Consider the following 72089-nt stretch of genomic DNA (forward strand, 5'->3'; position numbering starts at 1 on the left):
CCTGCTATTGGATATCTTGCTGAACTGATTAATTTTGAAACTCAGAAGAGGACTTTTTGCCTCCAGATACACACCAATAGACTGTTTCATGCTTACTTGTATATTTGTATATAAACAATCACTTAGTTGCTAAGCTTTCATGCTGTACACTTGTTTTGTTCTTTCCATCTTCATTACTCATTATAGACGTGTTTTTTGCAACCTGTTTATGTGCATTTGTAAACCTATTTGTTATAGGCACAGAGGTGCCTTTATTTTTGTTTTGCTCAACTTCCAGGTAATAGCTGGGGATCTCCTGCTACTACAACTGATCTCCAGCCGATAGAGATCAGTTCACCTGGAGAAAATGGCTGATTTGGCAATTGGACGCTATGGCATTGAAGTCCCTCCCCTCCCCCAACCCTGCCCTCCTCAGGCTCTGCCCCAAAAACCTCCCACCGGTGACAAAGAGGGCCTGTGTGTGTGTGTGTGTGTGTGTGTGTGTGTGTGTGTGTGTGTGTCAAAAGTGCCGTCAAGTCGCAGCTGACTTATGGCGACCCCTTTTGGGGGGTTTCATGGCAAGAGACTAACAGAGGTGGTTTGCCAGTGCCTTCCTCTGCACAGCAACCCTGGCATTTCTTGGTGGTCTCCCATCCAAATACTAACAACCCTATTTATCAGATAGCCCAGGTGAATGCAAATGTCTTATGCCAGAAGGTCATCAAATCTGGCACTGGCCAAAAGACTGTAGAGAGGGATTCTGCAGTTGCTGGGTGCCACAGCTCAGAAGGCATTGCTGCATGTACTGGCAAGCTTAGTTTCTGCTACAGATGGAAGACAAAGCAGAGGCTGTGATACAGCACATCTCCGTATTAGTAACAGGGAAAGCGTGGTGCAAATGAAATGTGCAAAATGTACATACCGGTACTCCAATTCCAGAATCAGTTATAGATATTATCCTAGTTAAACTGGAATTGGGTGGAATATTTCAGAATCAGATTATAAAATAATAAAGGAGCAAACATGTTTAATCCATTCATCTCTAAAAACAATGAAACAAAGGATGAAGGAATATCGAAGACTGCTGCATGAAGCTTCAAGCCAACATTCACTCTTTAGCAAACTGCTGCACCGCCCCATTTCCACATCATGCAGATTTCTTACACCCCTGTGGCTAATAGCGGATTGCAGGATAACAAATCACATAATTGCTGCCGGAAGATAGGTGCATTTTAATGTGCTTCCTTGAAAAACTGCCATGAGCGCTGCTGGTGACTTGCCAGAGCAAGAAGGCATTGCGGAGTTGTGTCCTGACTCAAGGATCAATAAGCACAAAGGAAAATAAGCTCTGCAGGAATGAACAGGGGAAAGGGGAAAAATAACATTAATGCATCAGCAAACATTCCGAGGCCCTTTTTTGCCCGGTGATATTTAACAGCCTGACCATGTCCTCTGCATGATTAATTAGCCCTCTCCACATTATGACCCTCATTACCTTTCTGACAAGGTAGATGATTAAATCCTATTTTCTTTCTTTGGGTGTGTTAGCAACCTTGCGAGGTGGAGGGGAATTAAAATTGCAAGTGTCAAATTATAGATGTGTATTTTGCTTGGCTATTAACGCATTTGGGGGCAGACCAGTGGGCGGGAGTGACATAATGAGATGGCTTGGACTTTTTTGGGTTTTTTTGTTTTGTTTTGTTTTTTTGTGGCCGGCTGGAAGATGTGGAAGGGGGTCAACTCATAAGATATGTGCAGTGTGGACCCAACGCACGCTGGTGCCACCTCTTGGCTGAACTTTGATGAAAAGTTGCCAGAAATGAAGTTCTTTATTATTTTTGTCTCTGCACTTGATCTTAGTGCGCAAGGGCGCATGAAAGAAAGGAAAAACACATCAAGTTACAATGTGTTGAGATTGTAAAGTAACTTGGTTCCAGCCAGAATAATAACTTAGAAGGGTGTGCCACATTACCATAACAAATTAAAGCCAATTTCACACCATTTTGTACATAAATAAAAGTACCTAGGACTAGTAGTTTTGTACAACGGTGGCTGCACAATCTCATGTACATCTATTCAGTAGTAAGTTCTACAGTGTTCAATGGACTTACTTCCATGTAAAATCATGGGAAATGGCTGCTTTGGAAAGTGGACTCTATGGCATTATACCCCTCTGAAGTCCCTCCACACCCCAAGCCCTACCCTCCACAGGCTCCACCCCCCAAAAAAATCTCCAGGTATTTCCCGACCTGGAACTGGCAGCCCTACTGATGAGGTCAGGAAAGCTCTCACTCCCCTGGTTTTTCGCAGATTGTGCGAAACTGAATTATTAATGAGAGCTCTTTTACACAGGTAATAGGACTGTAATGAAATGAAATGATTCAGAAAGATGCTTTGATAAAGAGACAGGGTCAGTGGACTATACTACTGTGTACTGCCTGTTGCTGTAAGTATCCTCCTACTATGTAATTTCTGAATCCTTTAACATGTCTTGTTTAAATGTTTTGTTTCAGGTTGTTTCAGCTCTGCTTCAGATTTCTGCTTGTTCTTCCAGATTTCTGCAATCCAAACCCTATTGCTTTGCTTATTGGACGTCCCATCCCGTTGAATGAATTAGACCTACACTGCATAATCTAGCTTGAGCCTCAGTGAGAAAGGTGAACAATGAATAATGTTAATAAATAAATAAGTCTACACAGAATTACAGGCCTCAATCTCATTTTGCAAGAGATCGTCACAATTAGGTTTTTGAGGTGGAGAATGACCCAGCAGTCTATCACATTTTTATCCCACCTTTCCTGTAGAGAGGTATTCTGCCCTCTGCCATTTCCGCTAACAACAATCCTGTGAGATAGGCTAGGTTGAAAGGCAGAGATTGCATAGTGCTGGCTGCCATGACAGGTCCAGTTGCACCATGGGGAAACTGCAAGGACTTGCAGAGGGCTCCCCATTTTCCCATGTATCCCCTACCCCGTAATATTTCCCTTTCCTTCCTCCTAGCACCTCCTGTCCTCACTTTTCCCTGTTTTCTTCTCTCTACCCACCAAACAACCTAACTTTATCTGCCCCCCCCCCATCTTCAGCTATATTTATTATTTCATTTATAATCTGCCCTTTTCCATAATGGGGACCCAAAGCAATTTACATTATTCTCCTCTCCTCCATTTTATACTCACAACAACCCTGCGAGGTAGGTTAGGCTGAGCAAGTATGACTGGCCCAATGTCATTCAGTGAGCTTCCATGGCAAAATGGGGATTTACATGCAGATTCTTCTGCAAACCTGAGGAGACCCCACTCCTGGGGAGTCTGTGTGGTCCCAATGCATGGATTTAGGTATCCACAGATGGGGATCACATGTTGCTATAAGATATATAGATGATGACAGCTAATAATAATACTTAGTATTTCAGTTAGTAGCAAGACATCTTGTTTTAATACTCAAGGCTGCTGAGAGCCACCATGCCACCACAAATTTCTTCTTTCCCTTCCCTACTCATATAGTTGAAGCATTTTGTGAAAATAAAGGTTCCACAGGCTTTCTAATGAGATCAGTTCTCTGGAATATTTCCTCCTTTTCCTCTCCCTGAAGGCCTGGTGATAATTACAACACCCCTGTAAGGCAGGCTAGAATTATTAACCTATATTGCAGAGTTAGCTGGTTTGAGGCTATAGAGTCTATAGAGAGGCCTAGGTCTATTTAGGGAGTTCATAGCAGAGGTGGGATTTGAATCAGGAATCTCCCAGATCATAGCTCATTCCTTTGTTATAGCTGCTCATAAAATAAAACAGAGAACCAGAGAAGTCTTGCTGATAAATAACCACAAGATAGGCAGTGTCTGGAAGAACGCTGCATTCCTTGAAAGCTAGTCACAAGCTCATCTTCTGCTGTTGCTGATGACAACAGAGACGTTTGTAATCACAACAGTGACTTGAGAAAAGTATCATGATATGTTTGAAGACATATTCTGATAGGGTTGCCAGGCCCCCCTGGCCTCCAGCAGGGTATAGGGGGTAGGGTTGCCAAATCCAGGTTGGGAAACTTGGAGTTCCTGGGTATGGAGCCTGGGAAGGACAGGGACCTCCTTGGGCTACAATGCCATAGAGTCCACCCTCCAAAGCATCCATTTTCTCCAAAGGAACTGATCTCTGTAGTCTGGAAATGAACTGAGTAATTCCAGGGGATCCCCAGGTCCCACCTGGAGGCTGGTAGCCCTACTATTCTGACCCTCTTCCTTTCATTCTGCAGCTGCTTTCTCTGTGTGACGTTTTAGCCTCAGTTACCGAGAGAGGAAATTTTGTTCTAAGCTTCAGAAAAAGTCCCCCCTTGTTTTGTCCGTGTGAAGCACTCGATAATTTTCAATGCAGTTAGCCATTAATCATTTTAAAGAGCTTTTAAATGAGCATGAAGTCCTTCGAGCCTTTCTGCATGTGCAGGCATTGGATCAGGGACCTCCTTACAAATTGCTTTTGTCTGGCCTCCTAATGCAAAATCAACCCGAGAATGGGAGAAATATATCACTGCTGAATTTTATTACGAGACAGAACTATTACAAACACATCACGGGAAATATTTTTGAGCTGTTCTATTAATAACAGCGGGGCCTGATTTCTTGATTTAAACGTACCCTCTTTTCACATTTTCTGTGATATTTTCCAGATATAAACTGTTATGATGAAGAGTCACTCAAAAGCAGGGGGAAACTGCAATTATGGGTGCCCCCCCCCACTCAAAGCAAAAAGGGAGAACAGAGAGATTGTTTTACATACATCAGTGAAGGACGTACTAATAAAGATTGGTCTGGAACATTTCTTTTTAGGACGATTGACTTATCAGCAATAGCCATTGTAGCAAATCTAGAAATTACATAATTGCCAGAAACTGTAGATATTTAACTTGGCAATGGCTCTAGGTGTCTCTGATTTATTATTGTAACTATTTGGCTTTCCAGAGATGAAGACATGTTTAATGAAAGAACAGTAGAATACATGCGATCCAAGCAGCGAGCTAGTTTCAAAGTGGCTTTTTAAAAATGACACTGTTGCTATCCTGATAATCCAAATAAACTAACACGAACCTGTTCAAGATGGAAAGCTAGTGCAAGCTCGTTCTTGAAGGAAAATACTGACGTCAACTGCTATATGCTTTTCACCAGAAATTTCACCAGAAAAATGATTTCACCACAAAATGTTCTTTGATGCTGAGCAATCTGGACATGAGATATAGGGTTGCCAACTTCCAGGTAATAGCTGGAGATCTCCTGCTATTACAACTGATCTCCAGCCGATAGAGATCAGTTCACCTGGAGAAAATGGCCTCTTTGGCCATTGGACTCTATGGCATTGAAGTCCCTCCCCTCCCCAAACCCCGCCCTCCTCAGGTTCCACCCCAAAAACCTTCCACCGATGGCAAAGAGGGACCTGGCAACCATAATGAGATATTAACTATGAATGTTACAATACTAGTTTGGAACATACCATACTATTGTAGTTGTCAACTTGTTTACAACAAATAGCTGTGTTATCATCTGCCTTCAGACTGATTACATTTCAAGTTTCTAATCGGTCAAAATAGAAATGATAACTGGATACTTTTTTAGTATTGTTAAACTACAATGGCACCTTATGTTCCAAATAGGGTTGCCAACCTCCAGGTGGTAGCAGGAGATCTCTTGCTATTACACCTAATCTCCAGCCAATAGAGATCAGTTCACCTGGAGAAAATGGCCACCTATGGAACTGAAGTCCCTCCCCTCCCCAAACCCCGCCCTCCTCAGGCTCCGCCCCAAAAAACCCCCGCTGGTTATGAAGAGGGACCTGGCAACCCTAGTTCCAAACCAGTATCATAACATAGTATCTTGTGTATAGATTATTTAGCCGTCAAGAAAGTGCTAACTAAATCTCAGCATAGGTGACTTTTTGACACAGTGAAGGAAGTGTCAAATAAAGTATACTTTAATTTTTTTAAGTTACCGTTCATTTCTATTTCTTTAGCATTTTTTTTCATTTCTCATCAGAGTAAAACACCAGAAATAAAAATAGCCTTTAAAAAAGCATTGCCATAAATTCACAGCACCGTCAAACACACCGGTTGCTTTCACAGATTAAACTTGGCACCCTCGCCTCAACTACAAATTTGCATGCGGAAGTTAGACCCGCTGTGTACAAAGGGACTTTCTTCCAGGTAAGTTTGGAGAAGACTGCAGCCTTCATTAATACTGGGAGCAAGCCTAAGCATGTCTACTCAGAAATAAGACCCATTTTATTTCAGTGGCGCTTACTCCCAGGCAAGTGTTTTTTAGGACTGCAGGCTCTGCCATTTAAATTGAATAGGGTGGTGATCCTAGGCCCTGTTTTGCTCGGACAAGGAATAAAACTCTTTGAACTCAGTGGAACTTACTTCTGAGTAAGTAGGACTGAGTTGTAAAATTTGCAGTCCCCGTGTTAACATACAATAGTGAAGCAGAATCGAGGATGTTGTTAATGGTGGAGAAGGCAGGGCCAGAATTCCTCTCTGAGACATTTCTTGGCAGATTCTGTGAATCTTTTGTGAGGCAAAGCTCAGAGTGGCAAAAGAAAGAAAAGGAGGGGTTAAAAGGTTACAATTCAGAACAATTTAGATGACTTAAATTATAAAAATGACAGCATCTGCAGACTGGAGAGATTGTATAGACTTTTTTTTTTACATGGGGCATATGAAACCCATGGAATTACATAAAGAATATTATATGAGCTGAACTGTTAGCTTTGACATATTTAAAGTGCCAGGTTGTCAAAGACGAAATTGAATAAAATGTCTTTGCAATTCATTTTCATCAAAGAGGTTTACTTTGGCAAATTGTTCGAGAGAAAGGTTTCCCTGCCTGATAAAGTTCACTCTCTGTCTCTAGCCTGGATATAGTTCTTTGAAAATACAGGTATTATCTCCTCTTCAATATTATCTCCTCTTTAATACCTCCTTATATTTCCCATGCTTATCAGTTTAGAAGGTTAACTGGGCTCAGCAGCTGCTGTCTCTCATGTCAAAACTGCCGCAGCACAGCTGAAACGGAAGATACATACCGGCTCGGGAAAGCGGGATCAGAATTCCAAAGATAGCGATCCGATGAGAGAAACCATCAAAATCAAGCCAGGTTTAATCAGGCAGTTTAGGAATCCTCCAGCATCTCGATATAGACCCTACCAGATCTCTAGCAATCTTTTAAATTAACAAAGGACAAAACCATGAGGCTGAAACATTACATTAGGGACAAGACGAATTTCATAAAGGATAGCAGTGGTTGCTGGTGCTGTCCAAAGTGATGATACTCAAAGGTCCACCCAAGCTGTGTCCCAGTACTTCGCCCCACTCCAGCCCTTCTTACCTCTCTTCCCATCAGTCCCACCCCTTATCTAAGGGGGGGGGGGAACAATTTTGTGGCAGAAAATTCTTATATGTAGTGTTTTGCTGTTAACACCCTTAAACATACTGGCAGCGAAAGTTGAGCTGAAGAGATTTTGCTAAGGCCACACAACCATTCTGTGTCTGTCCAAAGCACTGATCAAAAGGTCTCCTGAGGGAGACTCTACCCTCTCAAAGGAGACCTGAGCTGAAGAAACCGTCTCTGGATCTACAACTACAAGTCAATGGCAAATACCCCCTTTATGAGTATTTTTATTCACTTCATTTATATCCTCAATGAGGTCCCAGAGTAGCTTGTAATATTCTCCCCTACTCTATGTTATCTTTACAACAACCCTGTGAAGTGAATTAGGCTGAGAGTATGTGAGTGGCCTATAATCACCCAGCAAGCTTCTATGGCTAAGAATTCGAACCTGGGTTTCCCAGATGCTAGTCTACCATTCTAACCTGTTAATTCAGTCCCCTTAAGCAGGAGGCCTCTATTTTTACCAGTTCTTATCACCCTGGTGGGTGTGCGACCGTCAGTAGGAAGACGCAGACTCCAAAGTCTGATGAATAGGGTTGCCATTTTGGGGCATAGCCTGATGAAGGAAGGATTTGGGGAGGAGAGAGTCTTCAATGCCATAGAGTCCAATCGCCAAAGTGGCCATTTTCTCCAGGTGAACTGATCTCTGTCACCTGGAGATCAGTTGCAACACCAGGAGATCTCCAGCTAGTACCTGGAGGTTGGCAACCCTACTGATAAAGGGAGTATTGACTCTCCAAAACTTATACCTCTACCTCGAAAATCATGATCTCCATAGGCTGGAGATCAGTTGAAACAGCAGATCTCCAGCTAGTACCTGGAGGTTGGCAACTCTAACTGCCAAGCCCCCACATGGTGGAGGATTCCTCCCCCTGCCCACGATAAACTGGCCAGGAGGGGGACTTACAAGCAGTAGGGGGAGGCCTAGCCCAATGTGGCAGTGAAGCAACGCCACTTCCAGCAACGAAGCAACACCACTTCCAGCATGCACCGGAAGTTACATCATTGTGCCTCCAGCAACAAGGGATGCTCTGGTATTTGGGTAAAAACTCTTTCAATATTAAGAGGCGCTTTGCCAGTGTTCACAGCTCTTTGTAGATACGGATAGATATGGTGCTGTATCATTTGTCTCAGCAAAAGTCACAATTTCTGACGGAAAATTCCACAGAGGCAGGGTCTGAAATCCTTAAAGGAAGGGCCGTGGTTCAGTGGCAGAGCATCTGCTTGGCATGCAGAAGGTCCCAGGTTCAATCCCCGGCATCTCCAGCTAATGGGACTAGGCAAGTAGGTGTTGTGAAAGACCCCTGCCTGAGCCCCTGGAGAGCCGTTGCCGATCTGAGTAGACAATACTGACTTTGATGGACCAAAGATTTTGATGGACTTCCTGCTTGAGAGGAAGTGGGTAAGCAAGCTCTCTGTAGCAGCGGATACTCTGGCTGATGGCGGGCTGCAGGATAGACGGTCTTTCTGTTGCTGTGGTGACATTTCTGGCTAGGAGAAGTGTAACCTCCAAGTGGCAGAGGTCAAAATGTCATTCTCCTCATTAGTTTAGTCACTGCCTTCTCTCTCCAGCTCTTGGAATATGAAAAACCCATCAGAGCCTGGAGAAAATGATGCTCCTCCAGCTAAAGGAAAGCAACAGCCCATTCACAGTTTGAATTTGTAAAAGTTGATAATTTAGCCGGAGTTAGCAAAAAAAAGGGGGGGAGGGGTTGCCTTTTATGGAACAAGCTGCTACAGCTACTTTCTGGGAATATGATGCAGGATTCGCAGATTTGCTGCCTGTTTGAGGAGTGTGCTTGCTCCCAATAGATTCTGCTTGCATAAAACAGAGGCACCACGAGTCTCCAATATTCTCTAATCCAAAGGATGCTAACTCAGTAATGCAGATGTTTGAATTTATCACTGCTTGTGAACTTTACAATATATGAAGGAATGGTGAGACCAGCACAGTTCCAACATTAATTCCACATCTTTAGATGAATTTACGGAATCGTCCACTGACAGATGGGCAAATGAAGCTGCATTATATTAAACATATCTGAGCATAAGAAGCTGTCTTTTACTGAGTCAAACTATAGGTCCCCTTTAGGTCTTTTCTGGCACTGGCTTTCCAGAGTTTCCAGGAGAAAAACATCATTCCAACACCTGAGATCCTTTCACTGGAGATGCCAGGGATTGAACATGGAAATGTCTGCATACAAGGCAGAGACTGGGTCAGCCGACTACTGAACTAGAACTCCTCCCCATTTAAAAGACTTTCTGAGGTAGTGAAATACACAGAGTGCTTTGCAAAGTTCCTTTGGTTGTTCAGGCATTCCTTCAATCTCTGTGAATCTGCACAAATTATTATGGGGTCGTCATGTAACAGGCAAACATAAAAAGCAGCAACAGGGAAAGAATAAGGAGATACATTTTGAGCGCAAGGTGGCACAGCGGAAATGGTTGGTTCAACATAGATTAACTACATGGCAGACAACTTAACACAAGTGATCGAGCATCATGAAAGTTCAGTATTAGATCAGGAGGCGGAATCAACTTGAACACTTCCTTCCCAGCCCAGTTGCTAAGTGACCCTGTTGCTTGGCAACAAGTATGTGTGAAGTTCTCCCCTTCTCCTCCACTGTCTGCTTCACGCCTTCCTTCCTTCACTTCCCTGTGTTGTAGACAGTATGCTTTTGGCACAAAGCACACCTCCTCCTCTCATTCCCGAGATGCTGGAAGAGGCTGAGATTTCACGCAAGAGAGAAGTACCCTTGATAAGAACTAAAGAGATGGAAGAGCGGATAGCAGCCCAACGCCTCCGTGTAGCATCCCTAGGACATCAAATGGAGTCCAGGAACCGGTGAGAGTTATTATGACTTATCGAGCCCAACACAAAAAGTCCTTCCCTCCTTCGTTCTCTCTATAAATACTGTTCTTTTCTATGAGGAATAACTACAATGGGTAGCCATGTTAGTCTGTCTGTAGCAGTAGAAAAAAGCAAGAGCCCAGTAGCACCTTAAAGACTAACAAAATTTCTGGCAGGGTAGGAGCTTTTGTGGGTCACAGCTTACTTTTTCAGATATGAGGACTGACTGTTTTCCAGCCTTTCCTTGTGGGTGTGTATTAGGAGCCATCATGTTGCTTCTGATTTATGGCATCCCTACGAATTTACGCCCTCCAAAACATCCTATCCTTAACAGCCTTGCTCAGGTCTTGCAAACGGAAGGCCGTGGCTTCCTTGATTGAGTGACTCCAACTCATATTGGGTCTTCCTCTTTTCCTGCTGCCTTCAACTTCTACTAGCATTATTGCCTTTTCTAGTCTTCTCATCATGTGGCCAAAGTATGATACCCAGTTTAGTCATTTTAGCTTTGAGGAAGGTTTGTAGTATCCGTAAAACTCTCCTCCAGCACCACATTTCTTCTTGTCGGCTTTCTTCATTATCCAACTTTCACACCCATACATAGTAATGGGGAATGCTATTGCATGAATTAACTAGATCTTGGTCACCAGTGACACATCCTTAAGAATCTTTTTTATTTCCTTCATGGCTGCCCTTCCAAGTGTCAGTCTCTTTCTGATTTCTTGGTTGCAGCCTTCCTTTTGTTTGATGATGGAGCCAAAGAATAGAAAATCGTGAACAATTTCAGTTTCTTCATCCTCAGCCTTAAAGTTGTGTAATTCCCTAATAGTCATTACTTTTGTCTTCTTGATGTTCAGCTGTAATCCTACTTTGGTATTTTGTGCTTTAACCTTCATTTCAAGCCATTTCAAGTCTTCACTATTTTCTGACAATAATGTGGTGTCATCTGTATATCTCAAAACTGTTAATGTTCATTCTACCAATTTCATTCTACTCCGCCTTCATCTAAATCTAATCCAGCTTTCCTTCTTATGTGTTCTGCATATAGATTGAAGAGATAGAGAAATAAAATGCTTACTTATCTGACACCTTTGCCAACTGGAAACCTTTGTTTCTCCATATTCTGTCCTAACAGCAGCCTCTTGCCCAGAATAAAGGTTGCACATCAAAACAATCAGACAATGTGGCATACCCATGTCTTTTAAAACCATGATCCAGTGTCAAAACTTTTCATGATCCACACAGTCAAAAGCTTTGTTGTAATCTATGGAAAACAAGCTGATTTCTTCTGAAATTCTTTCATATGCTGCAGTAACCATTGTAAATTTGCAACATGAACTTTAGTGCCTCTTCCTCTTCTGAATCCACCTTGAACATCTGGCATTTCTCATTCCATATATGGTAACAGACCTTGTTGTAAGATCTGGAGCATCACTTTACTTGCGTGAGAAATTAATGTGATGGTACATTTCCCTGCAAGGTGAAACAACAGACCCGGGCTGCATCTCCCTCATCCATGCAACTCTGGCAGATGGCTCCTGCAGGATGCTTCACATAAATTTCCCGGTATCCTTTTCGTTACCTAGACAACTAGCACATCCAAAGAGTAGAATTATACCAGGGTACGGACATGGAGAAAGGGTTAAGCCTCCCCTCACCCAATGTTCTGGTCCTGATCTAAATCGGAGGCCACTTGCAGATGATATTTCCAGGTCCAATCAAGGGGTTGTATCCACAGTACAAAATGAAAAAGAAGTTGTATCCAGACTAAACGAAAGGTTAATGGTTTATTCTAGGTTGCACTTAGTTCCAGTTTGCATAGTCATAAGCACAGCAATAAAACAACAAAGCTAAAATAAAGGTTCTACCTATACGGTAAGGTTTCAGGCATAGCAGATGTTAACATACAAGCAATTAGCTGGGTTACATTCCATTCCCCCGGACCTCACCAGTCTCGGTATCCAAAATATCATTCAGCGTGGAAAATGACCGCAGTCCTTCCGGCAACATGAAGGTAAGGTGGTGATAGTCTCTAGTGCCCGCTTAGCACCCCGAGAACTACCCGCTTCAGTAGCTGAAAGACATAGTTGCTATACTTGTGGATCCAGATTGGAGCAAACTCATCAGCCAATCTGGCTCCACCACGGCCAGGTGGTGTTCGTTAGCTGAGCTAGCAGTTTTCCTAATCGCTTTTCAACCTTGGAATTGTTCCCAGCTGTACACTATCTCGGAGGTATGAAATCTTCTTGGGGCTTTTTGACACCCTTTACATACCAATTTGCCTCTGACGTAGACTTCAAACAGGCCCATATTCAGGCCTGGACCAAAGAATTGCTTGACCAAGGAATTGTGGATACTCAATTCCTTGACAGCAAGTTCTACCACTAGGCAGGATGACCAGCCTTTGGGTACCAGCAAAGAACTGCAGATCATTAGTTACTGAGCTTGTTTTTTCAGAACATTATCACCAGGGAGAGGCCATTTGGAATTTCTTGACCATGCACCAATAGGTCTTGGGCTGGCTCTTCTTGATAAGGCAATCAAAAAAGCAAGTTCAGGCCTGCCATCTTCAGTTTATGCAAAACGTTCAGCTAGAGAAAGCAAACAAATAAATCCTAAACAGATTTACACCCTTCAAAACCCATTGACTTCATTAGATTTAGAGCAGAGTAACTTGGTTTAGGATTGCACTGTTAATAATCTCAGTGACAGCTGGCTGGTTCTCAGTGCCTTCTGGCAAAGTACTGCTTAGGAAACATGCAGGAAATGTTTGTTTTAGACACTTCAAAGACATATTTTCATACTGTTTCACAGAATGGTAATTTTAATAAGAGCTAATACGTATCACTGTTTTAAACTGGGCTAACGTGTATCAGTGTTAAACTGGGTTTACCAAAAAATCAACTGTGAGAAACTTGATAACATATCGAAGGCTGTCAAGAAACTATCACTATTTCTGAATGGGTTTGAGAATGTAAGTGGAACAATCCCCTCCACTATGACCAACCTCCTTCTTCCAGACTTATTTCTGTGATTGGTAACCTTAATGAGCATGCTTGCCCACCCATTCAAAACAGTGACCTATAATATATTCTGCAGACTTTCTTGATCCCAGAAGAGAAATCAGAAATGGTTCTGGCGACCCCACATTCTCTCATACTCCACTTTTCATTTGGGGAACATGAAAAGGGAAGTCAGATGAACAGCTATGCAGACATAGTTCCATTAATGATTGCCACAGGAAATAAATAATGAGGTATAGGATATTTTTCACAGCAAAGCAAAATATTTAGAAATAACAGCAATATAACAGTCCTGAACATGGACTGACCCAAACAGGACACAGAGTCTTATTCCAAGACACTGAAATACTGGACAATCCTACCAACTATTTTGTCAGATTGCACAGAGAAACCATTGAAATTCATAAATAGCAGCACAACTTTAACAGAAAAGAAGAGAGTTTAAGAATGAATAAGGCTTGGCTTCCTGTCCTGAAATCTCCACACTAACAAAGACTACAGTCCACAATAGCCATGCAGATTAGCTTTGGATTCCCCATGTTAACAGATCACTTCAGGATACAGTGGTTCCACATCAACATACCACACCCTAATTAGCACATTACCTTGATACTTACAGGACAATGATCAGCACATTACCTTTGATACTTTTGCAGGACAATGACTCAGATCAAACCCAACCCCCTTCTGTCTATATATATTACTCTTCCAACACACTTTGACACTGAGAGACACTGTCCTTCAGTGTTACTCCTCTGAAGATGCCTGCCACAGCTGCTGGCGAAATGTCAGGAAAGAAAATACCAAGGCCACGGTCACACAGCCCGGATAACCTAAAAGAACCGATGAACAGCAATATTGTTTCTCAGTGTGGCTCATTTGGGGATAACAACAATGGTCGTTTATTCATGGATAGTTTTACCTGAGGTTTGTTGCTCACTGGATCCACACTTTCCTGTCGGGAGTCTATGCACCAGCAGTCTCCAAGCTCAAATCAAATCCCCACCCCTTTAAATGCTGCTTCGTAATTGGCTGTAGCGAGAGAAAAGTTCCTTCTCCCCCCAACCCAACTGATGCATTAAAAAGCATTTTTTTAAAAAAAAGCATTTTAAGAACATAAAACAAAAAATGGAGCAATCTGAAAAGAAGGGGGAGGGGGAGAAATCCAAGCCTCAGTTTTAAAAAAGTATTTTTTCTGCTCAGAAAGAGCTCCCAGGAAGCAGGAAATATTTGAATCCCTGCCTCTGGGCATGCTGCTTTGTAATTGGCTGTGAGCGAAACTAAGCTTGCATGTCCTGCACTTTGCCTTACGCACGGAGATTTCACCTGGGCTGAGTGATGCATTATGGGTCTTTGACCAGTTCAGTAGATGATTTCAGTGACTGAGTACTAACTGCAATTAAATAAAATCAGTTTTATCCCAACTCTACACCCAAAGAGCTCAGGATGATGTACATGGTTCTCCTTTTCCCATTTTATCCTTACAACTTATTGAAAGTGAACAGTTGGCTGAAGATCACTCACTGACCTCTACAGCGGTGCATGATTTGAACCTGCGGAAGCCACTATAACAGAGATGATATACATTCATATAGCTTGAAATGAATGCTTTGATAAAGTACCAAGTCATATTCCATCTCAACCTACAGTACAGGTTCAATATCTGTGTCTGAGAATAGTTTCACCAACCAGTGTTGCCTTCAAGACCAGGCAATAAAGCTGAAAATAAATGTTTCAGAAACAGAAGAGACAAGTGGTGGCCCACAACAAACTTGTGGGAGAGGGGAACCCCTTCGCCTTTTGCTTCCTTCCCCTTCTCTGTCAATGCTCTCCCCTCTCTTTCTGCCTGACCCCTTATCTATCAATCTTTCCTCACGCCCCTTTTATGGCTGTTTATGCATGAGGACTTTCACTTACGTTTGCCCCCGGTCTGTCTTGGTTGTTCCTTGGAGTTATGCATGAGTTTTCCATCCGTTAGAGACGACCTTGCTGCCAGCCCTCACCAATCCCGGGACTTCCTGTTCCTCTGTTAACCCGATTCTTCCATCTCCCCTGAGCTAAACCCAGGTGAAATCCCCATGCATAAGGCAAAGCACGGGACACACAAGCCTGGTTTCGCTCACAGCCAATTACAAAGCAGCATGTAAAGAGGTGGGGATTCAAATGCTTCCTGCTTCCTCAGAGCTCTTTCTGAGCAGAAGAAAGGCTTTTTAAAACTGAGGCTTGGATCTCTCTCCCCCGGCTTCAGATTGCTCCATTTTTTGTCTTTAAAATGCTTTTTTATGCAGCAATTGAGGTTTGGGGGGGATTTTCTCTCACAGTAAGCTCTACAAAGTAAGCCAATTACAAAGCAGCATTTAAAGGGGCGGGGATTTGATTTGAGCTTGGAGACTGCTGGTGCATAGATTTCCAACAGGAAAGTGTGGGTCCAGCAAGCAACGAATCGCAGGTAAAAGTCCCATGCATAAACAACCTATGTCAGTCTTCCCCCATTTTTTTCTCCCCCCCCCCTTCACTGGCAATCCTTTCTTTTCCCCGTATTTCCCCTTACCCCAGTCCTTGGGAGCCACATTGTCTGGTAAGTACTCTGTGCATGTGCAGATTTTTTTTGTTTTGGGGGCGGGGTTTAAAACTCTCCCAATGTTATTTTTTATGTTTATTTTTATTTTTTAGCTTTAAGATTGCTCTGCAAACCTTGGGGAAGTCATCCAAGTTTGGACAAAAATCTTCTTTCTTTCAGTGTGGGCAGGATCAGTGGATTCAGATATCCACAGATTGGCCCATGCTTGAGAAATAGGTATATAGAAGATGCATTCAGAAGGATTTTTGTTTTCTCTTCCCCAGAGAGACCCTGGATGAAGGGGCTGGGGCCAAAACTGATGAGGAGCTGAGCCAAGCCCACAGGCGCCTAGAAGAGAAGAGAAAGGTGAGAGTTAGACTCTCTGTAAGGAGAAAAGAGAATCCAGAAGGCAGTGAACCCCCTAGGATTATCTAGTGTTCTACAACAAGAAGTCCTAGGTCTAGAATAAATTATTGCATATGTGTGTAGCAGGTTCTCAGCAGTGATTTCTACAGTCTGCTATGCTACGCTGGCTCCAGACTTAAGGAGCCTTGGGAAAGATCCCACGCATTTCAGCCCCACCCCTGAACTCACAAGTGATAGAAATATGACAAAGAATAAATGTAAATGTTAAAGTAATCATAGCCATCTTACATTTATGTTCCAGTTCATGGGGCTGTGGCTCAGTGGTAGAGCATTTGCTTGGCATGCAGAAGGTCCCAGATTCAATTCCCGGCATGTAGGTGATGTGAAAGGGACTAGGCATGTAGGTGATGTGAAAGACCCCTGCATGAGACCCTGGAGGGCCACTGCCGGTCTGAGTAGGCAATACCAACTTTGATGGACCAAGGGTCTGATTCAGTATAAGGCAGCTTCATGTGTTCATGTCTCCCTTTGTTGCTAAGATTTAGCAGCTTTCTGTCTCCCTCTTCATCCTTATGCAGGCAGCACCATTCACTAGGAACACCAGATGCTATGCTACTACATTATTATTATTATTTTAGTCATAATATGAAACTATGAAAATGATGATAGAGTGGAACCTGAGCTTTTGAAAAAATGTAATAAACCATCACATAGAACATAGTAATAATTTTTTAAAAGAATAACGAGTCTTCCTGAAGAAAAAAACTGTCTTCCTCTCCCTATTGCAGTGCATTTGGAGGTGGTTCTGTTATGGGCCCAGGGAGACCTAGACTCCCAACACAACACAGAATTAAGTAAATTTAAGATCATGGAAGCATTGGAGCCGTAGACTGAGTAGCTGGTCCATCCACCATTCAGTCCAAGTCTAATATTATGATAAGGCTATTTTTTTAGTGATTTCACTTCATTCTTCCATGTGTTTGAGTCTGAGTTCAAAATGCTTTTATTATTAAATTTATATTTTAAATTTAAGTATTTAATGTGGCATAGTAACAGAGAGAGTTTATAATAATATATTTTAAACTCTCTCTGTTCCTATGCCACATCAAATACTACTATTTTCAAAAATAGGATGAATATATTTATATAATTGAGAGAGAGAGAGAGAGAGAGCTCAGCCGTATTTAGCTAGTTTGGGTGATCAGTTTTAATTTATTTTCAGTCTGCTGAGACTCCACAAAATTGCAAGGTCCCTCTTAGCAACCGGTGGGAGGTTTAGGGGGCAGAGCCTAAGGAGGGTGGGGTTTGGGAAGGGGAGGGACTTCAATGCCATAGAGTCCAATTGCCAAAGCGGCCATTTTCTTCAGGTGAACTGATCTGTATCGGCTGGAGATCAGTTGTAATAGCAGGAGATCTCCAGCTAGTACCTGGAGATTGGCAACCCTATCCACAAAGGTTTCTGAGAATCCATATTGGCAGCTTGGTAGGAACAGTCATTGAGAGGGAAAGTGGGGTTTGGGCACACATAGTAACTGAATCAGGCAAATGCTGCACCACATTGCAGTTGGATTAGGGTCTAGGAGACCCAGGTTCAAATCCCCACTGTCATGGAAGCTTGCCAGGTGACTGTGGGCCATTATTCTCTCTCTCAGCCTAGCCACCCTCACAAGACTGTTGTTGTAAGGCTAAAATGGAGGAAGACAGTGTTGTATGCTGCTTTGGGTCTTTGTTGGGAAGAAAAGAAGAGAATAAATATGTAAAAAATAAAAATTAAAACATTGGCCCACATTTATCCCACTCTCTATTTCAGCCCACCTTCAGTCATGTAGATCTATCCTTACCTGGAAGTAATTTCAGATGAAAGAAATGAGACCAGGCCTATTCAGATGAACACAGTAATTTTCTAGTTTGGATGTGAGAACCACGTGGATCCAGACTGATCCCATCCTGTAGGGAAGTTCAGTGTAATTATTTTAGGCCACATGCAACATTCAGTCCAGACTTGCTCAATAAGAACATAAGAACATAAGAAAAGCCATGCTGGATCAGACCAAGGCCCATCAAGTCCAGCAGTCTGTTCACACAGTGGCCAACCAAGTGCCTCTAGGAAGCCCCCAAACAAGACGACTGCAGCAGCACCATCCCGCCTATGTTCCACAGCACCCAAAATAATAGGCATGCTCCTCCTGGAGAGAATAGGTATGCATTGTGACTAGTATCCATTTTAACTAGTAGCCATGAATACCCCTTTCCTCCATGAACAAGTCCACTCCCCTCTTAAAGCCTTCCAAGTTGGCAGCCATCACCACATTTTGGGGCAGGGAGTTCCACAATTTAACTATGCATTGTATGAAAAATCCTGGACTTCAGCAGAGTTCCAATTCACCACCCCCAATTTGGCTATGTGTGAACTGTTTTTGGCTCTTCGAAACCACCACACAGAACATCGCAGTGAGAATGGATCATCAAACAAGCATGCTGTTTCCCCTGTCACAGAGCATTATTGCTATCCATCATCACAACCACTGGAAAAGAAGTACTGAGTTCCAGAGACACTTCCAAACCATTTCTACCAATTACGGCCTTCTAGGTTTTATTTTAAATACAGAAGATTACTCATGGTGCTTAACGTATCCAAATAAATATTGGAAAAGACACCGACCAATTTTATAGCTTTGGGCCAGCCAAAACTTTTTCTCCAAGGATTTGGATGCAGTATAACTTGATTCGAAGAGATCTGCCTGGCACGAGGCCTTCTCATAATGACAGTAGTTACAGCCAAAGTGTTTGCTTCTGGTATCTTCTGTGTGATTATACCATGGAAGTCCCCCCCCCAAATTACCTCTAGTCTGTTGTACAAGCGCATTATTTCTTAAGAATTAAAATCAATTTGACACAATGCTCTACGATGTTTTTCAAGCCCACAGGATAAGGCTGCTCTTTCTTTACTCAGAGAGTCTGTTTCCAAGAATGAATTCAAGAAAGCCATTAAAATGTTCGGGAACACATCAGAGAAATATTTTTCCAGCATGGGAACAGAATAATCTAGCCCTCGAGTGATCATAAGATTTGCCCTATGTTGATCAAGGCATTTTGTTAATCTAATGCCCAGTGGTCAAATGCATCCCCCCAAAAGAGCCATGTGGGATTTTCAGGAAGGTCAAATGGAAATATACAGCCCCAGTTTTTATTCTTTAGGTCCTCCTGGTTATCGCACCTGATCTAGTAAGCACCCTAATGTAAGAAACTTGGTTTACTTAGGAAAGCATTTATGTTAAAAGACATCACTCAAAAAGTCAGAAGCATTCCAAAGAGCAAAGCTTTCCAGAATTTTGTTTTTCAAAAAGGGTTTTACTCATAGTACATGCTCACATTATTTATTTAGATATCTGTATCCTACTTTTCTCCTGAACAGTGCCATCCTAAGTGCAGTTATCCTACATATTAAGCTGCCTTACGCCATTGGTCCAGCTACTTTGTACTATACTAAAGGGGGAGGGGGCATGGCTCAGTGGAAGAGCATCTGCTTGGCATGCAGAAGGTCCCCGGTTCAACCCCTGGTATCTCCAGTTAAAGGGACTAGGCAAGTAGGTGATGTGCAAGATCTCCGCCTGAGACCCTGGAGAGCCGCTGCCGGTCTGAGCAGACCATACCAACTTTGATGGGCCAAAGGTCTGATTCAGTGTAAGGCAGCTTCATGCATTCATGTGACTGACAGGAGCAGAGTGTGGCTGGCAGGGGGGGGAAAAACTTCAAACCCTGTAAAAAGAGGCGTCAACACGCTGGGTTAAGCTTCCCTGAGCCACAGTGCGTTTCACTTTTACAAAGGAGTCTCTCAGCTATCACATGGACAGGAGGCTGCCTGTCTTTTTTCTTTACTGTTGCCGATAGCAGCAGGAAGGGCTGAGCTTTGCAGCAGTGAAAAGGAGTTGCAGATTAGTGTTGTCCCACGAAACAGAAGATGTTGAGAGATCCTGACCCCCCCCCCAGGAAGTCTGGGCCTTAACTCCCCCCCCCCCCCGCAATGCTGAATGTTGATAGTTTTCCATTTTGGATTAGTTAGTTACAATAACTAATAGGCAGGGTCTGTTTAGGTCTGATTCTAAGCGCACGGCACTATTCCAAACAAATCTAAAACTAAAAAGTGCCAGCGTGGTGCACTGGTTAAGAGCGGTGGTTCGGGGCGGTGGAGTCTGATCTGGAGAACCGGGTTCGATTCCCCACTCCTCCACATGAGCGGAGGCTAATCCGGTGAACCGGATTGGTTTCCCCACTCCTACACACAAAGCCAGCTGGGTGACCTTGGGCAAGTCACCGTTCTCTCCGCCCCGCCCACTAGCATTTTGGAAGTGAGCAGCCTTGCTGGGTGAACTTGGGCTAGTCACCATTCTCTCAGCCCCACCCACTAGCATTTTGGAAGCGAGCAGCCTTGCTGGGTGACCTTGGGCTAGTCACTGTTCTCTCCGCCCCGCCCACTAGCATTTTGGAAGCTGGGTGACCTTGGGCTAGTCACTGTTCTCTCAGCCCCCTCCCCACTAGCATTTTGGAAGCGAGCAGCCTTGCTGGGTGACCTTGGGCTAGTCACCGTTCTCTCAGCCCCGCCCACTAGCATTTTGGAAGCGAGCAGCCTTGCTGGGTGACCTTGGGCTAGTCACCGTTCTCTCAGTCCCACCCACTAGCATTTTGGAAGCGAGCAGCCTTGCTGGGTGACCTTGGGCCAGTCACCGTTCTCTCCGCCCCGCCCACTAGCATTTTGGAAGCTGGGTGACCTTGGGCTAGTCACTGTTCTCTCAGCCCCCGCCCACTAGCATTTTGGAAGCGAGCAGCCTTGCTGGGTGACCTTGGGCTAGTCACCGTTCTCTCAGCCCCCGCCCACTAGCATTTTGGAAGCGAGCAGCCTTGCTGGGTGACCTTGGGCTAGTCACCGTTCTCTCAGCCCCCGCCCACTAGCATTTTGGAAGCGAGCAGCCTTGCTGGGTGACCTTGGGCTAGTCACCGTTCTCTCAGCCCCCGCCCACTAGCATTTTGGAAGAGAGCAGAGCCGTTTTCGGAGAATCTTTATTCTACAGTTAAGAATCAACCGCGTATGAACTTCAAGACGAATGACTGAAGCAGCGGCTACCGCGGCAGCGAAAGCGCCAGGTCATCCGGGCCGCGTTCTCGTCTCGCGCTCCCTCTGGAGATAATTCTTGACCTTGACTGATAAAACTTTGTGATCCCTTTTGCGGAGCCCCGAGCAGCCCTGGGGAGCTGCCCTGTCCTGTGCATGCGTTGTGGTTCCCTTTGCAACATCCTGCCCTTTCGCTGGGTGCACAGTTTCGTATTCTTAATTTCCCTCTCCATCCTCCGCGGCTGCGACCCTGGAGGGAGGCGCCGCGCTCCGACGGCGCGCCTGGGCGCGGCCCCAGCGAGCCCGAAGCGCAACTCGCCCCGGGGCGGCCACTTCCCGCCTAGAGGCGCGGAGGCGGGGACACGCCGGCCCGCCCCCCCTCCCCGTTGACCCCCCGCCCCCTTTTGTCTCCCCGGGCCCGCAGAGAGCGCCCGGCCTCCGTGGCCCGTCGCCGCCGGCAGCCAGGACCATGAGCGGCTCCCAGGAGCAGCCCGGCGCCGCCAAGGGGGAGGCAGGCGAGGAGGAAGTCGCCGGGGCCGAGCAGGACTGGGAAGCGGCCAAGGCTGCCTACGAGAGCTTCACCAGCCTCAGGAGACCCCGGCCTGTGAGTGACCCATGGGGCGGGGGGGGGGCTTCAAGGCTCTTTCCTGCCCTGCCCTTCCTTCCCCTTCCTTTTATCCCTTAGAAGCTCCTTGATCCATTGATCTTGAGCAGCAAATATCTACTGTTGGAGGGATACAAGGATTGAAACAAATCTTGCCACTGACGAGGTAGCCTTGGGGGGGGGGGGTCCCCTATCGCTTAGTAAAAAAAAGGCATTATGTCAGTCACAGAGGCATTGGATTTGTGTGTTAAAAGGGGGGAAATAAAATGCAATCGAAGTTCCTCATGAAAGCGGCATTCCAAATGGGCCTGGGCCAATGCGTCAATGGAGCCAGAAGAGCAAGGGCAGATCCTGTCTGAGTATGGCCTATTCAGAATTCGGCCCTGCATTACCATAGAAGGGTTAGCGTTCAATCTAGCCAAGCAAAAAGCTCTACGGAGGCGAGGAGTTGTCAGATCATATGTATAGGCAGGCGGACTTCCTGCCTTCCAGGCATCTCCTCGGCCTGAAAGATCCCCCTCCCCGACCTCCCCTTGGCCCTGTGGTCGTTTTGGCGTCCCGCCTGACGAAGGGTTCTGCGGGACCCGAAAGCTTGCATGTTGCTGGCATCATTCGGGTGGGTGGGGATTTTTTAAAAAAGCGATTCTGTGGCTTTTGTGTTATCATTCTCCTTGCCACGGGGCCCTTCGAGCCCCCTCGTCCCCTCCTGAGCGATCCCTGCACCGTGTGCCCCGATTCCCTTTATTGCAACAATGAAATAAAATGCATCCTCTCTCGTAGCCCAAGCCCCAAAATGCCATCACCATTGCGGTGTCCTCCCGGGTTCTCTTCGACATGGTGGAAGAGAGGAAGATCTACGAGGAACAAGGGGTGGAAAAGTACGTGGAGTACCAACAGGCGAATGAGAACCTCACGCTGAAGCCTGGGCCGGCTTTTTCCTTTGTGAAGGTAAAAAAAAACAGAGGGGTGGGGGACACAAATGTTCGCCCAGCCTTCCCTTCCCGGGCTGCCGTTCACAGCATCGCAGAGCTGAAAGGCATCTTTCGGCCTCCTTTCCTTCCCAGCTTCGCCCGCTGCCTACAGCAGCTGATAAATAATGGAGCTGGAGGTTACGTAAGTTTGTTGTCAGAGACGCACCACGGAGGGAGGGGGGAAATGGCTCCTTGGTTTCTGCCAGAGGAAGGGAACTTCCCTGAAAACAACATCACCAGTGGTCGGATGCTGAGAGCTCCAGGCCATATTAAGCGAGGAGGCGGCGCTTTAAATGAATAAGCTGCCGTGATAAAGGTGGTGCCTAATACTTTTCAAATGACTCACTGTGCCACCCCAAGTAGAGTTACACCCTTCTGAGTCCATTGGATTTAGGATGTAAATCTGTAATCTCTTGATTTCCTTGTTCAAACCACCTAGGGCTGGAGGTAGACAATATTTTTTAAAAGAGAATCAAAAGTAGGTTTAAGAGAGGCATCACTTTCCCTGGCATCCTTGGGTCACTTTTGTTCAAAAAGGTTCTGTGGGATATTAAAACAACACAAAAATGTGCAAGCTCTGTTTATCAGTACGCTACAAGCTCCTCTCCCTCACTGACTTTAGCTCTCTGGGGGGGGGGGGAGTATTTGCCTCTTTCCAGCACCAAACTTCCTTTTCTAAGCTGTTAGTATAGATTTAAAGCCATATGTGTGATGCTAAGCTATAAAACTGGCGTGGCCTAGAGCAGAGAAGTTAATCTCTTAAAAAGTAAACAGTACAATCCTAAAACCACTTTCCTTGAAGTAATGGCACATTTAGTCTCATGGATTTCAGTAAACAGTCACACAAAACAGTAATCCTTGGCAGTTTTTATAGCACTCTCAGTGTTCAAAGTACTTTATATACAGCAGCCCTGAGAGGTAGCCCTGTATTAGTATCCCCATATTACAGAGGCGGGGAGTAGGTGAGATGTAGTACGTTTGTGTCACAGAGGTGAGATTTGAACTGGGGACCTGTCAGAGCACAGCTTATTCTCACACCTACACCAGTTCTACAACAGCTCCTTAGTCTGGAATGCCAGTGTTGCTGGTGGTCACAAAATTAGTGAGTAAATATTTATTGCAGAACAGGATTATTATGAAGATTCAAAAAGGTGTTCCTTGTTTACCATTTTCCAAAATCCTTCTGATTTTTTCAAGAACTCTCCAAGACCAACGGTGAGAATTATAATCAGTGTATCTCTCACAGTTGTGCTTGCATAAAAACTGCAGTGCCCTCATATTTTGATTCATGATATATAAAACTATTAGCATTTGAAAACAAACCCTAATTTTATGTGTTTATTTATACCTTGCCTTTCTCCCCATTGGGGGACCCAAAGCAGCTTATATCATTCTCTTCTTCTCCATTTTATCCTCACAACAACCGTGCAAGGTAGATTAGGCTGAGAATTTGTTCCTGGCCCAAGGTGTCTCATCACGCTTCCATGGCAGAGTAGGGATTCAGACCAGGGTTCCTCAGATTCTGATTCAGCCATCTAACCACTGTACCACACTGTATCTTAGTTTCACCTATTGCCTTGTTGCATTTGAAGCCCGGACACTGTAATGCTGAATTCTACTGGAAAGGAGAACAAAAAAAACCAAAACCCCAACAACACCTGGCTAGGCCAGGGTTCCCAACTTTCCTGACGCCCTCCAAGTAATTTTAGAAGTGGGTGAGGCCAGGTGGGGTTTTTGCCCAACATGGCTTCTGATTGGGGCATTGGACATTTGATTGGCTGTGGAGATTTTTTTAAAACATTGGTTCTGCAGCAGCTGCCAGCACAGCTCAAGGATCTTCACTGTGAAAGTAAGCTGTGGCAGCCACTAGCTGGCTCCGCCTCCTGCAGCAGCCATTTTGTGGCTGCGCCCACCCTGCGGTGTCAGAAGCCCAAAGGTGCCCGCAGATTATAAAAGTTTGGGGACCCCTGCTGTAGGCTGTAAGGAACCACTTTCTATAAAGTTCTCTTATGTCACCTCTGCATATCTTAGAGCACTGATTCAGTCCTCCCGCAACTGGGTCTCCTGCCCTTTGAATTTGGTGCATCTTTTGGGCTTGGTTTATGGCTTTCTGAAGAGCCCTGTGGCGCAGAGTGGTAAGCTGCAGTACTGCAGTCCAAGCTCTGCTCACAATCTGAGTTTGATCCCAATGGAAGTCGGTTTCAGGTAGCTGGCTCAAGGTTGACTCGGCCTTCCATCCTTCCGAGGTCGCTAAAATGAGTACCCAGCTTGCTGTGGGGGAAAGGGAAGATGACTGGGGATGGCGATGGCAAACCACCCCGTAAACATAGTCTGCCTAGTAAACGTTGGGATGTGATGTCACCCCATGGTGACCCAGTGCTTTCACAGGGGACTACCTTTACCTTTTGTGTGTGGGTTAAGTGCCATCAAGTTGCTTCCGACCCATGGCGACCCCATGAATGAAAGTCGTTCAAAATGTCCTATCTTTGACATTCTTGCTCAGATCTTGCAAATTGAGGGCTATTGCTTCCTTTATTGAGTCAGTCTATCTCTTGTTGGGTCTTCCTCTTTTCCTGCTGCCCTCATCTTTTCCTAGCATGACTGTCTTTTCCAGTGACTCTTGTCGTCTCATGATGTGACCAAAAGACGATAGCCTCAGTTTAGTCATTTTAGCTTCTAGGGTCAGTTTAGACTTGATTTGATCTATAACCCACTGATTTGTTTTTTTGGCCGTCCACAGTATCTTTACACTCTTCTCCAACACCACATTTCAAAGGAATCTATTTTCTTCCTATCAGCTTTCTTCACTGTCCAGCTTTCACACCCATACATTTTAACAGGAAATAGATTGGCATGCATTAATCTAGTCTTGGTGGCCAGTGACACATCCTGACACTTCAAAATCTTTTCTAGCTTTTACCTTTTAGCTTTTATCTATGGCTTTCTCCTTATAATTAAACTACCAGATTATGGCTGGAAAGGACAACAGAGACCCAGTAAGGTTGTATGCAAGCAAAACTGCACACAAACATATTTGTTTTGTATTGTGCTAGAGCCATCCTGTGTTTCTCAACAACATGTCACTATAGTTACAATCCTTTGATGTGCTGTTAAGCCTATGCAGTAGCTTCCAAAAGTAACGCTGCTCTGGTTCGGCATTTGCCGGGGCAGTGTGACCAGCTTCTGCTGCAATTCAAAGGGATTTTGATGCCTTTTCTTAGTTCAGTTCACAGTCCCTGCAAAGGAGGCTGTTCAGTATAGCCGTGTTCTCTTTTTAGCAGTGTTTCCCATTTTTCCCCCTATCGACTGGTGTTTTGTCTAGTTATCCATTGCTAAAAATTGCACAAGCGTATGGTGCAGTCTGCATTGCATTCCATAATCTGGCACTCAATAGCTATCTATTTCTGGACTGAGAAAGCTGGTTATCTCATTGAAGAGGTACAAACCTGAAGAATATCTGGCATGATCCCTATTCCAGGGCTGTTCCTTTTCTTGCATCCTCCTGCCCTTCACACCTTCACTTTGTGAGTTTTTAAAAGAATGTACGTCACTGTACCCATGCAGCCATTCACCCACTTTCCTTTTACGTCACAATATTACAACCATACGAGCTCACAGTCCTATCTCTCCACCACCCCTCATCTTTTTCAGCACAGCACATCAGGTTTGTTCAGAAATATATGTGGGTGCGGATGCACACATTTAGTATTAGATGAGCGCATGCTTTCTAAAAGGAGCTTGTGGTTCTGTGAGGAGGAAGCAGTTGCATCTAAAAAATGGAAGATTACTGGGTTGGGGAGACAGGGACAAAACTGAAACGGCAATCAAAAGTGACTGGAGAGCTAGCTTGAACTCATACTCGGGAAGGCAAACGTCATGTCTAATTCCTGACCTAGAAGGGAATTCTCCTTAATTCTTTGGACTAGGGTCTGAGAGACCCAGGTTTGAATCCCCACTCTGGGTGACCTGCGGTGACCTTGCTGGGTGACCTGCGGCCAGTCACACACTCTCTCCATCTATCCCACCTCACAGGGTTGTTGTGATAACAAATCGAGAACGTGAGAATGTGGTAAGCCTCTTTGGGTCCCCTCCTGGGTAGAAAGGCAGGTTATAAATAAGTTTAAGTAACTAAGTAAAATCTTTGTGTGGGTTTTTTCCTGGTGACTTCCTGGTAACTCTTGCCTAGCTCTGAAGAAGTTGCAGTGAAACAATATAAATAAATGTATATTATCAAAAGTGAATACAAACTATCTGAGTCCACATAAAATCCCAAGACAAACCAGAAATGCACAATCAACTAAATATCCCAGAAATGCATGACTAGATGCGTTTCGACCATGTCTTCTTCAGGGGTCATCAAATATAGGCAATATACCGCAATGAAACATTACTAGGATACAAGAAATATGTACTGAGTACAGAGCCAGGGCTGTTCTTTTAAAAAAAAATTTTTTTTTATTAAATATGTACACATACAGAACAAAAAAATCAACTACACAACATTACAAACAAAAGAACCAGATAATAACCTCATATCCCGTATAAACGATGATACCATCAAGTTATGGTAAAGAAAAACCAAACACAAACAACAACAAAAAAGGGGGAGGAGATAAATGCCTCCAATTCGTCACAGCCTCTCCTGGGCTGTTTTCCGTAGCAATATGCAAACCTAAAAAATTAATACAAGTAGTTGTTGTTTTTTATAAAAAAAAATCTGATCTGTTTTGATTTTTTATGTGTACAGAGATATTTTGTTGATCGTGCATTTCTTATTTGTCTAGGTTTTTTATGTGGACAGAGATATTTTGTGTTCACTTTTGATAATATCCATTTATATATATTGTTTCTCTGCAACTTCTTATTCCTTGGTTTTGAATTTTTGAAGCAGTTGTTCCTTTTTTGATCCAGTCAGCATGGATCACCCTGGGCAGATCAGACTTTTCAAGGAATTCTGTAGCTGGCACCTGTCTTGGTGATGGAAAGGGCCATCAAGTCGCAGCTGACTTATGGTGACCCTGTAGGGTTTTCAAGGCAAGAGACGTCTGGAGGTGGTTTCCCATTACCTGCCTCTGAGTGGGCAGAGAGTGTTCTGAGAGAACTGTGACTGGCCCAAGGTCACCCAGCAGGCTTCATGTGGAGGAGTGGGGAATCGAACCTGGTTCTCCAGATTAGAGCCCGCCACTCTTAACCACTATACCACGCTGGCTCTCGCACCTATCTTATAAACACAATATGATGTCATTGCTTTGCAAGTTTCATTGGTTGCTGCTTGCAGCATCAGGGCAACTTACCAGGCAATTGCCTCATATTTCATAATCCTCACTGATTCACAAAGAGAGAGGGGGTGGCAGCCTTGTGCAGTCTAGCTCCAGCTGAATTTTCCATTTGCATACCCAAATGGGTTTGTGCTTTCGCAACCCAGTTTGCAAGAGTTTGTTATGTAGCTACTGAAACCAAAGTCACACATCAAAAGTGGTTTCAGGAACAGGGAACTCTTTTGAAATTAAGTCTAACCATTATATAAATTCTTGAATTTGTGGGGCATATTCTTAGCCAGCATGGTGAGAGCCAGCATGATGTAGTGGTTAAGTGCAGTGGTTTGGAGCAGTGGACTCTGATCTGGAGAACTGGGTTTGATTCTCCACTCCTCCACATGAGCGGCGGACGCTAATCTGGTGAACTGGATTTGTTTCCCTGCTCCTCCACATGAAGCCACCTGGGTGACCTAGTCACACTCTCAGCCCCCCCTCACAGGGTATCTGTTGTGGGGAGGGGAAGGGAAGGTGATTGGTAGCCGGTTTGATTCTTAAGTGGTAGAGAAAGTCGGCATATAAAAACTAACTCTTCTTCTCTCTCTTCACTTCCGCATCTTAAAACCACTCCTTTGCACTAAAAGACACTTGCATCCTGAACTCCTAAGCACACTTTTGGGGAGTATGCCCTATGAAGCCAGCGGGGTGACCTTGGGCTAGTCACACTCTCTCAGCCCCACCTACCTCACAGGGCCTCTGTTATGGGGAGGGGAAGGGGATTAGTAGGCAGTTTGATTTCTTCCTTAAGTGGTAGAGAAAGTCAACATATAAAAACCGACTCTTCTTCTTTCTTCTTCAATACTTCTGTTTTGCTCACTTCTTTAAGATGTTTACTGCATGCTCGTGTGACTAAAGTTCAAATCTCGAATTATACATTTCTTGATGGAAAAACTGTAAAATGCATTCTGTAATCCTCAGAGGTTCCAGTTGGGTTTGTTCCTCTTGTAACACACCCTAGCTGGCCCAACTGAGAGGCCAAAGCAAGGCATTAATAGAACAGGATATTCGGGTTGGACCAGCGAGTGCATTCTTCTAGGCTGAAACCCCATCTTGCCAAGCAGCTCTTCGGAGGAAAACATACAAAACTAGCACGTGTGCTCATATGTGTGTTACCCACAGGCACTGGAGCACGTCAACGCCCGGCTCCGTGAGCTTTATCCAGAGGACGAAGACCTGTTTGATATTGTGCTGATGACGAATAACCATGCCCAAGTAGGTGTGAGACTGATCAACAGCATTAACCACTATGGTGAGTCTAAAGGATAACGTTCTCTGCACGCACATGGCTGCCATGCGCTCAGCCACTCTTATATGTTGCAGTCTTCTGAGCAACCCTGTGTGACTTTCATGTCAGGAAGTGTCAGGGGGGGATTGAAAACAAATCTTATATATATGTTACTCATTCTGAAAACATGTTTTATAAGTTTTTTTTTTCAATTTCCCTTCAATATTTCCAATTTTCCCACTGGAAAAATAGGGGGAGGGTTACATAATGAAAAAATCCTGAACATTACAGACTGTTTTTTGCAGCTTTCCTGAGCATGAAATGTACTCAATGCCTATTAAACTGTAGTAGTCATAATATATTGCAGTTTATCATTTACTATTCCATATATATCCTTTGGGACTGCTTCTGATGCAAGGTCCGAGATAGTCCACGTCGTAGTCATTGTGATATCACAGAATCATAGAGTTGGAAGGGACCACCAGGGCCATCTAGTTCAACTCCCTGCACACTGCAGGAAATTGACAACCTCTTCCCCCCCATACCCCCAGTGACCCCCTACTCCATGCCCAGAAGATGGCCAAGATGCCCTCCCTCTCATAAGCTGCCTAAGGTCATACAATCAGCAATTGCTGACAGATGGCCATCTAGCCTCTGTTTAAAAACCTCCAGGGAAGGAGCATTTACCACCTCCCTAGGAAGCCTGTTCCACCAAGGAACCGCTCTAACTGTTAGAAAATTCTTCCTAATGTCTAGCCCTGTTGGAAAATTCTTCCTGATGCTTAGATATCACTATCCTGCATGGCTGCACTAAGCTGATCCCTCCCATGTCATTGAACCTGGCATGATGACAAGGTCATATTTCATTTTGAAACGCATAACATTGGCTCCATCTCTCAGTTAACTGGTCTGTGTTCCTTCTGCACTGGAACTCTGCCACCACGTCTGTATCGGAGCTCTCAAGGACTTTTCTTACCCCCAAATCAGGTCTGTTAATCGAACGGTTCTGTATGACTGGAGGGAAGAGTCCTGTTGGTTACCTGAAGGCATACCTCACAAATCTGTACCTTTCTGCTGACTCTGAAAAGGTTCAAGAAGCCATAGAAGCAGGTTTGTATTGGGATTTGCTTCAGTGATAAGATTGCTGATTAACTGGGTGTAGCTTCTACAGGAAATTGTGGTTGCAATTTTATATAGGCCTTTTATGCATGAGTTATTTCCGTCACCATCAAGCGCTGAGTATTTCAGGGCTTTGTTTTCATTATGCATGCATTTGCCGACGTTTAGCAGCCCCCTTGCTCTCCTCTTGCGTTTTCCTCACATTTGTGGATGTTGTTTTACCCCAAGTTTAATGTCGGCCTCGATCCCAAAGCGAAACCCAATTTTCCCAGATCAAATAGACTCCCTAGCCCACATTGTTTTAGCATACCCACAAAATAATATTGCACGAAATAAATATATCACTCCCTGGATAAAACAGCTATAGACACTTTCTGAGAAGCGGATACTGCGTTATCTGCTGTCAAATAGATCCGTCAGTTGCATCAGGTTTTCGCTCTATAATGTCAAGGAAAAATTAAATTTCATTTCCCCTTTTTAAAGTGTAAAGTGAAAGGAGAAGGATTCTATAAACATCTGTTGTCATAGCCGTATTGGTCCAGAGAGTCAGAAATATCTAAGTAGGCCTGTATATTTCACTGGGCCATCAAGCAGCCAACCGGGCGCATAAAAGAGAGAGACATACAAGCTAGGAATATTTACTGTTTATTGAAGGAAAAACTACTTTATTGAGGCTGTTGGCTGAAGAAGCTGTCTCCTAGAAAGCGAAAGCATGGAAATCATCCGGAAGGCGCTCCCCAGCTTTGACGTTATCCAGCTGCGTCTATGCTTCAATTTCACTATCTTTCTGGAAGAAAGAAATAGAAAAGTTATTGTAGTTACCTCCAAAGGACTTTCCAGGTTGAAACTGACCATCTGTATGAGTAGCTTGTTAGCTACACTTTATCCTTGTATATATATTTTGTTGCATGTATCTCCATTATTGTTGGCTTCTTGCACTTGTACATAATAATATTTCACTTTTGCATAAATAGTGTGAGCTGAATACTATTCTTTCACATAGCTAGTCTATTTAGTATTAGGTGCTTCTTTTTGCTATGTATATTTCACTGGGCCATCAGGTAGCCAGTATTATTGCATGTAACGAACAAGGTATTGCATGCCTACTTGAAAGTAATTTCCACTGAGCGCTACGAAGCTGCAGTCTTTTGCACATTTACTTACGAGTAAGCCCAACTGAACACAGTGGTTCTTCTGAGTGAACATGCATAGAACTGAGTTTAGTTGTTTCAGGAAAGTAGTGGCCCAGTCTATAAATGTCCACTACTTCAAACTTATGTATACTGACTAGAAGAAATTTAAGAATTATATAGTAAAATTGTGGAACTCCCTGCCCCAGGATGTGGTGGTAGCTGCCAATTTGGAAGGCTTCAAGAGGGGAGTGGACATGTTCATGGAGGAGAGGGCTATCCGTGGCTATTAGTCATAATGAATACTAGTCATGATGCATACCTACTCTCTCCAGGATCAGAGGAGCATGCCGAATATATTAGATGCTGTGGAACACAGGCAGGATAATGCTGCTGCAGTTGTTTTGTTTGTGGGCTTCCTAGAGAACAGGCTGCTTGATGGGCCTTGGTCTAATCCAGCATGGCTTTTCTTATGTTCTTATTGAATGGGCAAGGATAAAACTTCCACCCCCACCTTGCATAGAATATCCAGCCAACTGTTTTTGTAACATTTTTGCAGGGATCGCTGCTGCCACATTGTTTACAGGGAATAAAAACGTTCCTCACGACGATAAGCAGCTCCGAGTAGCCTTTGACGGAGATGCAGTTCTGTTTTCTGACGAATCCGAAATCATTGTGAAAGAGCATGGCCTGGACAGGTTTTTTGAGCATGAGAAGATGAACGAGAATAAGCCCCTGGCGCAGGTATGGTGACACATTTCCTTTTCTGTCCTGGCTGTGAACAGGTACAACTACGATATATGTATTCCCCATTTTTCTTACCAATGGGAATCTAAAGCAGCTGACAATACAGTAAAAATGCAACAAATATAGGCAAGTCACGGGGAGGAGGAAGAAGAAGAATTGGTTTTTATATGCCGACTTTCTCAACCACTTAAGGGAGACTCAAACCAGCTTACAATCACCTTCCCTTCCCCTCCCCACAATAGACACCCTGTGAGGTAGGTGGGGCTGAGAAAGCTCTAACAGAGCTATAACTTGCTCAAGGTCACCCAGCTGGCTTCGTGTGGAGGAGTTCACCAGATTAGCCTCTGCCGCTCATGTGGAGGAGTGGGAAATCAAACCCAGTTCTCCAGATCAGAGTCTACTGCTCCAAACCACTGCTCTTAACCACTATCCCACGCTGGGAGAATTCAGAGTCTTCTGTCTCTCAGCTAGCTGATCTGCCCCATTCTAGGCTATGATCTTCAGGCTAAGAGCCAAAGGACAAAAGCTCTTTGGCTCATGCATCTAGGCACACCCAGGCTGTAAATACCTACAAGACGCAAAGGAGAAACAGACGTGGCAAGATGTTATTCAGCTGCTGCTAACCAGCAGGATCATCCCCCAACCCCTCCCCTGCCTGATCTTGCCTAAACAATTATTGGAAGCATCGGTGAAATATCTGTTGAAGAATATAGACTCTTATAGCTGGAGGAGAAACAAGTCTGCTTTTATTCCAACCTCCTTTCCTGAAACAAGATACCTGATATGTCCCTAATAAAGGACTGTCCAAATTTTTAATCTCCAAAGAAAGAGATACCACATTCTACATTTAAAACCGCCTTTCCCCAAAAAACATGAGTGAAGGTGACATACATACAGTCTGTCAACAACAGTGAATTTACAACACAGATAACGAAACACAAAACCAAAACAGACCATTCAAAACAAACATATTCCAACAAAACAATGAAAGATAAATCTCTTTGGAATGAAACAGTCTCATGGTTAAGAAGGGGGCACTATGTAAAGGGAAGACGACTGGGGAAGGCAGTGGCAAACCACCCCGCAAACAAAGTCTGCCTAGTAAACGTTGGGATGTGACATCACCCCATGGGTTAGGAATGACCCCATGCTTGCACAGGGGACCTTTACCTTTTTACTCTACTTTTTACTCTAGCAGTGGCTAGAGGTAAACCACAATGTAAGGGCTACCATGGAAAATGCCTTGGCATGGGCTGCCATTGACATCACTTTCCCACACCAAAGGACAGCAAGGAGTTGCTGCTGTGGAGAATATAACTGGTAGTGGGGCACAGCCTTGGGAGAAGTGGTTTTTCAGATACATTGGTCCTAGACCTTATGGGTGGAAACCAGCATCTTAAATTGAGCTCAGAAACAAACACACAGCCGATGCAAATCTTAACAGTTAGCAGGTTTCCCCCGATGTTCACAGTAAATCTGCGTTTCTTATGACTAAACCACTGCTCCTTATCCTGAATTCTTTAGCTAAATCTCTTGGATGTAGAGGAGTTACATGGGTGGGGCAGCATTGGAAGGGGGGAGTGGACATGTTCATGGAGGAGAGGGGTATTAACGGCTACTAGTAAAAATGGATACTAGTCATGATGTATACCTATTCTCTCCAGGATCAGAGGAGCATGCCTAGTAGGTGCTGTAGAACACAGACAGGATAATGCTGCTGCAGTTGTCTTGTTTGTGGGATTCCTAGAGGCACCTGGTTGGCCACGATGTGAACAGACTGCTGGACTTGATGGGCCTTGATCTGATCCAGCACGACCTTTCTTATGTTCATTCTGCATTCTCCATTACATTTTATTGGAGAATAATGCATGAATCCCATTTTTGTTTGTGTGGAGTTTGTCCCCCCCATTGCAGGCTGGAAATATCTGGGTGTAGATCGAAGGCTTGGTATCTATACTGGGTCAAGCGTTGGTGGACAGCTGTTCCACCTTTTTCCTAAAGCCACATAAAGGGTGTGTGTACCTTAAGAGTTTTAAAAAGTTTCTTTAAAAGAATATGTTGTAACCCACTCCAAATTACTGAGTGTGGCTAACAAGCTAAAGAAATGGGCTTGGATCTAAACTAGATGTTTCCACGTGTGCACGGATTTCTTCCCTTGGAAAATAATTTTCCTGACTCCCTCCTCCTGTGCAACTTGAAGTGCCCCCAGAAATCCTGTTCTTGGGGGAGAGGGGACCCCCAGGAACAGGATTTCAGCCGCCAAGGGGAGTAGGAAAGCTGTACTTTGTGGGTGGAAATCCCACGGAGTCTGGATCCAGCCCATTAATCCTATTAAATATGGGGGGACCTTCTACCCCCTCTTGCCCTCCTTTTTGCTTGATTTAAAAAACACACCTCTTCAGTCTTTTTTAGCTTGTAGACTGTTTACAACCCTCATAGATCTCCTCTAAATCAATGGTAGCCAAGCGCTAAGTGTGCTTCTGATGCATTGTGCCTTTCAGGGTCCTTTGAAAGGTTTCCTGGAAGATCTGGGAAGGCTACAGAAGAAGTTCCACACAAAGAACGAGCGCTTGGATTCCCCAATCAGGACTTTCCTGGTGACGGCCAGAAGTGCCGCCAGTTCTGGCGCAAGAGTGCTCAAGACCCTCCGCAGCTGGGGGGTGCAGATCGATGAAGCCCTCTTCCTCGCCGGGGCACCCAAGGGCCCAGTCCTAGCAAAAATCAGTCCGCACATTTTTTTTGATGATCAGATGTTTCACATAGAGGGAGCGCGGCAGATGGGTACTGTCGCCGCACACGTGCCATATGGCATTGGGCAGAAGTACCACAAATCCAAAGTCAGAGATAGCCTTGCCCCAAAATAGTTCCCTTCCACTTGAGCTTCCAGTGTGCTGTTTAATCTGAATCCCCCCCCCCAGACTGTAGAAACCTTATGCTGTGAAAGCATCACCCAGTGTTTTGATCCATTTCTAGATTCTTTTTTTTACTCTACAGACATTTTTGGAAACAATTAAAAATACATTATAAACTCCTAAACAGATTAATGTTAATCAACCTCTGTCTAGTTTGGGATTTTTAATATTAGAGGAACATCTGCACTGAACTTAATCTCTCTGCTCCACAAGAATCCCTGAAATGGCACACCGATATGCTTGCATTCCTCTGTTATCAGATAAATGCACAGTGTAGCGCATACGCACCTTCTGTACGGAGTTTTGTTTGTGTTGCTGAATTGTTGGATGTAGTCTGCTGTTTCCCATGCAGCAGGCCTTTGCATAAGGCAGTAGGGCAGATTATGAGAATAGCTCAGGATCAGATCAACAAAGTGCAATCCAGTATTCAAAATCCCCACTGATTCAAACAGTATGCAGATGCTTCTCCATTGAGTTAGTAACTCTGAACAGGTTCGTCTCAGTGCATTACTTTGAACGAGACCACTGCTGCCTTAAGAAAATATCCCCCCCCCCTACAAAAAAGGGTGGTTTACAAAACAGTCACAAACTGCTGGGGGAGGGGCATAACAATAACTTTTTTTGTCGTACATTGTGCAATACTGGTGTAAATCAATTGGTAAATGTCAGAATCATTGATCTTGTTATTTACAAGGAGGGCTCTTTCTCTGAAAACTATTTTTCAACTTTAATAAAAAGCTGGCTTTAGAAACAATCATGATTTCATACTTTTTTAAATAAAAGCCGTTTTCTAATCCTGCATCAATCCAGTATACTGCTGCCATTTGAAGCGACCAGGTGGAATGAGGAATGAACATGTATGGGGGAAAAATAGTCATTATTTATCCTTATATAAGCAATGGTATTTCTAGACCAACGTTTTTTTGCAAGTCTTGCGTGGCTTGGTTAGACTGCATTCATCTGGAATCCCATGACAGATAACTCTTCAAATCACCAGGTATGGATCGTCCCAAGGGAACAGAATAACCACTATTTGCTCTCTTGCTATCATGATTTTACCATCTACATGTTATGTAGAACTGTGTGTTCTTGGGAAACAACACAAGCATGTGTACAAAAAAACCATTTCCCTTCCATCTACTAAAGTAGTCTAATGTCCATTTCTGGTGACACACAGCCTGTCAGAATATTTACCTACAAGAAATTCAGTGTGCAATCCTCAGAATTCTACTCAAGTCTATTCAACGAAGTTTTTACAATTGCACTTTGGCTCACTGAATTCTATGGGACATTTTTAAGTATATGTGGGTAGGATTGCAGTATTAGATCCTACAAAGCACAGGGCTGGATCCTAAACATCCATTCTTCTAGTGCAAGTGAGCCTTCCCCTGACACAATACATTCTTGCATCAGGGAAGGCTCTTTCCACAGAAGGGAAGCACCTCTACTAGTGGAATAGATCTGCAGCATTCCCTCCAACTTTGTGCAGATTTCTCAATGGGGGGGGGATGCTAGTACCTCCTCTTCCTCCCCACCTGATGAGTCAACACGTAGACAGGAAATAGCTTATATCTAACAGTAAAGAAGGTCGCCTTCGCTAGTAAACAAAGAGCAAAACCAGGCCAGCCGTAGGTGAGGCAATGGTTTCAACAGAATTCCCAGTTTTTTAAAAAAATGACAAAACAAAATGAAAAGATACCTTTAAAAGTCTAATTAAGACTGAGTATGCTGTAGGAAGCAAAGAATGTTGATCATGGTTGAGATTTAAAAGGAAGGAGGAAGGAGACAGGGAAATTGGCCTACTGAAGTTCCTGAGAACCTTTGAGGTATGTAGGGGAGATCTTTAGTTGGTTTTTGCCACCTTTACACATGTCTTTGCAGATTCCAGCTCAAGCTAAAAGAGGTTATTGGAGGAGGAGATTTAAGGAGTGTGCACAAAAATGTCTACTGCTCTCACTCGCACAAATCCTCGTGGACCTCCAGATTGTTCCTCAACTGCCAAACTTGGTAGTCCTGTGTGACCCAGTAGGGCAATGAATAAAAGGGGGCTACCCAAAGACTACCTGGGTGTGCACAAACATATTGTGTGTGTGTAAAATTCAAGTCGCATTACTTGGTTAGAAAGAAAGGAAGCCCTCTTGATGGAAGAAACACACGAGCAAACCCTTCCTATAGAGACAACATTTGAAGCAGTTAAAAGCCCTGATAGGGGCAAAATCAGGGAGCGGGGGGAAAATAGCAGTTGGGAGAGACTGTTTACTACTGAAAGTTCGAGTTGACCTAAAAAAAAAAAAACCCTGCAGCTAACTTTTCAGAGCTGTGAAAGAAAACTTAAATTTAAGCTCAGTTAACAAGCACTAATAATAGTCCAATGAAGACTGGCAGAAAAGTATGTGGAAAAAATAAACGTGTGGTTTTGGGGAAGGGAACTCATGGATGTTTCTCAACTAGATATTTGAAAATGTGGTGTGTTAGGAAAATAGTTTGAATTCTGACAAACATGCTGCTGACAGTTGAGTGAGGCACCTAAAGGGTGCAGGATTAGTCCTCTGAGGAATGGTAGAAGAGTTGGTTTTTCTATGCCGACTTTCTCTACCACTTAAGGAAGAATCACAATGTTCCTTACAATCTCCTTCCCCTCCCCACCTGTGAGGTGGGTGGGGCTGAGAGAGCGCTGACTTATGGGGACCCTGTAGGGTTTTCAAGGCAAGAGACTTTCAGAGGTTGTTTGCCATTGCCTGCCTCCGCATGGGCTGAGAGAGTTCTGAGAGAACTGTGACTGGCCCAAGGTTACCCAGCAGGCTTCATGTGGGGAACTAAACCCAGTTGTCCAGATTAGAGTCTGCCGCTCAACCCTTTTGTTGGACAGATAAAGTTAGGCTTAATATAATATCTACTGCAAGCCAAGAAGATAAAACAAGAAGTTAATAACACTGGGGGGTGCCCCTCATTCACTCTCAGCCAACTCAATACTTTTTCTTATATATTGTTTTAAACCGGTCTGTCATGTAATCCCCCGCCCCCAACCTGTTGGGAACATAAAAGCATTGACCTAATGGATACACACTCCAATACATCTGATGAAGTGTGCTGACTCAAAAAAGCTTGTATTGAAATAAAACTTGCTAATCTTGAAAGTGCAATGGAGAACTTCTGTTTTATGTAACAATTTCTATCTGTTGCAATTTGAAGAAAAAAGAATTATAACCTGCCCCAGGCAACCCACACCTCAAAGAATTATCCTAGCTAAATTACGGCGCAATCCTAAAGAGAATTACTCCAGTCATTAATGGGCTTACACTGGAATAACTCTGCATAGGATGGCACTGTTCATGTCTTAAGCGCCCTACTAACTGAGTATCCCTTATTTGGACATCCCATATCTGAATTGATCCGAAAACCAGACCCTCCGAGCCAGCATGCAGGCAGACCCATGCTGGCTGCTTTCAATGGGGGTTACCGCATTATGTATTCCCAGCAATGTATTAAGAGTTTGAAAATGTTATAAAAAATACTGTTCGCACTTTGTTTGGCCCCTTTGTCTGTGAAGACGTCTTCCAACCATTTTTTAGCCGTGGCATCCAAAAACCCTTTTAAAGCGATTTTTTTAATAACATTTTCAAACTCTTAATACATTGCTGGGAATACATAATGCGGTAACCCCCAATATTTTCTGTCACCTAAAAAAATAAAAATACAGTGTACACTGCACCATAGGTGGAAACTGAAAGTCTGCTGTTGTTTGTTTGTTTTTGCTGTTGTTTAACAGCTGATACAGGTATTCTGGTGAGATAGTTACGTGTATTGAGTGTATATAAAACATAACTGAATTTGGGTCTCATCCCCTAGATATCGCATTATGTATATGCAAAAATTCCAAAGTATTCCAATGTATGGAAAGACCCAAACTATGAACCACTTCTGGTCCCAAGCAGTAAAGATAAGGAATGCTCGACCTGTATGACCTGCCCCCAATCTGGATGCAGCCCCGCTGGGGGTCCTACCCCTCAAAACGGAAGTCCCTAAACCTTCAATTTGTGACTGGAGAGAGAAATTATGGATGTATATGGGGATGGCCAAAATAACAGAATCCCTACATGGAAAAGATATGGAAAAATTAGAAAAATTAGAAAAAAACATATTGGGATAAACTGGCAAAAATGGATTTTAAAAATGGATTTTTTCAGAGACACTGTCCTTCAGTGTTACTCCTCTGAAGATGCCGGCTGCCACAGCTGCTGGCGAAACATCAGGAAAGAAAATACCATCACACAGCCCGGATAACCTACAAGAACCAATGAACTCTGACCGTGAAAGCCTTCGACAATATTATGGATTTTACTATTTTAGTGAGTTATAGAAACAAGTTTTATTATGTTTTTATTATTATATTGGTAATGGAAATTTGTAAAACTGTTAAGACACTTTTCAGAAGTCTGGTGATGGGTCCTTTTTTAAGGTGGGTGGGGGGTCCAAAGGGTATTTTTTGTAGTTTGAACTTTATAATTTTGTAACTATGAATGTACTCATAAGAGCATATAATTGATACTCTTTTGTATTTTTTTTATTGCATTTGTTTGTATATGTTTGTTTTGTTTAATGTTATAAAAATAATAGAGAGATAGAGAGATAGAGATAACACAAACCGGAAGTTCCCAAACACACCGGAAACGAGGCTCTGCGGGCGGCGCCCTAGCCCTCTCCTCTCTATGGTCCCCCCCTAGCCCCGATGGCCGCCGCGGCGGTCGTGCTGGCCGCGGCTCTGGGCGGAGGGTTGCTTCTCCTCGCCCGGCGCCTGTGGTCGGCGGCGGGGAAGGGGGCGAGGAGCGCGGCCGCCGCCTCGATGGAAGGCAAGACGGTGATCATCACCGGGGCCAACAGCGGCCTGGGGCGGGCGGCGGCGGCGGAGCTGCTACGGCAACACGCGAGGGTCATCCTGGCCTGCCGGGACCGCGGCCGCGCCGAGGAGGCGGCGCGCGAGCTCCGCGCGGAGCTGGGCCTGTGCTCGCGGGGAGGGGGCGAGTGCCGCGGGGAGCTGCTGGTGCGAGAGGTTGACCTGGCCTCCCTCCGCTCCGTGCGCCGCTTCTGCCAGCAGGTCCTGCAGGTAAAGGCCTGGCCGGGGAGGGAGGGAGGGCGGGCGGGGGCCGCTCGCCCAGCAGTGGGTCGTGGCAAAGGGGTGAGGGTGGGAAGCAGAGAGGGCTTGAAGGCTGCTGGGGCCGGCCTGGTCGAGGAACCGGGCGCCCGTCTTGGAGCAGCCTGGGGCCCCCAACGGTCTCGCGGAGCTGGGAAAAGATGCGTCCCAAAATAAACACGCGAAAGCAGATGGAGAAGCGGAAGTGTTGGGGCCTCTAGTCGGGTTGCCAACCTCCAGGTACTGCTGGGATTACTGAGATGTAACGGACAACACGCAAGTGTGACTGTCGAGTGTACAAATTAACATATAGCAAACGCACAATGTAGTACAACACTCTTTCAAAGTCCAAGGTACAAAATGCTATCCGGGATGTGTGACTGTGGTATTTTCCTTCCTGATGTTTCACCAGCAGCTGTGGCCGGCATCTTTAGAGGAGTAACACTGAAGGACAGTGTCTCTCAGTGTCCAGTGTGTAGGAAGAGTAATATATAGTCAGAAAGGGGTTGGGTTTGAGCTGAATCATTGTCCTGCAAAAAGTAACAAAGGTAATGTGCTAATCATTGTCCTGTAAGTATCCAGATAATGTGCTAATGAGTGTGGTATGTTAATATGGAACCATTGTATCCTGAAGTGATCTGTTAATGTGTGAAATCCAAAGCTAATCTGCAATAGCCATGCAGGACAATGGATACTTACAGGACAATGATTAGCACATTACCTTTGTTATTTTTTGCAGGACAATAATTCAGCTCAAACCCAACCCCTTTCTGACTATATATTACTCTTCCTACACACTTGACACTGAGAGACACTGTCCTTCAGTGTTACTCCTCTGAAGATGCCTGCCACAGCTGCTGGCAAAATGTCAGGAAAGAAAATACCAAGACCACGGTCACACAGCCCGGATAACCTATGAGAACCAATGAACTCTGACCGTGAAAGCCTTCGACAATATTTTACAAAATGCTAGTTTAAGAGCCGAGCATCAAGGAATTCTTCATAGAGAAGTTGCTAGGAAGACGCTGTGTATTGACAATGTTGTATCCTGTATTGGAACCTTAATTTGAAAGACCGTACACAGCTTGATCTCCTATCAGTTTGAGAAAGAGACTGTGTTTAAATTGGATAGCCTTATGTGCATATAAGAGAAACTTTTTTTTTTTATTGTCAAGCTTTTCAACACACTTTATTAGAATGGTTTTTCATCAGTTTTCATAACATAATGAGTGTTACTTATAGTTCAAGTTTCTCTTATATGAGAAACTTGAACTATAAGTAACACTCATTATGTTATTATCATAGTAAAAAAATTTAAAAAAATAATGTAAATTATATAAGCATCTTTTCCTATATAGAAATGGAACTGATGAAGAATACAGAAACGATCGTCTTCCTAGCAACTTCTATATGAAGAATTCGTTGATGCTTGGCTCTTAAACTAGCATTTTGTACATTGGACTTTGAAAGAGTTTTGTATTATATTGTGTGTTTGTTATATGTTAATTTGTACACTTGATACACTTTGATACACTTTGTCACACTTGTGTGTTGTCCGTTATATCTCAGTAATTCCAGCAATTCCTGCACTTTTCTTCCTTACCTGTGGTATCAGTGCAGTGGTGTTTATTTTGGTTGCTTAACCTCCAGGTACTAGCTGGAGATCTGCTATTACAACTGATCTCCAGCCAATAGAGATCAGTTCACCTGTAGAAAATGGCAGTTGGACTCTATGGCATTGAAGACCCGCCCTCCAAACCTCCCACTAGTGGCGAAGCAGGACCTGGCAACCCTAGCCTTTAGTAGGGTTGGGAAATACCTGGGGATTTTGGGGGCGGAGCCTGAGAAGGGCAGGGGTTTGGGGAGGGAGGGGGCTTCAATGCCATAGAGTCCAGTTGCCAAAGCGACCATTTTCTCCAGGGGAACTGATCTCTGTCAGCTGGAGATCAGTTGTAATAGTGGGAGATCTCCAGCTAGTACCTGAGGGTTGGCAACACTAGCCTGTAGTGTAGCAGGAAAGATGTTTGGGGGGAGGTGACAAGAGATCCCACCAAATCAAACACTTTGGGGCAAGTGGATTCTCGCCCACCACGTTCCATAATATTAGAACTTAATTACTGGCAGCATCATGGAAACAAGAGACTGTTCCGGATTTAGAAAAGTGGCAACAAAAAATGGAAGACTACGCAGTGATAGCCAGATTAACTAACATCTTGAAAGAAAGACTCATTGAAGAAATGGGAATGTTATTTTGAATATGCTAACTGGAAACTGTAGGGTTGTTGTTGTTTTTAATAGAGTTGGAAGGGACCACCAGGGGCATCTAGTCCAACCCCCTGCACAATGCAGGAATTTCACAACTACCTCCCCCCCAGTGACCCCTACTCCATGCCCAGAAGATGGCCAAGATGCCCTCCCTCTCATGAACTGCCTAAGGTCATAGAGTCAGCATTGCTGACAGATGGCCATCTAGCCTTACTAAGCACTGAGTGCAACACAATTTAAAGAAGACCCTGACTCGGGTCATGGTGGCTTAGACTTCCAGTTTCTGGGACTAAACAAACTCCAGTTCATCTGGGAGCCTGCAGCCATTTTTCATGGGGAACTGGAGCTTGTTTCAACCTTGTCATGTTAAGGTGTGGTTCTCGTGAGAAGGGAGGGGAAGGAGCAAGGGGTGCTGTACTGGTGTCGGTTGCGGCAAATCGCGACTTAGAGTGACCTCTGAATGCAGCTTGGGTTTTAAGTTAGAATTCTTACCCCAAATTGAGAGAGAGAAAGGGCAGTGGGGAAAGGTCGGCTCACTTTAGGAGGGGGGGAAAATGGCGGTCATTTAGACAGGAACATCCCTCCAATACAGTTAATGAGTGTGACCGTGCAATAAAGCAGTGACCGGCTTGTGAAGCCAAATACCTATGCTGTGTTCGCATTGCCACGGCTCGAAATGTCACTGGCAGTTCTCTGGTCTCTATTCAACAGCAGTGCCGTCATACAGTCTCTTTGGGAAAAGCTGCACGTCATTTCAAGTGAACAGATGAAAGGATTTCTCGGTTAAAACTTCAGATGTTAATAGATGCTGGAGTGCCTCTTTTGTGGCACTGTATAATGGAAATGGGAACATCCTTTTATATTTTATGAGATGCAATGTTCTGGAATAATGGCCACAGCAGGACTGGCAGATTGCCACTGGATAGTTCCAAAGCCTTTGGGTGAATACATGGTGCATGCAGTGAGATGTTTTCTTATGTTGCATTCTTTATCAAAAGAAGAGAATGGTTAATGATTTTTTCATGGGCTGGGACATCTGGGTACATTTGTTACGGACCTGACTGCTCGTTCATCCAGCCATGTAGGAAAATGTGTTTTTGTACCTGTTCCCATGCATGGGCATGTATATATACCGTCAGCACCAGGCTGGTTGGAACGTGGGCAGGAACACCTCTATATTTGTGCTACTAATTCCAAAGTAGTGGCCATAGTAGTAGTAGTAGTAGTATTTTTTTTGTTATGCCCTGACCTGGATGGCCCTGGCTAGCCTGATCTCGTCAGATCTCAGAAGCTAAGCAGGGTCAGCCCTGGATAGTATTTGGATAGGAGATCACCAAGGAATACCAGGGTTGCTGTGCAGAGGAAGGCACTGGCAAACCACCTCTGTTAGTCTCTTGCCATGAAAACCCCAAAAAGGGGTCGCCATAAGTCGGCTGCGACTTGATGGCACTTTACACACGCACACAGTATTTGTTTAGCCATAGGCCATTACAAAACTTCCTTACATAAATACAGAAAACTTAAAATGATAGCAAAAAAGATAAAATTACAATGGTATGCATTTCCCTGGTAAAATCAATTACAGATGCAATCCCTGTTAAAACATTATTTGGATTCCTGTGCAGAATTTTTCTTAATAACTTCAAGAGCTCTAATCTTCCTGGCTGCAATAGCAAATTGTGATATTCTAAAGGTTACATGTGAATTAGAGTCAGAAAGTAGGAAGATCAATTTATGAGATTCAGAACAAAAAGTTACTCCCTTCAGGATTCCATCCAGATATTTGGCTCTAGGCTCACTGTACACTGAACATATTAACACATAGTGAAAGATGTCCTCCAATGATGAGGATCCACAGATACATGGGGGATGTTCTTTTGGGGTTTTGTTATACTGTCCTGACAGAAGGGCTGTTTTATTGCAAAATAAAACAGGAGTTCAGTGGCACCCTTAAAGACTTAGTAAAAATGTATTCCAGCATATGCTTTGGTGAGTCACCTTATCAATGTATGTGGAATTACAAGCATGCCTCGGACCACTGCAATGAAGCAAATATAGCAATAAAGTGAGTCACAAAAATTTTGGTTTCCTGGTGCATATAAAAGTTATGTTTACGCTATACTGTAGTGCAGGGGTATCAGGGATAAGCCCCATGGGCCAGATCCGCCCCTTTGAGCACTGTTATCTGGCCCGTGAGCTGAGGCAGCCAACACCCGTTCCTGATTCGGGCTTCAGGGGCCTCCTAATCCACACCGCTTGCCAGTTGGGACCTCCATGTGGAGGTCTGAGCTCACAGGCAGCGGGGATCAGAAGGCAGGGGCTCCAGCCCAGCACGTAGATCACCCTTCCCCACTGCTGGGGAGGGTGATGTATACGCTGGGCTTGTCAGCCAAGGAAGCCACACACACCCCGCTCCTGATTTGGGCTGGCGAGCCCTTTGCGGGCTTGCCAGCCAAGGCAGTCATCCTCTAGTCCCGATCTGGGCTGGTGAGCCCTCTGCAAGCTGGCACACATGGCTGATCTGGGCTGGTACACATGGCCTGGCCTGACCAAATGGCATTTATGTCATATTCGACCCTCTTAACAAATGAGTTTGACACCCCTGCTGTAGTCTATTAAGTGTGAAATAGCATTACGTCTTTAAAAAATGTACTGAGACTGCTGCTCTGTGGTAGAGCATCTGTCCCAGGTTCAGTCCCTGGCATCTCCAGTTAAAAGGATCAGGTAGCAGGTGATGTGAAAGACCTCTCCTTGAGACCCAGGAGAGCTGCTGCCCGTCTGAGTGGACAATACTGACCTTGCTGGACCGATGGGATGATTCGGTGTAAGGCTGCTATGGGTGTATGTGTACACACAAAGAGAGACAGAGAGAGAAGTGACAGTTTCTTTTCAGGTCCCTCCTCCCCAAATGTGTAAAAAGGCCTTAACAAATCTGGGCCTCAGGTTCTGGAGCAAAAAGGCCGGCCAAACTAGTTTAGCTAATAGGGAGGTGTTAACCTATCAAAGAGATGCCATGTGTTCACTCCTGGCTGTAAAACCAAGCCTACCCAGCCTGGTAAGGATTTTCCCAGCCTTGGTGCCTCAAAGTTTGTCATAAAAATGTCCTGCCCCTCATCCATCACAGTGACTACCAGTAAAGGTGAGGTAGGGGCATGGTGTTGGTTTGCCATGGCTTTCACCTCAGGAAGCACCACGGGTTTCCTGGTCTCCCTGAAAAACTGTACCTGGGTTATGAAGTCCATAGAGAGCCAGCGTGGTGTAGTGGTTAAGAGCGGTGGTCTGGAGCGATGGACTCTAATCTGGAGAACCAGGTTTGATTCCCCACTCATTCACTTGAGCGGTGGACTCTAATCTGGTGGACCGGGTTGGTTTCCCCACTCCTACACATGAAGCCTGCTGGGTGACCTTAGGCCAGTCACAGTTCTCTCAGAACTCTCTCAGCCTCACCTACCTCATAAGGTGTCTTTTGTGGGGAGGGGAAGGGAAGGTGATTTTAAGCTGGTTTGATTCTTCCTTAAGTGGGAGAGAAAGTTGGCATGTAAAAACCACCTCTTCTTCATAGAAAAGGAGGATGAGATCAAAGGTAAGGCATGGGCAAACTATTGGGCACTGCAGGCACTGAAAGAGGCCAGAAAAAGGGGTTGAGCTTCTCTTCATCCACTGTGGGGGCATTCGATTTTTTTTTTTAATCTCAATTTTTATTTTAAAAGTGTAGTAGAAGAAGAAGAGTTAGGTTTTTTATATGCCGACTTTCTCTACCACTTAAGTCAGGGATGGGGAACATCAGGCCCGGGGGCTATTTAAGGCCCGCAAAATCATTTAGTCAGGCCCTTTGTGGGTCCTGGCAGATCACAAGCTCAAAAGGATCTTAGGCTGGTGATCTGCCCCCTCCCGCGGACAGGAATAGCTACTATTCAAGGCAGATGTGAGCTTCTTTTGCCGAGAAAATAACCTTTTCCCCCCACCTTGCAGAAGAGTTGTTAGCTATGGAGCTGCTAGGACCGCCCAAGAAACTGTGTTAACCCTTTCCCACCCAGGCCATGGAGAAACGTATTCCCTCTGTACTACAAGAGGGCTGGGGGCGGAAGTGGCGACAATGGAGGGGTTAAAGGGGCAGAGCCAGAATGCGCAGGGGGGCGAGTTCTTAGCCAGTATCCTCATTTCATCCCTGCAGGTGGAGGTAGCAGGTGCCGGCTGTAGAATCCGGCCTCGACCTTGCAGAGCAGGAGCAACTCCGCCATGCAACTGGATGGCTACGCCCAGCAGGTGCAACAGACCATCCTGTGCCACCAGGTGGGCGAGTGCGCCACTGGCTGGATGTCTGCCTGCTTGCCTGTACGGGGGGGGTGTCATCTGGGGCAGCTGCCTGCTTGGGGCCTGGCTGGCTAATTTTTAAGTTGATAAATTTGTATGGCCCGCGAATGATGTTATAAATATCCAAATGGCCCTTGATGGAAAAAAGGTTCCCCACCCCTGACTTAAGGGAGACTCAAACCATCTTACAATCACCTTCCCTTCCCCTCCCCACAACAGACACCCTGTGAGGTAGGTGGGGCTGAGAGAGCTCTAACAGAGCTGTGATTTGCCCATGGTCACCCAGCTGGCATCGTGTGTAGGAGTGGGGAAACCAACCCGATTCACCAGATTAGAGTCCTCCACTCATGTGAAAGAGTGGGGAATCAAACCTGATTCTCCAGATTAGAGTCCACCGCTCCAAACCACCGCTCTTAACCGCTACGCCACGCTGGCTCACACTGTAAATAATACCATGATGTTCACGTGCCTGACTTTCTCTCTGTGTATCTTTTATGTGTGTGTCGTGAAGGAACAGCCGAGGCTGGATGTCTTGATCAACAACGCGGGGATATTCCAGTGCCCCTACACGAAGACCGAGGACGGTTTCGAGATGCAGTTTGGTGTCAACCACTTGGGCCACTTCTTGCTCACAAACCTCCTCCTGGGGCTTCTCAAGAGCTCCGCCCCCAGCAGGATTGTGGTGGTTTCCTCCGCCCTTTACAAATACGGAGAGATCAACTTCGACGACTTGAACAGCGAGCTGAGCTACAACAAGAGCTTCGCTTACAGCCGAAGCAAACTGGCTAACCTCCTCTTTGCCAGGGAGTTGGCCCGACGCTTAGAAGGCACCGGCGTCACCGTCAATGCCCTCCATCCCGGTATTGTCAGAACAAATCTTGGCAGGCACATACATATTCCTTTACTGGTAAAGCCCCTCTTAAATTTGGTGTCTTGGGCTTTCTTCAGATCCCCCTTGGAAGGAGCCCAGACATCTATTTATCTGGCCTCCTCTCCTGAAGTAGAGGGGGTATCTGGGAAATATTTTGGAAACTGCAAGGAGCAGCCGCTACTGCCTAAAGCCACTGATGACTTAGTGGCAAGGAAACTATGGGATATCAGCGAGGTGATGGTGGGGCTGCTAAAATAAATGCCGAGGGGAAGCACTGAACGAGTATCGTGTGTAAATTATTTATTTCGAGACCTTACCATTTCCTGCCTCGATTATCCTTTCCCTATTAAGATGCAGGAAGCAGAGGGTTTTTTTTTTCTGTGATTGGGACGCATACTAGCAACCAGTGCAGGATATGTGTGTGTGATTTTTTTTTTAAAAGAAGCTATTCTTGGTATTAAAGAAATGTAATGTTTAAAGAGAAAATCTAGAGTATAAGAAAAAAATCCAGTATATTTCTGATTTGAGAAAAGATGTAGTGGTTTGAAAAAGGATAAGATGTCCGGTTTCTAATATATATATGGCTGGCCATTCAGAGCTTCAAGTCTGAATCAGCTGTGCATGATGCCGTACTTGAAGTATATGGTAGCTTTGTTTCTGTATTCTTCAAGAAATGCTGAGCATACCAGGGGAGGGGGAGAAATGTCGTGGGAGCACAATGTGTGTGTCTGCCTGCTTTGATGAGCAAACCCATACACACACACACACACACACACACACACACACAGAGTATGGCAAAACCTGACTTGCAGTGAAGTATCACCATTGCACGCTGGTTCACCAGATGTTTTTGGAGCAGAATCTGGGATGCAGTTGAACATTTTAAAGCCTTGCATAGGTCACAAAAATCTTTCCACCTGTTGGTGGCCATCTCAAATGTTGCCCTAAACCTAAAGCCTGCTGCCTTGGCAACACTTACCCAAGGCCAGGTGTGGAAAAGCCATTTTAGGTATGTCAAGTCTGCGCGTATTAAGTAGATGATTTGTATTTCCCGAAATCAAACAGCCAGGACTTGGCAAGTCCACCAAGCTTGTGGTCCTAAGAGGCATAGCCTATAAGCGTCGTTGAAATCGACAGACGCTCGCCTTGACATCAAATATGTAAGAGTGGGCTATGGCACAGGGCCCTTCGCAGATGCAAGCATTCACCTGCCCAGAGCCATCTCAGGAATTAGTATTCCTGGGTCCTGAAATCTTCAGAGAGAGAGGTTTTGGTAGTATATTAATAGACGTGAATTGAATACCATATTAAATCGGAAACTGAGAGCTTGGCCTCTGTGCATTTAATCAGAAATAAGTGAGGTCACTGAAGAAGTATGTGTAAACTGCAAGCTCCAAACCACCTAAAGCTGCCATCTGTTACTCATTACAGTACTACCAAGTGGTTTCTGCGGCCACAATGAGCGTGCTTCCACTTGACAGCTTACTGCTGTTAAATACAGCGGGTTGGATCCCAAGGTGCCCTTATGCGAGCAGAAGACATTTCCACACACACAAGTAAGGCCCCCCCCCCTGCAATTTCCACTGATTTACCACTCAAGATGTTGCCTCCCTCCCGTCCCCCCATATTGTGGACTGTGTTGCTCCTGACCCTCAGGAGTAGCTCTTGGGAGGGAGGTGGGGAACTCCAGAAGACAGGGGAAAGCAGGAAAGATCTGTCATGCAGTTCAATCCAATAGAACTAACACTGACCCTGTGCATGTTCCATGAAGATATGCTGTAGTGGGACTGGGACGAGTTTGGAAATGGTCATGAGTGGTTTCTGGCTTCCTGCCTTAGGAATGTAGGCTAAGTTTTCCTGAGCCATTCCATTGGAAGTTGGTATCCAGGTTTGGGTACTTTTTTCAGTAGCACTGGCATGAGTTTTATATGTGTATATATAGACATATATATAATATATAAAACATGTATGAGCACACACGCACTACTAAAGTAGTGTCTAAAGTAGACTTGTATTGCACCAGCTAGAAATTCTGTGTATTGATTCTCAGCAGAAGTTTTAGTTATATTAATGTGCCTCATTTAAGAAGGATATATAAAAAGGAGATATATATCTGAAATTAAAAATCTATCGGAACCATGTGTCGACATTGTTATTGTCTTCTTGTTTAAATGAGTGTGTGGGAAATGTTTAATTGACATTGCTGGGGTAGAAACGTGTCCCAGTGAAAATTAAAGCTTATCTTTGACCAAACCAAACAGATAGGTTGCCTAGTTTAAAAATTTACAGGGAAGCTCTGGACCTGTTCTCTACAGAGGCCCAAACGGAAGGGGTGAATGATGATAATTTTGAGAGGGTACATGTTCCTAATAATGTTTGGTGGGTGATACTTGTGAGTAAGCATGCGCAGCTAGCAGTTCTACCCTAAATCCTAAACTGGTTTCTTTGAAAGTAATTCTGCTGGTTTCATTGAAAGGTACATCAAAGCCAGCAAGCTTAGGACTACACTGTGCTGTGACAGTTGTGTATGGTAGTAGTGATGTGGCCTTGTCCTGCCACCATCTGTGGCCAAACAGACCCACAGCAACTCATTCTACTACTGCCTTGTTTGCCTAGTGGCACCGGGTAGCAGGCTTCACTCCCACCTATCTCTTCTGTTTCTGCTGCTGCGTCTCAGGCTTTCTTTAAACTGCAGGTGTGCTGGATGCAAGATCTGTTTAATTTAAGCTTTTTGTGCAGTTCTAGTTTAGGGACAAATCACTTTCTTTGTAAAGTCCCTGTTAAGTGGGTAATAGTCATGGGAGGTGAACAAGATACTCAGAAGCAGACTCTTCAAAAAGAAACGATTGGTTTGGATCCCACAGTAAATCTCTGCTGACTGAAAGGATTTCCATCAGCAGAATGGGGCTTCCTCACCTCCCTCCTCTTGCTGCAGCTGAAAAAGCCCCCTGAGATATTGCTCCAGGGGGACAGCCCCTCCCCAGGAACTGCACATAGGAGGAGTTAGAGGTCTGCAGTGGGAGGGAAAGCTGGTGAAAATTGCTCTACTTTTGTTAACCGAAACTGTTGTCAGATCCAATTTTCCACGAAGAATTATCCAAACCTATATTACTATTTAAAAAAACTTTCAACACAGTAAACATGGATTCAGAAGTTACTATACAAACTTCTTCATGATACTTTGTAGCCATTAAGATTGACTATCGTATTAGTAATAACATCTTAACTGTAACTGTTTCTATCCAGTAATATCTTTTTAACAGTCAACACCAGCCTGCTATTTCTTTAGATTCCCTAGTAAATTCTCAATCATAGCCAGTACATGAACCCTCTCAACTGACATTTCTTCATTCATAACTTTGTCCCTCTTTAACAGACATTCTTAAACCAGTGTGGTGTAGTGGTTAAGAGCGGTGGTTTGGAGCGGTGGACTCTAATCTGGAGAACCGGGTTGGATTCCCCACTCCTCCACATGAGTGGCGGAGGCCGGGTTGGTTTTCCCATTCCTACACATGAAGCCAGCTGGGTGACCTTGGGCTAGTCGCAGTTTTTCCGAACTCTCTCAGCCCCCCCCCCCCCCGCACAGGGTGTGGGGAAGGGAAAGTGGTTGTAAGCTGGTTTGATTCTTCCTTAAGTGGTAGAGAAAGTCGGCATATAAAAACCAACTTTTCCTGCGGTCTAAAAGGTTATAGGGGTGCCTTTTTAACCCTTCCTATGTATCCCAGTTCTTTCCTAACATAGATATCTGTATGGCAATTTTAAATAACAAAATTCAATATTCACTCTGAGTTTTTACATAATAAAAAAGGCACAGCATGCCTTTAATGCCCAGAGAACAGATTCAAAGCTGTGTGGTGAACTAATTTCTTCACAATTGTTTCCTTTGGGACTGTGTGTACACAGTCACAAAACTTTCCTACATTAAGCTTCTACAAGCATGCATGGCTTGTGGGAAGATTCTTACTCTTGGCTGTGGGGTAGCAGGTATGGCCCTGAGCCAGTCTGGGTTATTTTCAAATGTAAAAACTGCATCCTGAAGAGCACAAAGTTTTGGGGCTGCAAGGAATCGTTACTGTGCAGAACAGCAAATGGAAATTGCACCAGTTTTCCTGTACAACTGCTCTTGAAAATAAGGCTCTTGGAGGATGAGCTGTAATGCTAGCAGTGTCTATACTTTGAGTTGTATGTATGCCATGAACACAAGAAGGGTATGATTATATATTTGTCATGCTCTTCTGAGGAATTGCAAACTGCACATGGCTCTCCCTCATGTTTTGTTTTTTTGCTGTCAAGTCACAGCTGGCTTATGGCGACCCTGTAGGATTTTCAAGGCAAAAGACCTTTAGAGGTGGTTTGCCATTTCCTGCCTTTGGGTCACCCTGGTAATCCTTGGCAGTCTCCCATCCAAATATTAACCAAGGTCAGCTGAGAGTGTGTGACTGGCCCAAGGTCACCCAAGAAGCTTCCTTGGTGCAAGTGGGGGCTTGAAGCTGGTTTCCCAGGTCCTAGCCCAACACCTTAACCACTATACCATGTTGGCTCTCTCTTCCTCATTGTAGCCTCGCCAAACCCCTACCAGTAAATTAGGCTGAGTGAGATTGACTGACCACTGAGTAAATTTCATGGCAGAGGATGCATTTGAATCCATCTCTTTCAAATCCTAGTCTAGCACTTACCACTGCACCACATTGTCTCACACAAGCTAAGGGCTTTGATTCCCCACTTCTCCACACGAAGCCTGCTGGGTGACCTTGAGCCAGTCACAGTTCTCTCAAGAAGTCTCTCAGCCCACGCAGAGGCAGGCAGTGGCAAATCCCCTCTGAACGTCTCTTGCCTTGAAAACCCTACAGAACATCACAAGAAAGGCCCTGCTGGATCAGACCAAGGCCCTTCAAGTCCAGCAGTCTGTTCACACAGTGGCCAACCAGGTGCCTCTAGGAAGCCACAAGTCAGCTGTGACCTAACTAAAGGTAGAGGTCCCCTATGCAAGCACCGGGTCATTCCTGACCCATGGGGTGATGTTACATCCCGACGTTTCCTAGGCAGACTTGGTTTACGGGGTGGTTTGCCAGTGCCTTCCCCAGTCATCTTTCCTTTACCCCCAGCAAGCTGAGTGCTCACTGCACACACAAAATCTCTTCGCTCTTGTAGTTTCCTCCTAAACCCACATGCTTTCTGGGTGCCATTGTTTGGGCTGCTATGATGTCACTGGGAGCTTTGCATATGGGAGCATTGTAGCCCTCTTAACTGCCACTGGCTTTGTAGTTGTGAACTCATAGCTGAGTTTAAACAATTGAGGGCCTTAAAGAAGGGGATCTTATAACTGAAACTGGAGTCCAGAAACTAAAAAGAAAAAGAGAGAGAGAAAGACCTAGCATCAAACCTTATTGGCTTTTGAAATACACATCAAATTTGCATTTTTTTAAAAAATGAAAAGAGGACTACAATGTTGGGCTGTTTGCACTTGGATTGGTCATTTGTAAGGACATTCTATGGAAATGTTGAAATAATGGTACTAAATAGTGGGTTTAGAAACAGGATGTTAGGGAAATGAGTCTATTTCCTGCTTGAACTACCTATTGAGGGTGGTGTAAAACAAAAATAAACAGATTCCAAAAGTATTTCAAATAAGTTTAAATTACGATGTTGGGTTTATTCCTTGCTTTTCATATGAACTTTTATTTTCCAGGCTGATCTTACAGGCATTCTTCACCTGGCAAAACACGCCGAGAAACTTAGACAGCAGAATCTGATGATTGGTGAAAATGGAGCTGTTGTTTTGCATAGGCGAAAAGGGCATAATTCCATCTCTTCTCCCAGCAACCACCGCCATGACCACCTCCATGTTGCTGGCCTCTGATCTAAGTGTTTATATGTGAATATTGACCAGGTTCCAAATATCCTAAGCAACACTTAGAAAGGAATTGGGGGTGGGGGGAGAACCCGTGTTTCCAATCATCCCTAACAAAGGAAGCACAGTGGTGTTTTTCCAAGTTCAACAAGTGTCTTGTTCCAACTTAACTGTTCGTATGTAATATACCATCTAAAATGGCAGGTATTGAGGTGAAAAACAGACTTGAAGTAGGTTGGGAATGGAGAAAAGCAAGAGCTACCCTGGGGGACATTGTTCTATATTCACTCAGAGTCTGTCCCAATAATACTCTCACAGAAGAGGTTCCTCGTCTCACTGCAGCCATTAACTTCAACCCCAGTGGTGTTCCTGGCGGTCCACTAACCCATGGGGACCCACTTTTTGAGTGTCAAGACTGCAGCAGGAATGGGGAGGAAGGAAAGTTGCTTTGTATACTTTGGTTCTTTTTCAAGCCATAATACAGTCAATGCAAGCGCTCCAGGATTGTAAGCCTTCACAGAAGAACGTTCTTCACAGATCAACTCAGAACCATAGAATCATAGAGTTGGAAGGGACCACTAGGGTCATCTAGTCCAACCCCCTGCATAATGCAGGGAATTCACAACTGCCTCCCCCACACACACCCAGTGACCCCGTCCCCTACTCCATGCCCAGAATATGGCCAAGATGCCCTCCCTCTCATGATCTGCCTAATGTCACAGAATCAGCATTGCTGACAGATGGCCATCCAGCCTCTGCTTAAAAACCTCCAGGGAAGGAGAGCCCACCACCTCCCGAGAAAGCCTGTTCCACTGAGGAACTGCTCTAACTCTAACCATTACCAGCAGGAGCTCGCATCTTCCAGTGCAGCCCCTCTCCCACTGGTGATCTGGACTAACATTCCTATCTAGCTTTCAAGAATGAGTTTTGGAGTCACGTTCAGCTATCCACCCACTAGTGAACCAACCCTACCTTCCATCTATTAGATGATTAGTAGATCTGACAGATCACAGCTCTCAGATGGCTGTATCATAAATGCCACAATTACACATTTGATCAGCAGGACATCTTTTACAAACCACGCTGTCCTCTGATTCAAAGCCTTCCTTTAGCTCTCTAACAGGGCTTGTTCACAAACAATGAATGCTAATTAATGTGTAATAAAATGTAGCAGATAGCCAGTGGGTAAGAGGAGGCAGTTAAAAATGGCTTGCCCCAGTCCTTGTGTAGGATGTGTATGTACCGAAATATTTGGAAGCCATCTAAGATTTTCAGTTGGCTGAATGGTTACCAAGAAGTTTCTGATGAACAGACAGTGGCTTTTGGGATTTTAAAGGTTTAATGTGGCTTTGGGGCTGTTATGATCTGCTGTGTGCTGGCTTTTGTAGTACCTTCTCGGTTCTACATCTGAAGAAAACAATACTGCAAAACATCAGTCTCTGGAATGGGTGGTGGTGGTAGGACTCTACTGCCTTTCAGACTCCTTTGAAACACTCTGTTCAAGCCTTGTTCAGTCTTAATCTGAAATGTATTTGATGTCTGTTGTCAGTCCCTGGTATGTTCAACCTATATCAAATACTTTGGGATTAATATTCGACTGAATTCTACCTGGAATACCTGAAATGAGAAAAATCTTTAGAAAGAGGGCCTCTATGAGAAACCTCCCTGCACTTAACTGACATTCTTCTCCTCCTTTTAGGGAAGCCTAAAATTTAGCCTAGGGGCGCAGAGTGGTAAAGCTGCAGTACTGCAGTCCAAACTCTGCTCAGGACCTGAGTTCAATCCCAATAGAAGTTGGTTTCAGATAGCCAGCTCAAGGTTGACTCAGCCTTCCATCCTTCCGAGGTCGGTCAAATGAGTACCCAGCTTGCTGGGGGTTAAGGGAAGATGACTGGGGAAGGCACTGGCAAACCACCCCGTAAACAAAAAGTCTGCCTAGTAAACGTCGGGATGTGATGTCACCCCATGGGTCAGGAATGACCTGGTGCTTGCACAGGGGACCTTTACCTTTTTTAAATTTATGTAATCATACTCTTTCATACATACTGGGTACTATGCTTTTTCTGGTACGTAAAGATATCCTAAGAAGAGCATACTAAAAGATAGGTTTATTGCAGCTGGTTTATTACTCTATTGCCAAAAGTGGAAGAAAGTCAGCCGAGCAGTTAGGGCTTGCAACTACCTTACCAGTCTTTGGGTAACAGCATCTTAAAGATCTCAAGATGGAGACTGCCACAGGAAGAGTAGTGGGATAACCTCAGCTTTTGACCCCATTGCAGGTAGCTCATTCTTGTTTTACACAAGCATCAGATCACAAGCAGACATCTCTCCCCCCACCCCCACCATTCCTACAAAAACTCCTCCATGGACGAGAGTTCTTACCTGGATCGCCACACCAAACCTCAAGTCTCGCAATGTAATAGGCTAGCCAGGATCTGGTGAATCATCAATGGTATCCACATGTTAACTGAAAACTCAGCAAGAAGGCAAAAGGATTTTCTATGAGAACAGTTAAAATGGGAGAGACCATTCACTGGTACATATGATTTTCAAATGAGATTGACAGGTCTTACTGTCTCCAAAACAGAGTTTGGTGGGCCAAGCTCAAATCCTTCGCAGCCAGTATTCTCTGCCAAAATGGAACCGACCCTTTAAACATTTCTTGGAATTCCCCACTGGTTGGAACACTGGGGAGGGGAAAGCACCTCTTCCATACAGAAATCCCTGGCAATTACTTCCCAAAACAAGAACAAAAGCCATGTAATACCTTTTACCATACCAACTAAACTAGCACAAAAACCAGTGTTGTGCTCTAATTTGTTTGGATCAATAAAATCACTACATGCCTTTTCATCTTGTTTTTGGAATTTTGCATGGACCGATATGGCTATGCAATGTTTTCCCCCATTATTCCCAGGTCAATGTGTTTAGGATCAGGATATGCCAAGGCAGAATTTGGTTGACCGGTCCGTTCCATGCATCTGAGGAGCTTTTCTGTGTTGTGAAAAGTGCTGTTCTTCTGTCAGTATGCATCACACTTCTTTTGGAATCCAGAAGAGCAGAGCCCTGGCTTTCATTCAACTGATTAACTTAAACACAACACTTCTATCATGAGTTTGGGCCTTTCAGCAAATCGAAGCAGCTCGCCAGTACTCCGGAACGAGTGAGCAAATCGACTGTTCCACGTAAAGCGAGTTGTTTGTTTTAAAACTGCAGCGGGGCATAGCTGTGTGTTTGCGCACGGGCTTAACGGAGGGCTCTGCTTTATATCCACAAATTACAACATTGTTTCTTGTGACTTCTCCTTGACTGATCTTTTGGTCCTGGCGTTCCTTTTGTGCTACAGCCACTTTGAACCGGGATCGTAATTGTTTACCACGCCGGGGCTCTCCCTCGCTTCCACCGAGCTCGCTGACAATGCCAAAGAATATTTTCTGACTTTTAATCAAGAGCAAAATTGGGTTTGTCTTCTCTGTGTTCTTTTGTATACTTTTCTGCATTGGCCTGTCCTGTTCTTGACATGGTAAATGCAGAGTGGGAGGACTCCAATTGGTCCTTGTACAAGGGTGGACCTGGCTTCAAGTCCAATCTTAGAAACAAAGCAGACAGGATGAACAAATCTCCCAAAAGGTTTTTTAATTGGCAAATGCCAACTGTGAGAGGGCCCTGATTTGGGCACAGTTTACAGTGGAAGAAGAAGGAGGAGGAGTTAGTTTTTATATGCCGACTTTCTCTACCACTTAAGGCAGAATCAAACCGGCTTACTATCACCTTCTCTTCCCCTCCCAACAACAGACACCCTGTGAGGTAGGTGAGGCTCTAACAGAGCTGTGACTAGCTTAAGGTCACCCAGCCAGCTTCATGTGGAGGAGCGGGGCAACCAACCCGGTTCACCAGATTAGCGTCCGCCGCTCATGTGGAGGAATGGGGAATCAAACCCGGTTCTCCAGATCAGTCTCCACCGCTCCAAACCACCGCTCTTAACCACTACACCATGCTGTAGTCCTCCCCCCATGTTGTTTTCCTGATCTTGAATCTGTCTCCAGCTCATATTTATCTCAACAGAGAAAACATAATCTTGGCAATCTGGATGTTTTTTTCCTGGTGGGGAAAATACCAGATTGAGGGGACAATTGAGAGTCAGGAAAATGGCTCAAGTGAATGATTAAATCCCTCTCCCCTTCAGCATGGTCCTGATTCATGTCAGCTTTCAATGGCCACTTAAAAACAATCAATTGACAGATCTCCCAGTTTTATCTAAGGCCTGATCCATACACTCTTTACAATAAAGTGGGCTGTACCAATTTGGACTATAACAGGAGAGTTCCAAGTTCTTCTAGATTAATAATTTCCTGGAAGAGGAAAACTGGGAAAGCGTGAAAAGGTTAAGATAGTACCTTTCTCCTTGATGTGCTACTTATAATTTGCAGATTTTTTAAAAAAATACAGGGGAGCATTAAGAATATAATTTCCCCTTGCACACGCTGAAAGAATTCAGCCCATTCCACTCCCTAGAAATCTGCCACCTTGTTCTGCTGCAAGTGTAGACCAGGTCTATTTTAGTTAGGGTTGCCAGGTCCCTTTTCACCACTGGCGGCAGGTTTTGGGGGCAAAGCCTGAGGAGAGCAGAGTTTGGAGAGTGGAGGGACTTCAATGCTGCAGAGTCCAATTGCCAATGTGGCCATTTTCTCCAGGTGAACTGATCTCTATCATCTGGAGATCAGTTGTAATAGCAGGAGATCTCCTGCTACTACCTGGAGGTTGGCAACTCTATTTTTAGTCCTCAGATGGTCTGTAACAGAGCTGTCAAACATGACCCATGGGCTGGATCCAGCCCCTTGAGAACTCTTATCCAGCCTGTGGGCCAGCCGGGGCAGCCACCCCCACCCCACACACACACACACACACTCTCTTAATCTGGGCTGGCAAGTCAGGGCCCAGCCCGACCAAGTAATATTTATGTCATATCCGGCCCTCGTCACAATTGAGTTCAACACCCCTGGTCTATAGCTTGTTACTTGGATTTATTTGTTTGCTTGCTTTATAGCTAGAGTTGCCAACTCTGGGCTGGGAATTCTTAGACGATTTGGGAGAGAAGCCTGAGGAGGACCGTGTTTAGGGAAGGGAGGGACTTCACCAGGGTACAATGCCATAGAGTCCGCACTCAAAACAACTGTTTTCTCCAGTGGAACAGATCCCTGTCATCTGGAGATCAGTTTTAATTCCAGGAGATCTCCAGACCCCACCTTTCTCGCTGAGACTCAAGGCAGATGACGTAGTGTAAAACAGTGCAATCAAACAGCATGAGACACTCAACAAACAATACAATAGGACTAGGGTAACGGAAATTAGAAACAGTGCAAAAAAAATCAGACACAGTATGTCATAATGCAAAAAGAATGGAATTACGTAAGTAGAAAGTAACGCAGTAATATATATACACTAAATACACTAAAATACTATCACATTCTTCTAAAAGCATTAAATTATACCAATTCTTTTTATAAAATGCCCTCCTGTAAGCTTCTTACATATGACTACCCATGTGGAGCCAGTATAAGAAGTGTTGTTTTTTAATGAACATATTTGTAAGACAATATCTCTGTTCAACATTGAGATATTGGAATAAAACTCAGGGTGCAACTTGATCACATCTGTATTTCAAGCTCAAACCCTGCCACAATTTTCTAAATCTGTCTTGAGGGGTCATCAACGACCAAAACACATTTGTTGTGTTGCATCAAAATGTGTCGTGCTTGCAGAAGATTGCAAGAGAGCCTCAATGATGTTGACCATCCAGAAAGCCAAAACCCAAACAACCATTTTCAAGTGGTATTTGACAGCAAGGACCCAGCAATGCATGAGTTTTAACATTCTTGTCATTTTGAGTAGATAACCAGTGAGAACAATAAGATGGATACTTTAAAATAAATAAATAGGCAAGTCAGAGGCCGGAAGTATTGCTGTACTAACCAAGGCATGGGATAGGAAATGTGAGGGGGAGGCAATAGGTCAGATCCCGTGAATCTCTTCAGCTTACAATAATAACTTTCCGTAACCCAAGGCACCTTCCCCTGATACAAGAGACTTATCAGGGGGCAGCCCCTTGTACCAGGAGAAGGCATTGCCATTAGCAGAATGGATCCACAGGATCCAGCCCATTTGGATCTCCATTTACCACGTACAGAATCACTTACAGCAGCAGTAGCACAAGGAGAGAAGGCTACCAAGATTAAAACCAGGATTCCTGAGAAATCAGAGACATTTGTTGGACTTGCTTTTGATGTGAAAAGGAACTGATTTATTGCTTTTCGTTTGTAGCTTCCTGAAACCAGCTCCATTTGAATCTACTCTGCATTTAACACACAAAACAGACCTTGTGCTGTAGTCTAATGCCAAGAGTAATTCAAAACTATGAACTAGCACAGCATCTACACCTAGGGTTGCTCGCTGAAGATCTCCTGCTATTACAACTTATCTCCAACCAATATAGATCAGTTCACCTGGAGAAAATGGCCGCTTTGCCAATTGGACTCTCTGGGATTGAAGTCCCTCCCCTCCCCAAACCCCGCCCTCCTCAGGCTCCACCCCAAAAACTTCCCGCCGGTGGTGAAGAGGGACCTGACAACCCTATCTACACCACATGTTGGCATGACCAGGTCTCAAGAACATGTCCTGAAAAAAAAACCTGCTTTTTTCCTCCCCTTAACTTTTAATTTCTTTAAAAAAATACCTGGCTTGATAAAGAGTTCTGGTGAGTTCAAAAACTTGCACGGTTATGTGCCATTGACTTGGTCCTAATACAATGTCTTACGTGGATTATGTTCTTGTTATTTTTGTTTGCTTGCTTGTTTGTTTTGGATTTTAGTTTTGGACCAACAGGGCTCTAATGACTTCTTCCAAGAAATAGGCTAACAAAAGACTTTCCCTATATGACCTAATGAAGCAGATTCATTCATCCCAACATTTCTTCCTAACAGTGCCCTGTATTAGGCTGATTACAGTTGCCTGTAGTCAGTTTTGGGTCTTTCCATCAGTAGTCCCAGCCATGTGGACATGTAAGGAAGTCACCAACTGTAAATATTTTTAGAGAGCAGTATAAATCACTGTTGTTTTTGAGGACATTTGGAGATTGTTAAGATTGGTATGTATTTTAGGTTTTAAAAACTGGGTCTTTCCCCCTTTGGTGGTTTATGGTTGTTTGTGGTATTTACTGTTTTGTTGTTGTTGTTGTTGTTGTTGTGTTTGTCCAGGGATCTGAGCACCTTCATTCTCTAAGCTTCCTATGGCTCACCTTGGAATGGATAGATGAGGTTAAAATATTTCAATAAATAAAATAAATAAAACAAAAGCAGATTAAAGTTAACACTGCTAACTAGTTTACTTAAAACTTTTAATTTAGGTATTTTACAAGTTATGACCAGTAATGGTGGCTGTTTTCTTCTTTTTTCAGCCTTCTGCTTCAAAACGTGTAGTAATAAGTAAAAACCCCTCAATACGTTCTTCAATTAATCTTGAGAAAATCAGTTTCAGGCTTTTGATTCAACCTGGTTTTTTTAAAAAGTGGGGGGGACACAAAGTAAAGTTTTGAAACTTTTCCCCCAGCCCTTCTTATATGTCACAAAATAACAATTAAAAAATCCTTGAGAGATCACCTTTAAGCCTTTGTGAAAAACCTCATAGGCACAAAGCAATCAAAATGATGGGGCCCAGAGACATTAAGGAGACACTCTATTAAGTTATATTCCCATGGGTTGAAACTAACTATTATTAATTCAGTGTCTGAAGTATTACAAATGTACCCCATTAGTGCAATTCTCCATCTGGCTAGACTCACTGTGTAGGAAGCTAGTCCATTCCACATATTCAGAGACAGGTTACTGTGTCAAAAGTACTAGCAGCAATTGTTGGCATGGAAACAAGCAAAAAAAACCCCATGGGATCAATCAGCAATAATCAAAACTGCCATTTAAGAAATCGTGCCATGCAGAAGAGAAGCCAAAACTTTGGGCACAGCTAGATTAGTGGTGTACATTTACTTTTAGAACAACCTGAAAACTAAATTAATCCATTTCATTCACTAGTTTTTACAATAAAGGAGAACTGGATAAAGCAAAACAAATTAGAATTCTCATTCTTTTTATTTTTTTCATTTATTCTCCCCTCCCCCCACGTTCAATATTGGCAACGTTAAGCAATGTAGTGGATAGGGTTGCCAGGTCCATCTTCACCACCGGCGGGAAGTTTTTGGGGCGGAGCATGAGGAGGGTGGAGTTTGGGGAGGGGAGGGACTTCAATGCCATAGAGTCCAATTGCCAAAATGGCCATTTTCTCCAGGTGAACAGATCTCTATCGGCTGGAGATCAGTTGTAAAAGCGGGAGATCTCTAGCCACCACCTTGAGGTTACAACCAAAGAAACCACAGAGTCAGATTATAACATTAACACTAATATTCTTTTTTAAAAAAAAGATATTTTATTAACATTTTCAGAAAAAAACCCACACAAATTACATATACACACATTCACACAGTTTGTACTCCTTCGGGGAATCTGTCTCTTCATTTCAAATATCCTATACATTATTCTTATAGTCTATGTTTTTTCAAAAAATAAATTCCTTCTATCCTATATAGTAAGTTTTATAAACTAATCTTTATCTCAACACTAATATTCTTGATAACGTACATACTAATACAATTTCCACAAAAGTAGAACAAAAACACCAACAACTGTAAAGGACTCATATTTCCTATTACAGGTAAGTACTGTATCACTTATCAGGTAAGTAGTACAATATCCATTTCATGTAATTCTTAACAAAAGCTATGTCATTCAACATCTCTTTCGCTTTCTTTCAGATGTCAGGCAGAAGAGGAAGATGATCGTTTCTGTTCTTCTTCCGTTCCTCCTCTGACACCTATCACAAATAACAACATTATCTCCCATCTGCCTACTAAATTCCTTATTACATATATTATATCTTTATTTTTAACCTTGTTATTAAAAAATACCTTTTATCTCCAGTTAGTATTATTTCCTTTATAACCTATTTTTCATAAACTCATAAATGGCAGAGGGGTCATTTGAACCCAGGTCTCCCAGATCCTACTCCAATACTCTAACCACTGCACCGCCTCAGCTCACCATATCCTTCTAACACTGTTCCCTCTTCTGCCGGTGTATCAATTCCTTTCAGTATTTTTTTCTATTTTCTATTTTTTCTAAATACCAACAGGCTGGTTTTAAGGACCACAAAACATAGGCTGGTGCCCAAATTCAGCCTTCTGATCAAGGTCAGAATGAAATCATCCCTCATCAGTGTCAGAGAAATAGCATGCACACCAGAAAGATGCCTGAGTTATGTCACAGTATCAGATCAAAAGGAACATATTATACATATTATAATAAGCCTAGCGATTTCTTTTGAAAGAAAGCGATTTGAAGTTTCAAACATCTGCTGGAAAGCCCACTGAGATTACAAATGCCCAGTTACAAAAACATTCCAATCACAGGTTTGGAAAGCATCGAATAGTTTTCCTGCGATGGAAGTTGGCGCAACTGATAACACAGCTCTAGATGTTTTGCATTATTTCAGCTCTGCTATTTGAACAAGGAATAGATAAAGAGAAAACACCATTTTAATTTTAAAGGTGATTGGAGGTTAGTTAATGTAACGTTAATATGGTTTGACGAGCAGGTACTGGGTGATTTGGTTTTCGGTTATGCGCACGCCACACTTCAAGTTATGAGAAATCCCAGGGACAATGTTCACCTGGGTTGGTTCCCTTTGGAGGCGGAAGCAATGAGGGTATTTGTAGCATTGGCTTCATTTACAAATGTGCAGGTAGAGCATAGATGAGTATGTGTGTGTAAAGCGTGTAAAGTGCCGTCAAGTCGCAGCCGACTTATGGCGACCCCTTTTGGGGTTTTCATGGCAAGAGACTAACAGAGGTGGTTTGCCAGTGCCTTCCTCTGCACAGCAACCCTGGACTTCCTTGGTGGTCTCCCATCCAAATACTAACCAGGGCTGACCCTGCTTAGCTTCTGAGATCCGACGAGATCAGGCTAGCCTGGGCCATCCAGGGCAGAGCATAGATAGAAGCACTCATATAGGGCAGGGTATCAGATGCTCAAAAAGAGAACTTACACTCCCCAGGGGATTCAGTCAAGCCACAGCGGTGGCTCTCTGCTTCTCTCTCTGTCTCTCTCAAAACCTCAACTGTGTCTTCTATTCACAGAAACACACCTGGCCGCTCCCTTCAGCTGAGTGGGAGGGACATCTTTTCTGAGTCCTAATGAGGTCTCAGGCAAGGCTATCTTCTCACATTTAAAGCCCATTAAGGAGATATCTATTAAGGAGATAGATACGAGATTAGATGATATGTGGCTGGAATCTGGATGATAGTTTTGCGGATACCGTGGACTACCAAAAAGACAAACCACTGGGTTATGGATCAAATCAAGCTGAAAGTCTCGCCAGAAGCTAAAATGACTGAGGCTGTTGTACTTTGGTCACGTTATGAGAAGTCCAGAGTCACTGGAAAAGACAACAACGCTAGGAAAAGTTGAAGACAGAAGGAAAAAAGGAAGACCCAACATGAGATGGATTGACTCTATAAAGGAAGCCAAGGCCCTCAGTCTGCAAGACCTGAGCAAGGCTGTTAATGATAGGACGCCATAAGTTGCAGTAAGCTGGAAGCGACCTAATGGCACTTAACACACTCACAAGGAGATATCTACAAACGTTAGAACATACTACCTTTCATTTTCTCATGAAGACTGGACTGTCCCATGGTAATCAGAGTTCAAACCCACAACACATATATTTTTGTGAACTGCGCTAAAATGAAGGCATATGATCATCTTTGAACCAGCAAGCAATCCCTAATCAATAGGCAGTATTGAAAAATGCCTTACAAATATTTTTAAAACATTTGTTCCAATAACAGACAATCAAACCATCACCATTACCAGCTCATGATGGCCTATTGGAGCAGCTAATTTATCCATCTTTGTTAAAACGACTGAGAAGAATTTAAGGGACCTCCTGCTTATCAAACACTGTAGATAAATTAGTGTCTGCTCTAATATTCTTCCATGAGTTGCTAATGGTTTTACTAAGTCTTTCAAATTCTAAACATTATTCCTAATCCAGATAAAGTTGGATGCCACTGGTCATATAGAAAAGCTATATGGCACCGCACAATGTTGTGGACTGTTATCCAAATTAAATGCTGCATCCACCTACTTCATGGATGAAAATTGGGAGCTATGAGGTTAACAGCCAAAGGAGTGCTTCCCTGCATGGATCTCCATTGCTAGAATGGCATTGGGAGTATGTTTAAAGTAAATCAAATTTTATGTGAACCATGGAAGTTACTCCTATATATGTGCCTGACATATCCTACAAATGCAAGTGTATGTAGAGCAAATGGATGCCCCCCCCCAAATCAGTTGTCAACATTAAGCCACTATGGGAGGAAGCAACCACAAAATGACTGCCACATATGTCTACCCCCAGGGCTATGGACCAGGACATTTAGGGGTACGTGAAAAATTGAATAATGGCGGAAATATACATTTGAAATAACAGCAACTATATTAATTACAAACATTTTGGTAATATGAAGGGTACAATTTATAGAAATGAGCTGCCAAGGGGTACACAAGTGAAAAAAGGTTGGGAACCACTGCCATAGAATCCACCTTTCAAAGCAGCTATTCTCTCCAGGTGAACTGGTCTCTATCACCTGGAGATCAGTTGTAATCCCAGGAGATCGCCAGCTACCACCTGGAGGTTGGCAACCCTAGACACCACATTGGGGACCTCTGTTTTAGTGTATAAACTATTAATTTCATCTAATTAAATTAAATTAAACACTAACCAAACAAGTTTATATGCTGTGATTACCACAATGTACAAATAATTGACTTTAGCCCAGTTCTGTGGAATTTTTACACAAAGCATTAGGGCCTAATACTGAAAGTTGTGCAACAATTTTGCTTCAAAACAGAGGCAAGCTGTATTTCCTAATCACTTATAGTTACTAGTAAATGACACAGAAACAAATAAAGCATGCTTCTGTCTGAATAGATGTGTGCAGGACTGGGGAGGTAGAGATCGGTGGACCACATTTCTCCCCTTATACCATAGGCGCCTTTTGCCCTGTACACCACTAATTCAAATCCCTTTTCATAAAACACCTTCAACACTGTGGAAAATCATATGCGTGTATATTACCAAGAATGGCTTCTGCTTACATTTCACTGTATCCTGTGCACAATTTGGGTTCAGAGTACCAGCCTATTAAGTGAAATGGAACTGCATCCTAATTGGATCACAAATGAAACACCTTATAATTGGAGAGTATGGAAGAACCCACAAGGTATATGTAGTCATTTATCAGGCACTGAAATAATACATTAAAATTTTTATTTGATTAAAAATTAAATAGTAATATCTCTGTCTCCCTGCTATTGGAAGAGGAAAGTTTAAATACATTTTCAGGAGGAAATTTGTAGACAATGTTTAGAAAGCTAACAGATCTGATTGGCTGGCTGGAACCAGTTACTTAATAAGTAGATCAAAATACCACATGCCAAACAGCTGCCATGGCTAATTCCTGCTTTCTTAGAAGACAAGGGCAAAGTCTGAAATCCTAACCACAGCTATGTTCTTTTAAGTCAACGGAAGTCAGTAGGCTTAGGTGGGTGTAACTCTGTTTAGGGTCGCACTGAAAATCCTGGCAAAAGCCACTGCACAGCACAGGAAGACGGTTTCCTCCATATTAATCACTGACACGTTTGGTAAACTGATAGATCAATATTTTGACATAAGGAATGCAGTGAAGACTGTGGATGCGAGATGAACGAAAGCCACACATGATAAAAAGCCTCAGCATACAGAAGGAAAAGCCAGTGCTTATAAAATACCCCCAGGCTTGATGTCACAAAAAGAGAGAGGCTGTGCTAAGCTTGCATCTCTATAATTCTTCCACCTGCTATCACTATATGTAAAACTCTAAGTATAATTTGGAAAATTCACATGCATAGTACTTAAAATATTCCAAGTCTATCTGGGCCTAAAACACCTCCTCTAGCACTTACATTTTACAGGGCAGGTGTTAAAAAATGGAATTTGTGTATTTAAATAGTATGGAAAGTTTTCTGTTCTTAATATGGAATAATTTGCGATAGCCAGTACTCACTTTGTCAATTTTTCCAAATACTAATGAAAGGCACAAATCTAGCCAAACCTAAGTGCTTTGAAGTCCCATTGATTTTAATGGGATGGATTTAAACACATGCTCAGCAATCCCAATGAAATTCCATGAACATTGCCTTATATGAAGTTAAATCATTTGTCTATCATACATGAAGCTGTCTTCTACTCAGTCAGACCATTGGTCTATCCAAGTCAGTACTGTCTATTCTTTTTGGCTGTCCAAGGTCTTCGGCTGAGATCTTTCACATCAGCTACAATCTGATCCTCTTAGCTGAAGATGCCAAGGATTGAACTTGGTTTCTTCAGCATACAAAGCAGATGCCCTATCAGTGAGTCATGTCCCCTCCCCATATCATGGAAATTTAGCTAAATCACCCCTATGGACTTTACTCACAAAATTGGTAGAGGAAAGATAGCTAGAGGAAAGCTAGATACAACTGTTTGACAGCTCAGGCCTTTCCTCAGGAAAGCTAAGGAAAGCTAGATACAGCTGTTTGACAGCTCAGGCCTTTCCTCAGGAACATGTCCATCTACATCTTTGTTTGGGAAAGCAAACACCAGTAACAAATGACCTCTGGGATGCAGATAGGGTTGCCAGCTCTGGGATGAGAAATACCTGGAGATTTTGGGGGTGGAGCCTGAGGAGGGTGGCGGGGAGGAACTTCAATGGGCTACAATTCAATGGGAAGTTGGAGTTCAACTTCCAAAGCAGCCATTTTCTTCAGGTGAACTGATCTCTATCACCTGGAGATCCATCATAATCCCAGGAGATCTCCAGCTACCACCTAGACGTTGTTGTAGAAACCAAACAGAGCAGGCTCACAGATTTCAAAATTATCAAAAATGTATTCAGAGTCAGTCAAAACAAGTGCAAACAAACTACAAAACAGTACAGTGTCAAATAGTATTATACAAAAACTATAAAACAATGAGTGAACTATTTACAAAAATGTATAGCATCAACAAGCACACTGGCTGTTTCAAAAGCACTAACAAGCACACTGGCTTTTTCCAAGGTTAGACGTGAAGCAAAGTCCACTTCAAAAGATGAGTTGGAAATTCCTTTTGGATGTTACAAAATTGCCGCCGCACCAACCGCAGGCAAAAGTGAAAGGAAACACTTTTCCAGATATTTTTTGGTGTTTTCACTATACCAGCTTCATCAGCCTGAAATTATTCAATAAGCAACATTTACTAAACCTAATATCAATTTCAATAAATTGATAATGAATACCTTGCATTGCAAGTTCTCACCTTAAGCATTGAAGAAAAAGATATCCCCGTGGGATGTTATCCAATTTTCCGTGATTATCATGAATTCACTTAAAGAACTGGTTAATTAACCTTATTTTGCTATTTTTATTTGTTTTTATTATTGTCTATGCTCCCCAAAGAAACGGGGCTGCAATGCTGTATTTCACCTCAAAGTGAAGCGTCTTACTGATATATTTCCTGTATGAGTCACCTGACATTCTAAATGTGTATGGGTAGCCAAGCTCTTAAAGGGACCTGATCTATTTATAGAAAGCATGATAAATCTATTTCATTGTTCAATCCGTATGGTGTCATCGTGTTAAAAAGATGGATAAAGCGCATCTCGTGCTGGAGAAGGGTCTTTTGTACATTGGTAGAGTTGTGAGGATGATCTTTAAAGGTCCAAAGAACAAAAAATCTGAGATCGTTTTCAGAATGTTTGTGTTCTAGAAAATGGCCAGTGAGAGGAGCCTCTAAATTTCGCGAGTGTATGCGGGACCTATGTTCGCTTATGCGCAATCTGACCTGGCGCATCGTGCTTCCAATGTACAATTTTGCACATTTACACGTGACCGCGTAAACGGCTCGAGTCGTAGAGCAATTTGAAAAATGACGTAACTTAAACCTAAAGTCCGATGAAGTTGAGCTGAATTCTTTAATGGGTAAGCTCAACGGACATACCGAACACCATCCACATTTGAAGTGGCCGTATGTCGAGGAATGTTGTTTAGGCTTAAGGATATCTGAGTGGACCAACTGGTCTCTCAGTGAACTGGTTCTGCGCATGCCAAACGTCGGGGGAGTTTCACAACCCGGGATTTTTTGAATGATATGCCAGTGCTTTCTAATGGCTTGTTGAATTTGATATGAATGCCTGCTATAGGTTAAAGAGCAGAAGATATTGTTATGTTTTTCTTTGGATTTGGTCTGAAACAAAGAGGAACGATCTCTTGTTCTAGCCCTTACTCTTGCATCTAGTATCACCTCGGGAGGATAATTACGTTTCATCAAGGAGAGCGTCATCTTGTCAGAAGCCAATTCAAAATCAGTTTCATTAGTCGCATTTCTTTTTAGCCAAAGGAACTGGCTAAACGGTAAGTTCTTTTTTAGGCCAATAGGATGGTTCGAGGCAAAATGCAGACCAGAATCTTTAGCCAGAATCTTTTTGTAAGGTCTGACTGCAAGTTTGCCATTGGATTGCACAAAGACTTCAAGATCAAGAAAAGTCATGACTTGGGTGTTACAGGAGCCTGTAAATTTTAAATGGTCACAGTGGGTATTAAGCCATTCTGAAAATGCTTGAAAAGAGTCAGCAGAATCAAAAATAAAAAACAAATCATCCACATAACGTTTGTAAAGGCGCATGTGGTTATCAAACGGATTATTACCAATGATATGCAACTGTTCAAATTGTATCATGAATAAGTTAGCGATAGCGGGGGCACATGCTGCCCCCATGGCTACTCCTTTAGTCTATAAATAAAAATCAGATTCAAACCTAAAAAAATTGTTTTCAAAAAGCAAATCAACTAACTGTAACAAAAAATAAGTCAGTGGGGACAAATCCACACGAGAATCCAGTTTTTCTGCGATGATCGCTCTCGCGTCTTCTAGGAGTACGTTGGTATAAAGTGCGCCAACATCTAAGGTGGCAATTACGGCGCCTGTTAGAAGATCTATATTTTCAATACATTTAACAAAGTCCCTTGAATCTAAAACATAAGATGAAGTTTGGCTAACAAATGGCTGCAAATAAAAGTCCAAATATTTGGTAATTGGTTCTAACAATGACCCTCGGGAAGAAACGATGGGTCTTCCTGGAACTGGGTGTATGTTTTTGTGAATTTTAGGAAGCATGTAAAATATAGGAACTTTTGGATGTGCTACAGTTAAGAAGTCGGCTGTTTGTTGATCAATTAATCCCAGCTGTAAACCCTCTAGAATAACCAGCTGAATAAGGTTTGATACTTTTGGCATAATATTTCCAGCAATCTTTTTATAGAATCTGGAATCAGTAAGTTGTCTTAATATTTCTTCCTTATACAGTGCAGTGTCCTGTATGACTATAGCTCCGTCTTTGTCAGCCGCGCGGATCACTATAGATTCGTCATTAGCTAATTCGGCTAATATTTGATTTTGTGCAATAGTCAAATTAGGTGGAGATTGCCATTTGTGTTGTTCTATTTTAGAACAACAAGAAGGGGGAAAAGGAGGATCCAGGTAACTATCGACCCATCAGCTTGACTTCTATACCAGGAAAAGTGTTCAAACACATCATCAAACTGTCAGTCCTTGAGCATTTAGAACAGATGGATCTGATCACTAAGAGCCAGCACGGGTTTCTCAAGAATAAGTAATGTCAGATTAATCGTATCTCCTTTTTGGAGAAAGTTACTACCTTGCTGGATCAGGGGAATGCTGTAGTCATAGTTTATCTAGATTTCAGTAAGGCTTTTGATAAGGTTCCACATAGTATTCTAGTTGACAAATTGGGAAAATGTGGGTTAGATCCTATTATTGTTAGGTGGATCTGCAACTGGTTGACAGATTGTACCCAAAGAGTGCTAGTTAATGGTTCCTCATCCACTTGGAGAGAAGTGATTAGTGGAGTTCCTCAGGGATCTGTGCTGGGCCCTGTGTTGTTCAACATCTATGATTCTATGATTCTATTGACAAAACATCTGTGTCTACTTTCTGAGAGTACCTGCTTGAGGGGGCTTCCAAAATAAAATGCAATAAAAGCACAGTACCAGCAAAATTAACAATGTAAATGTGTTCAATGAATATTCCTCCATCTCATTCTTTCCTTCCTTTGAGCAAAAGGGCAATTTTCCCTTCACTTCAGCAAGTTTGGGATCAAATTGACATGTTTTTTTTCCTTTCTCCCCCTTTCTCTTGCGGTGGTTATGGGGTTTACTGTGCTCCCACGATCGTCACATTCTAAACTTTCAAGGCATGAAAGAACAATGGGTAAGAATGTTTGGAGCACGCTCAGAAAATGATGGCAGATAAAGCACTGAAGCTTTAGCAAATTCCATTTTCTAATCCTGACTAAATTCTCTTGGAAACCAGCCCTCCTGGGTAAACTTGATTTCAGAGATAATAGAGCCTTTTGGAGTTGCTCATAACTTTTAAGTGATTATAAACATGTGTTCTGGGAAAGCCGAAACATTCTGGGGGTGGTGGAAATCATTAATAAACTGAGCCGTTAGTGTGGAAAAAATGGGATTTTGGAAAACATAGATCTGACATATCGAATACTACTGAAATGAAAGGGATTTCTGCAGAACTCTCTAAGAGAGCATCTGGCAATCTCACTATTATGGCTAAAATCTTCTAACGAAATGGGAAGAAAATTCTCAATTGCCCGTAATAGATCCCACATTTATGGCTACCTCTAAACAAGCATGGTTATGGAAATTGAGATCCAGGACTCAGAAAATCTTCATTTATTCCCAGGTTTACACTGCAATCCTAAACAGAGTTATAACTGTCTAAATCCATTGAAGTCACAGGGTTAGAGGGGTATGTTTAGGATTGCAGTGGAAGCTGTGTGTGTGTGTTTAAAGTGCTGTCAAGTCAGAGCTGACATACGGCAACCCAGCAGGCTTTTCAAGTCAGGAGACTAACAGAGGTGGTTTGCCATTGCCTTCCTCTGCATAGTGACCCTGGTATTCCTTGCTGGTCTCCCATGCCAGTAATAGCCAGGACCGACCCAGCTTAGCTTTTTAGCTAGCCTGGGCCATCCAGGTTATAGTGTAGTGTAAGCTACATCACTCCTATTAATTTTTGAACAACCACAAGCACAAACGCTTAAGGTTGTTGCACCAGCTTTTCACCA

The 72089-nt window shown here is 43.7% G+C and overlaps 2 protein-coding genes across 2 annotated transcripts; both read left to right on the forward strand.

Annotated features, from left to right (window-relative positions):
• Positions 1-21781: 21781 nt before the first annotated feature.
• On the forward strand, positions 21782-35287 carry NT5C1B (5'-nucleotidase, cytosolic IB). Its single transcript, XM_056856530.1, has 6 exons — positions 21782-21916; positions 22697-22864; positions 29322-29451; positions 30415-30537; positions 32236-32420; positions 34925-35287. Exons 1-6 carry the CDS (start codon positions 21782-21784, stop codon positions 35285-35287), a joined length of 1104 nt encoding a protein of 367 aa, XP_056712508.1.
• A 4777-nt stretch (positions 35288-40064) lies between these two features.
• On the forward strand, positions 40065-48179 carry RDH14 (retinol dehydrogenase 14). The gene is made up of 2 exons (XM_056856531.1): positions 40065-40439; positions 47557-48179. Exons 1-2 carry the CDS (start codon positions 40065-40067, stop codon positions 48172-48174), a joined length of 993 nt encoding a protein of 330 aa, XP_056712509.1. The 3' UTR covers positions 48175-48179.
• Positions 48180-72089: the final 23910 nt, after the last annotated feature.

Source organism: Euleptes europaea, chromosome 10 (assembly GCF_029931775.1).
Source record: "Euleptes europaea isolate rEulEur1 chromosome 10, rEulEur1.hap1, whole genome shotgun sequence".
NCBI classification, from domain to species: Eukaryota; Metazoa; Chordata; class Lepidosauria; order Squamata; family Sphaerodactylidae; genus Euleptes; species Euleptes europaea.

Bases quoted from the DNA above. Each gene is read 5' to 3' on its own strand.
- NT5C1B (XM_056856530.1), top strand. From the start codon at position 21,782: ATGAGCGGCTCCCAGGAGCAGCCCGGCGCCGCCAAGGGGGAGGCAGGC. The intron at 21,917-22,696 runs GTGAGTGACCCA...CCTCTCTCGTAG, and splicing joins GCCTCAGGAGACCCCGGCCT to CCCAAGCCCCAAAATGCCAT. The intron at 32,421-34,924 runs GTATGGTGACAC...TGTGCCTTTCAG, and splicing joins AGAATAAGCCCCTGGCGCAG to GGTCCTTTGAAAGGTTTCCT.
- RDH14 (XM_056856531.1), top strand. From the start codon at position 40,065: ATGGCCGCCGCGGCGGTCGTGCTGGCCGCGGCTCTGGGCGGAGGGTTG. The intron at 40,440-47,556 runs GTAAAGGCCTGG...TGTGTCGTGAAG, and splicing joins TCTGCCAGCAGGTCCTGCAG to GAACAGCCGAGGCTGGATGT.